At 38.0% G+C, this 72,089-nt stretch overlaps 1 protein-coding gene across 1 annotated transcript; it reads left to right on the top strand.

Annotated features, from left to right (window-relative positions):
* Nucleotides 1-23,631: 23,631 nt before the first annotated feature.
* Nucleotides 23,632-54,878, top strand: fn1a (fibronectin 1a). Its single transcript, XM_051905391.1, has 46 exons — nucleotides 23,632-23,970; nucleotides 24,175-24,300; nucleotides 24,453-24,590; nucleotides 24,691-24,822; nucleotides 25,344-25,481; nucleotides 25,786-25,944; nucleotides 27,132-27,329; nucleotides 27,455-27,637; nucleotides 27,873-28,049; nucleotides 30,194-30,349; nucleotides 30,442-30,570; nucleotides 30,777-30,920; nucleotides 33,102-33,223; nucleotides 33,370-33,538; nucleotides 33,729-33,914; nucleotides 34,040-34,168; nucleotides 35,130-35,219; nucleotides 35,321-35,521; nucleotides 36,645-36,923; nucleotides 37,628-37,891; nucleotides 37,994-38,088; nucleotides 38,276-38,444; nucleotides 38,565-38,651; nucleotides 39,890-40,081; nucleotides 40,564-40,836; nucleotides 42,290-42,481; nucleotides 42,571-42,660; nucleotides 43,682-43,948; nucleotides 44,035-44,151; nucleotides 45,721-45,885; nucleotides 45,992-46,147; nucleotides 46,269-46,382; nucleotides 46,661-46,930; nucleotides 47,224-47,411; nucleotides 47,844-47,931; nucleotides 48,021-48,200; nucleotides 48,289-48,378; nucleotides 49,676-49,864; nucleotides 49,996-50,085; nucleotides 50,563-51,017; nucleotides 51,191-51,329; nucleotides 51,413-51,580; nucleotides 52,554-52,679; nucleotides 52,773-52,879; nucleotides 53,019-53,135; nucleotides 54,039-54,878. Exons 1-46 carry the CDS (start codon nucleotides 23,841-23,843, stop codon nucleotides 54,105-54,107), a joined length of 7,443 nt encoding a protein of 2,480 aa, XP_051761351.1. The 5' UTR covers nucleotides 23,632-23,840; the 3' UTR covers nucleotides 54,108-54,878.
* The last annotated feature ends 17,211 nt before the right edge of the window (nucleotides 54,879-72,089 follow it).

The following is a 72,089-nucleotide window of genomic DNA, read 5'->3' as shown; positions in this document are numbered from 1 at the left end:
TCATCCCTGCACCTTCTTTTCCAAAAATCTTGATTCCATCCAGCAGAGCTATGACATCAGTAAACTGGAGCTGTGGGCCTTGAAAATTGTCCTGGAGGAGTAAAGACGCTGGCTGAAGGGGTCCCAGCACCCTTTCCAGGTGATCACTTACCACCGCAACCTGGAATATCTCTTCTCCTCCAAGCACCTTAATCCCTGCAGGCACGCTGGTCCCTCTTCTTTACCCATTTCAAATTCACTGTCACCTATAGACCTGGATCAAAGAACACCAAAGCTGATGCTCTGTCCTGAACGCTTACTCTAGAACCACCTAACAATCCTGAGACCATCCTTTCATTCTCTGTGTTCATCAGTCCCATTCAGTGTTACCTAGACCAGGAGATTGCAATGGCAGCCACCCATCATTCCACTCCAATGGCTTGCCCTCCATGACGTTCCTTTGTGCCTGAACAGCTGTGTCTCCAGCTCCTAGAGTGGCTGCACACCACACCACGCACTCTTGAGCTGCCTCGGCAGAAATATTGGTGGCCTAACATGACTGTAGAGGTGACCCAATATGTGCAATCTTGGACTGAGTGTGCTACATCCTTTTTCTGTTCCTCAACAGCCTGGGTCCCACATTGGCATGGACTTAATAACGGATCTCCCTTCATCAGACGTCAACACCTGTATTGTTGTGGCAGTAGATTCTTCAAAGCCTGCCGCCATATAGGAAGATTTTTAAGCTTTTATAACAAAGTAATTTTTCAAAAGAATAGCTTAACTGTACCTCAAATTATGATTAGCTTGTAGCTTGACAAGCATCTTTCAAAGTAGCTTCCATAGCACTACCATGCTGGTAACTGTAGTCTTATCTCTAACATTACAGACGTCACTGTACAGTATATTAAGGTAAACATTGTCTCAATGGTCATATAATGGCACAGAATACAGGTCCATCCTGTTTCATAAAGATTTACTCACCTTGTTTGGCCTTGTCACTGTTACTACGTTATTTTTTTGAGAAAGTCTCATTTTACACTCCATTTAATCTCATTGCTGTCTTGGAGAAACAATTATGATTTAAAATAGATCTTATTTGGGATTTTTCTTTCCTACCCTCCACATGTTCACATTCCACAATCATAACCCACACTGTCCAGACTTTCATAGACCATTGATTCTCTCCAAACTGTTGTATCCATCTTAACTCTCACTTTATCCATTACTTAAAACGCCCGCTACACACATTACCATATAAATTCTGACCACCGGCTAGCTGAAATAGTCTTTGACTCAGGTCACAATGACATCAGGGGGAAAACACATAACTATGATCATCCTTGTAACCATGGCTACAGCCAGAACCTTCACTGTCAGTCCTTGGTCATATGAGAGACATGCTGGTCTAATGGGACCGGTGAGATGCTTAGGGAGCCTGCAGAGCTCTATGGTTATAACTCAACCACATTTGAGGAGATTTCTTAGACTTTAGCCAGGCAATGAACCCACAGCTAAGTTAAGTTTGATCTATAAATACCAATGGAAGTGAGACAAACATGTTGGGCCAAGATTTCCCATCAGGAAAGTGAGTGTGTATGTCAATGTATGTTATGAAACACATCCATGTTGCTAAGGCTTCAGTAGTTGATAAAGAGGTAGTGTATAGTCGAAAAGGGATGTGAAAAAAATAAATATGTAAAAAGAAGATTCCTAGAATTCAAAATATGATGATGTCTGCCGTTTTATTTTATAGATTGACTTCACCCAGTATGGAGTCAGTCTACAAGATCTGAATTTTCCTTAATGGAATTGTTCACCCCCAAACAGTTTTGTCATCATTTACTCACACTCATGTCATTCCAAACCCATGACTTACTTTCTTTCTTCCTTCTGCGGAACACAGAAGACTGTTCTGGTTACTCTTTTCCATGCAATTATAATGAATAAAGATTAAAGTTTTTAAACTTCAAAAAGAACCAAAATGTAAGTTGTTTATGAATGTTCATAAGAGAAGTAATTATGTCCAATTTGTTCAGTCTTTTAAGTCTTTTGTTTATACAGTTCACAAAACGGAACTTAATGCTTTTATGAATTGACTTCAACTCAGTGATCCATTCCCAGTGGTTAACAGAAGATTATCAGTGAATAACAACACAAATTCCAGTTTGTTCCTAAAGCAAAGCTATTGTGCAACTTTAGAAGATCTTAATGATACTTTCATGGTGTTTTGCATTTATTTTTGAAGCATTTCAGGAAAAAAAGTAATCCAGAAATAGCTGACCAGCACAGACTTCAGTATTTTTCCTTCTGTGTTCCACAGAAGAAAGAATCATTTCAGAGTAAATTCTTTTTCCTTTAACTGTTTATTGCTACAACACTCTTTAATTTCTCACATTGCACACATGATGTGATTTATGAGGTTTCTGGGATGGACATACATTAAGTATTGATAAATAGTTCATATAAATAATAATAATAATATAGGCTATATCAATGAAAAATGTGAAGCCAGAGAAACGAATGGGCTACTTTTACTCTAAATCTGACTCAACAGGCACTGAGCCAAAACTTTCCTCATACAGGAAGTGTTTTTTTTTTTTTTTTTTTTTTGTATATTCTGCAAAGAATTTCCCAAAGTCTGCAGAATGTCCATGACTAAAGTCAGTAATCCCTGTACTGAGGGGTTTTCCCCCTCACACACACAGCTGCAACAGGATCAGGGAGAACGCCTCTTTCTGAATCCGTCTCTGCCGTGTCTTTCACTCCCACAGTCCAAACTCCTAACTTTGTCTTCAAGCTGAAACCCTTTATAGTCCTCCGTTTTTTGCTGCCTCTCTAATTCTCACTTTCCCTTTAGTTTCCGTGTCTCTTTTCATTTGCCCCTCTCACTCCTTCATCTTAGTTTGTTTCTGTTTTTCTTTTCTTTACCCCACCCCCGTACCCCTTCTGTAGACATGCAGGCAGGGCCTCTACTTGCGTTTCATTCATCACAGCCTGTATGTAATCGATTAAAGAGACGAGGTCGTCCTCCTCCATGCCAGCAATCAGGCCTTCACGCTTTATATTTCATTATTTATTAAGCAAAACCGCTGCTTCCCTTTCTGTGTCTATTACGAGCTCCAAAAATATTTATGTGAATGACATCAGCCTTGTCTTTTCGCTCTCCAGCACGTATTCTGTGAGACGCTGTGGGGCAGAATATGGAATGTCCTGTGTATAGACACACAAACCTCATAAGAAGCATAGCAAAAGGGTGTCTTGTGCTCTGGTGTGGGAAATTATAGAAACTCCATAAACAATAACGGCAGTCAGTGACAGCCGTGTCTGAGTACATGTGTAAGTCATTTAGTATGGCTTTGTGTTGTACTTCATTAGGGGGTCTGCATGGTTTTACTTCACACCAGCGCACAGATCTCCTCACCATGTATGTGTGCTGATAACTGCCATTTTTGGCCTGTTTGACCCTCCACAGCTCTTTGGTCTGCCCCAGAATTCAGCAGTGGAACTGAGGCATGATAAGTTTTCTGTAAATGCTGTCAACAGTTGTGATGTGCAACAAATTGAAAACATGTTTCTCTGTGATGGGAAGGTGTAAAAATAGTTTGTTCTTCGAGGAACCCTTTTATGGAGAAATACCTCATGTTAAGTTCAGAGTTAGAGTGTGAGGGTCAATAAGGTGCAAAACTATCCATGGTAAAGAAAAGGAAAAAAATTTTATTAATCCAATTTAAAACATGCCAATTAAAAATGTACTCTTTGTAAATGTACTGGCAAAGTTGCTCAGAATGTGGAGTGCATGTGGTATGAATTTCGTGGGCATGTGCAAAAAATCGACCGATACACGATCGTTTGCACACATAAAAAACGCAAAGGCGCCCCCCCAGTGGCCGATTTCTTTATAATTTCTCACAGGCCTCAAGGGCCATGAGTCAAACAGGTCCAGCGAGTTTCGTTCTGATCAGCCTCCGTTAACCTTGTCTGATAGCTGCTCAAATTTCATTGGCCGATGGTGGACATGTTTTTTGAGATACATCAATGTCCTCATAGATAATCATGGCAGCTCGGACAAAGACACTGCACGCTAATTTTCAAGTCGACTGGACTAACGGTGAAGTAGTTATAGCCATTTTCATGTTTTTTTTGCTGTTATAGTCCTTTTTCATGTGATCACAGAATGAACTTTTACATAGGTGTGAAAATATCTCATTCCGTTCAGTTATAGCCATTTTAGTAAATGTGGCTCCACCCACTTCGAATGTTTTTGCGGCCCTTACAGACCGTGAATCAGAATTCCCAACTTTTTTTGATTGACAGTCAGACTCCAGAGAATCTCGCTGCACTGGTTTGATTCCTATCGGGTCAAAAACCTAGGACTAGTTCGTAAAAGTATGTTTTTCAAAAAATCCAAAATACCCCAAAATTCCACCAAGGTGTGTTGGAGCAGGGTTGGAGCTGAAATCTTCAGGGGTGCATTTCCAAAAGCGAACTATGGTCGCAAGTTCCGTCATTACCAATAGAGTTCAATGGGACTTACGACCATAGTTCACCAACGATGCTTTTGGGAAACGCACCCCAGGACAGTAGACCTCCAGGAGCAGGGTTGGACACCCCTGCTGTAGACGGCGTGAGTACTACCTGCCCTCAAAGTTTCAAGTCTCTGCAACTTACAGCTTGGTCTGCCCAATCACTTTTAGAGGAGAATGCTGATCCTTGGAAAATGTAACTATTACAATAGGGTTTAAGTATATGCGCTTGAACCCCTAAAAATCATTAAGTATTTGGGCATTTGCACTACTAGTCATAAAAGGTCAAATTATCTGATATCTGACACTGACACAGTCATGAGGGTCTGCAAGGGCACTCTCTAAAATATAATTTCCTGTTTTGTTTAGTTTTTTTATGTTATTTGTTGGTAAATGGAAGCTCAACTGTCAGAGTTTTGGGTGAATAGACTTTCAATGGAGAAACAGAAATCTCTCAGATTTCATTAAAAATATCTTTATTTGTGTTCTGAAGATGAACAAAAATGTCTTATGTGTTTGGAACAACATGAGGGTGAGTAATTAATGAAAGAATTTTTGGGTGAACTATCCCTTTAACAGATTTTTTTCAAGAATTTCCTTCTTTAAATGGGCCTTTTTATTTTGTTCTTCATCATGATAATAGGTCGAGTCAATAAAGAAGTAAAAAAATAACATGTTCATCATAGAAGATTCAAATCATTTGTATATACTAATTACATTTTTTAAGTTTTGGATTAAATTAATAGATGACAAAAAAAAGAAAAAAGAAAAAAAGAGCATCATGCCATTGAAACCAGGAGACACAAAGTGTAGTTCACCATGATGGAGATTTAAAATAAGGGGGGTATTTCCTTATTTCCCATTAATTTTTCACTTCCCATTCTAATTACAATTAATAAAGGTACTTTCCATAAATGCTATTTTGACGAAGTTGAAGGTCACCAGCTCTAAAGGGACAAACCCATGACCTTCTCCCTGAAAGGCCAGCGCTTTCCATGATGTAGGTCCTTAGCAAAGGAAATGTGCATGGACACTGAGGGGGTGGTGAAGATGGACATCGGGGACTGTAGTATCCTGTCTACACACCATGGACTGAGTCAAGCAGAGCTTGTTATCACTCTGCAACTTATCCTCCGGCCACCTCTGAAAGCAGTCACGCAATACACAAACACCCGTTAGCATCAGCTAATAATACCCATATTAGTCTTGTAAATGGCCAGTAAATGTTCAAGTGGGCTTCTTACTGTATATGATTCATATGTTTTTTAGTTGGTCACCAAGACTCACACAAGTGCCTAAGTTTTGCCAAATGTGGAAAAGCCACAGAGGTTACCACAGATGTCTGGTGGACTTCCTGTCCTAATCTCCCATGGAAAATCTTGTTTCTGAAAATGTAGTGTATTTCAGACCAAATGTACACTACGCCAGACATGACTTTGTATTTATGTGTTTATTTTGGATGTAATGTAACTCCCAGACATTGTTTGCTTTATTTCCCCCATAATATACAATATGGCCCATTTAAAAAAAAAAGTATAAATTGCATTGGAGAGTCCTCACACAGTCTCTCAGCAGGACAAAAAAAGTAAATTACATTCTCCTTTGTTCAACAGCAATTCATATACTTCGATCAATGATATTGAATAGATGTTATTTTCCATTTTGAATCCCAAGTACAAACCCCCAGATTCAAAACTCTACATATATTTGTTTTTACAGGAGAAGAGCCATACTATCCAGTATAAATCACAGTCATCTCTATAGTCCACCGCACACAAATCTCATATATTACTCCAGAAGGTTCCCTGGGGTCACATGATGAAGTTCTATTGGATGTCACATCACTAACTAGCTCTAACAATGGCTCTATTGACTGGTGTGGATTCCATGTGGAACTCTAAATGCTGAAGCGCTAACAGGTTGACTTTAAAGGAGTGTCCAGATGCTAATTTATCACATAAGTGTGTTGACCTTTGTTCTTTGCTCAGCTTCCCATTGGGGGTGGAAACAACATGGCTTTGTCAGGCAAGTCAAGGTCAGAGGACATGCTGAGGAAAAAGAGAGACATTCCTGCTTCTTAGTAGGTCACTTTGTGTCTTAACATGTAGCGACTCATCTCTTGTTGAATGGACTCTAAACATCTGTAATTACAGCGTTCTCCGGGAAGGAAATGAAGTGGTGTGTGTTTCCGCTATTTACGTCTCATGAGAACCACCTCATAGCTCATCTTACACAATAAAATCTCTCAGCCTGCAGATCTGTTCTTTCTTGCTTGTTTTTTTAATTCTTCACCCTTTGCACTACTTTCTGCATTTGTAATCCAATAGCTCATTTTAGCGGTTTACAGTAAAGACTTGTTGATTTATCTAAATGTTCCCTAAAAGAGCTTTAGCATTCTCCTAAATCAGACATGGGGAACTCCACAGCCTGAGGAGGGCATGCTCAGTTGAGTTCCTTCACACACAGAGATCAAACATGTACTAATGTAAAGGTATGTTTAAAAGTAGAAAAAATTGATTAATCAATTTGACCCTCCGCATGAATGGCAGACAGCAGGAAATATTGTCCTGGGCCCTCTGACTAGGAGAACCCTAAATGCTTCATTACATCGCCTAGTGTATTGGGAGAGAGGGAAGGGGGGAGGTGCCCACCCTCATAATTTGTCCTGGGGACTATGATATCAAACTACACCCCTGCATTGGACTGTTGTGAGAAAGTGCTTATTTATTTTAATAAAATTTATGAGGTCCATTTACCGCTGCATGGGAAATGCACAAAGCAAATAAATATAATCCAAAGTGAAATTTCCCATTCACTAAAGCAAGTTATTAACACTGAATAGCTTTCTTTTGAAGAGTAAATAAAAGCCACAAACCTTTAAATCAAATTAAAGGGGTAGTTCACGATTTTACATGATTTTTTTTTATTTTTTTTTTTACTCGCCCTTATTCCAAACTTGTATGATTTTTTTGCTTCTGTGGATCACAAAAAAAAAAAATTGAAAATTGAAAATTGAAAATTTAAAATACCTGAGTATTTTATTTTATTTTATTTTATTTTATTTTATTTTATTTTATTTTATTTTATTTTATTTTATTTTATTTTATTTTATTTTATTTTATTTTATTCACACAATGAAAGTCAGTGAGGTTTCACTGTATGGACTAAACCAGTTCTTCAAAATATTTTCTTTTATGCTCCACAGGGAAAAAAACAAAGTCATACAAGTTTAGAATGACATGAGGGTGAGAAAATGATGACAGAATTGTCATTTTTGGGTGAATTATCCCTTTAACGCATGCCTGATTAAGATGCCTCCTAAAATGCTTTAAGATTAGCTTTCTATACAAATGCAAAGTCAAATTTGCACTAAATAATGACTAAGTTTGTTTATGTTTCACCGGAAATGCCCCTGCAGCAGAAGTGGGGTAGGAACTTGATAAGGTGGAGTCCCTGTTTAGCTTGCCTTGCATTTTCATCCCCTCAGGAGCAGCAATTGCAAAGCGCTTATCTAGATGCGTCCGGACTGGCCCTTGAAGTTTGCAGTAAATGCTGATGTGCCAGAAAAGCTTTTTTATTCCTCGGGGTAACGGGACTCATTTAACCCACCCCGGCTTTATCTGCAGCGGACTATCAGATTTGCATGTCAGAACGTGACAGACAGTGTCAGAATGCTCCCTCCCCTTCTTCCTTTGGTGTTTATAACAAACTAAAAGAACAAATAGTCACAGTGGATGGTCTCCTCTCTGCTGGGATCCACTTGGGTCTGTGAGTAAATAGACTCAGTGGTTGTTTCCTGGGAAGAAAGAAAAAAGCAGCAAATGGGTGAAAATATGAGCCGATGAAAAAAAAAAAAAAGTAATTTTAGAAAACACAGTATGTCCTCTCATTCATTTCATCATTTACTGAATTATTGTCTCAGTGTTGAGCATTTCTGACCAATTTCTGTACTTTCCCAGCTAACAAAAATGTGTTCTAAGAATGTTTTGCTAATGTTCCCATTAAGTTATGAAAAAATTATTTCTGAATTTCACTGAATGTTCAAAAAAGGTTTAGGGAACATTCCATTTTAGCTTTTTGCAAACATTATGGGAACGTTACTTTTGAAAGCTTTCTGAACGTTCTGAAACAAGTAGTAACATGTAAAAAATGTTAGATGAACATCCAACTAAAACATTTATGAACAATGTATATATAATGTTTTTATGTTAAGGTTTTGAGAACATTATTAAAGACAAGATAAGTTAAATTGAACATTCTATTAACGTTACTGGAAAAACATTTGTTTATAACTTTGAGAGAACCTTGCCAGAATTTTAGCCAGAGTTCTGAAATGTTCCCTATTAGCTGGGTTCACTATACCTCAACTAAATGATGGTGAAGCCTTCAGGTAATGTTTCATGAAATATTTAATTCATTGACAATTCCTGAAACGTAAGGTGAAACAGTAAAAGTATAAAAAAAACAACATCTATAAAGAGCAATGCTAACAGTAGTTAGCATCATAGCTAGCACTTCATTAGTCCATACACTCAAACATAAGCAAATGCACAGAAATGGAGCAATGACAAAACCATTGTTAATTCTATGTATACACATTGTGTAAACTGCATTAGTGTGTGGTCTGTTGTATTGCGGTCATTGCTCTGTGGTCATTCAGATGTGTGTTCTTTGGCTTTTACCAGAGGTTTCTAGTTACAAATCCCAGATTTGTTTTTAAACCTTCTATCTAAGTTCTTTATTTGTGTTTTTATTTAATTCCAGTTTTAAACCCTCACAAGAGAGTGTTGAAGTTCCTGACCATAGAATTGTTTATCTAAACTGCACATTTGCTTGCGTGATTTTGATATGGGACACCACAAAAGCTGAATGCATTTACTGAGAAATGGAGGACAGTTGGTTTTATTCACTCTAAGTAAGTCTAATCCTGATAATAAACTCTTATCACAAGAACAGTACCCCTGGAGCAAGTTCTTGCCTAAGGGACATTGCTAATAGGTTCTCTGTGTTGTTTTAGTTCCGGATTTACTAAGGGAATTAGGAAAATCAAGTAACGCAAACACACCCACAACATCTGTTGTTTTAAGCCATTTGACGTAATGACTCTTACTGATTTCACTGTAACTATGACAACTATAAATATTAAATGGTAAATTTTGCAATTGTGTAAGTAAATTTGTGAACACTTCTCCTTTTTTTTTTTTTTTTTTTTTTTTTTTTTACAGTTGAATGATTTTCATAATCCGAATTTAGGGGTTATACACAGGTCAGCCTACATCATTTTGGAAGATTATAGGGTTGAAGTCATTTAGATGACACTTCCAAATAATCTCACTTGCCAGTTAGAATCTGAAGTGTCTTGCTTAAAAGCGTCTTGCTTAAAAGCATTACCCAAATATTCAGTGTTGTTCCAAACCTGTGACTTTTTGTCTCCTGTGAAACATAATAGAAGATATTTTGATCTTCTATTGATCTTGAGTTAATTAATTAACTAAAACTAAATCTATAAAATGATCCCGTGATGGGAACCCCTAAAGACCAATTCACACTGCACCGACAGGCGTCTGTCAGAGCTTGTTTTCAACACTTGAACATGCTGAATCAAAATTAGAATGTTTAAGAAGTGACGTGCTGTAATCTGGTAACGGTCGGCGTTGGTCTGCATGTTTCGGTGTGAATTGGCCTCAAAAGGTTCTATATATGAAGTACCTGGCAGAACCCTTTAAGGTTCTATATAGAACCTTTTCTTCTAAGAGTAGAATGACATGAGGGTGAGTAAACAATGGCAACATTTTCATTTTTGGATGAATTATCCCTTTAAGTGTATGATGGCGATTGTTATTGGTTGCCATTGAAGGATTCAAGCCTAAAAACAGATATTTAACCACTGAATTTAATACTGAAGAATGCTTTGCAGAAAGCACCAACACCTCAGCGCACTGTCTGTTTTCAACATCTCTCAGTATTACACACACACATCAAACACATGGTGATAAAACATAACAGAGCCTTTCATCTGAAGGCATCTTACGAAACATGTAATAAATTAAACAGGAAGAAGGTTTAAGTAAGGCCTTACAGACAGGTGGGTGAGGCTGCTTTGTAGACATGGTGGGCCCGTTAGCATAGGACCCTTAGGCCCTGTGTACACCTGGTATTAACATCTGCCTTGGGTGATCTGAATGTCAGGTGAGACAGATCGCCGTTTACACCAATGATAACTGGATATCTGACAGATATGGTATTTAAATACAAAAACAGTAAACTTTATATAATTTCTAAAAGTTAATCACATATCACCGCATTTTATACAAAATTGGTCCATGAATTTGTAATCAAATGTGTTTATGGGTGTCTATGCACAGAATTCAATGACATGTAATTTATGCCAATGACAGTCATTTTGACCTCAGTTTGTGCAAACAAATGGGAAACGGTCTTCAAGACTAAACCCTAAAACGGTCATATGGTGCAACAGAAATTTTATACTATAAAAGAAGTATTTAAATACTTGATAGACCTGTGAAAACTTGATACTTGAACTTATTTATTATAAGGTCTGACATGTAAAATATTGTCTCTGTATGATTTACTGGCATGCCATATGCAAGACCTTATAGCATACCCACTACCACATGGCACCACTGACCCAAATACCCAAACCTTTAACGTAAAGCATATTTGTGGAGATCGTTTAGTGTTTAGCTGCTTTTCTCATACTATCACAGTTGAATGTGGGTAATTTGTTTATTTAGTTTGGCTCGATCTATCAGTTGTTGATTGGATGGAAGCAAATGCGAGCTTGCTGTCGATTTTAAGAATGGGGCAGGGTTTGAGCAGACAAAATGATTGGAGAAGAGCAGCATACGTAATTCGTTTCACCAGAATGACATTTTTATTGAAAATACGAGGTAAGATTTCCATAGATTAATTATTCACAATAAGATATATAAATATAGAGAGGGTGAATTCCATTTAATTTCACGCCTACTTTAGAAGTCAACATTTAAATTCCTGGGAAACTTCCTGAGAAACCACTCAGAATATGTTTATATTAGATTGTGGCTTGACAATGATTAATAAGTCTGAGCATAACAAAACACAACAAAACAGGAGTTTTCCATCAATAATACTATTTTCAGCTGATATTGATATAGCTTTTATTTATTTTTATTTTTTTCAGAAAAACAGCAGGACTGATATTGATTTTATACAACAGTTCTGTAAACAAGAAGGCAATTTATTTTATGTTAAAAAAAAAATTCAAAAGCCAAAATGTTTTGTGTGTCACCAAGCAACACACAAACTGTGGAGTGACAGAGACTGCATTCTGTAATCACGCTGCTTTAGTGTGGAACGAGAGAAAATAGACACTCTGACTATCAAACACCTGCTCCTCATTGAAGGGAAACTGCTTCCACTCTGCTGCTCACATACTCAATGCAGTAAACAAGTGACACAATATAATTAACTAATATAATAAACATGAACACACTTGGAGTGTCGTTCAAACTAACTGTTTAATAATGTATTTTTGGCACAGAAGCATCATGTGATGTCCTTAAAGGGTTAATTCACCCAAAAATGAAATTTCTGTTATTAGGTACTCACCCTCGTGTCGTTCCACACCCGTAAGACCTTCTATCATGTTTGGAACAAAAACGAAGATATTTTTGATGAAATCCGAGAGTTTTTTTTATCCCCCATAGAAAGCAAAGTAATTATCGTCATTCAAGGTCTAGAAAGGTATTAAAGACATCGTTAAAACAGTCTATGTGACAGTGGTTCAACCTTAATGTTATGAAGCGATCTGCATCAGCATCACACGCATGCGTCGTGGTGCTCACGTGAACAGCATCGGCCAATACTGAGTCGGCGTTCTGACGTAACACGGAAGTTGACACAGTAACTTCGTTCACTGTGTCAACTGTGTAAGACACTGACAGGGTAGAGAAGAAATTGTCATTATTTTTGTTTTGTTTTTGCACACAAAAAAGTATTCTCGTTGCTTCTTAACATTAAGTTTGAACCTCTGTAGTCACGTTGACTATTTTAATGATACACTATATTGCCAAAAGTTTTGGGACGCCTTCCTTTTACGTGAACTTTAATGACATCCTTAATCCATGGCGTTGGCCCACCCTTTGCAGCTATAACAGCTTAAACTCTTCTGGGAAGGTTTTCCACAAGGTTTAGGAGTGTGTTTATGGGAATTTTTGACCATTCTTCTAAAAGCACATTTGTGAGGTCAGGCAGTCATGTTGGCGAGAAGGCCTGGCTCGCAGTCTCCGCTCTAATTCATCCCAAAGGTGTTCTATCGGGTTGAGGTCAGGACTCTGTGCAGGCCAGTCAAGTTCCTCCACACAAAACTCGCTCATCCATGTCTTTATGGACCTTGCTTTGTGCACTGGTGCGTAGTTATGTTGGAACAGGAAGGGGCCATCTCCAAACTGTTCCCACAAAGTTGGGAGCATGAAATTGTCCAAAATGTCTTGGTATGCTGAAGCATTAAGAGTTCCTTTCACTGGAACTAAGGGGCCAAGCCCAACCCCTGAAAAACAACCCCACACCATAATCCCCCCTCCACCAAACAGTGGTGGCGTGCTTTACACCACTGCATCCAACTCTTTGCATTGCATTTGGTGATGTAAGACTTGGATGCAGCTGCTCGGCCATGGAAACCCATTCCATGAAGCTCTCTACACACTGTTCTTGAGCTAATCTGAAGGCCACATGAAGTTTGGAGGTCTGTAGCTATTGACTCTGCAGAAAGTTGACAACTTCCGCGGACTGTGCGCCGATTTTACATGGCTGTTGTTCCCAATTGCTTCCACTTTGTTATGATACCACTAACAGTTGACCGTGGAATATTTAGTACTGAGGAAATTTCACGAATGGACTTATTGCACAGGTGGCAACCTATCACGGTACCACGCTTGAATTCACTGAGCTCCTGAGAGCGATCCATTTTTTCACAAATGTTTGTTGAAGCAGTCTGCATGCCTAGGAGCTTGATTTTATACACCTGTGGCCATGGAAGTGATTGGAACACCTGAATTCAATGCTTTGGAGGGGTGTCCCAATACTTTTGGCAATATAGTGTATTTTTATTACTTTTCTGGACCTTGAATGATGGTAATTACGTTCAGCGCTCGAAGTGGGCTGGTACACACCGGTACACAGTACCGGCACTTCTCTATTTTTACCTTTAGCGGACCACAAGTTTTCCTTGCGTACCAGCACTTCCGACATGTTGTATGTGAGGAAGCCCACCGCGCCCTCCCTTCTTCAAGAATGCGTTTTGAACTGAGCATCAGGAGTTCTGGCACTTTTTTTCCCCACTTCAAGCACGGATTACGTTGCTTTCTATGGGGGATTAAAAAAAAAACTCTTGGATTTCATCAAAAATATCTTAATTGGTGATAAATGAAGGTCTTACGGGTTTGGAACAACATGAGGGTAATTAATGACAGAAATTTCATTTTTGGGTGAACTAACCCTTTAAATCCCAGTCTGGGAATTATGATTTATCTCGCACCACAACAGTTGACGACATGATGTCATTCCCTTATTGTACGATGACACCGAGAGATTCATTGACAAGATAAACCATGTTTTTATCATTTTGAATTAAATGCCTTCTGGGAGATTCATCCAACTTTCCAACCCTAGTGGGTGGTGGAAGAATCATTTTGAAGATGGAAATGCAATGATTCAGAGTGCCATAGCAATAAAAAACTCCACAAATTTTCCTCTTGATGCCTGTCACTCTACACTATTGGCTTTCCAGTGCAAGGAAATTCTCTCATTACTAGCACTGCAGATCCGCAGCACCATCTGGAATGACGTGCAGGTGTTTATCCATGTCTCAGGGTTTCCACTCAAATTGCCCACAGACGCTGTTCTATGACATAACATTGGTTGAATTATGGCACTGAGTAATAGTTCCACTCAGGCACATCCTTCATTTAAATGGTTTGTGTAGTTTATAGGGTTTAGTGTGCCTGAGTCTGTACTGAATTATTGTTATCGGTTTCAAAATCCCATTGTTTTTCTTTTACAATATTTGCCAGGTTTCCTAAAATGCATCTTTCTCACTATCCTTTAAAATCAACCCACAGGAATATCTAGCAGTACTCTTCTGGGAAACTTCTGAGAAACAATAACATATTAAGGAACTCTCCATACTACATGCCAGGAACTAACAAGATTAGATTTTCCTTAAAGGTCCAAAAATTCATAAATCTAAAGCAAACAAGTACTTACGCACCTATTAGGGATTTAAACACAGCTTTAATACATAGTTGCCACTGATCAGTTTGCTCCGGCAACTCACAAAACGCCCAGCGCAAGCTGTCTTTGTCAACATGAGTTAAATTATATATACAACAATTTGAAAGAGTCATTATTTATTGCTGTATGCAATATCAACTTCTATGTTCAATGTGCCTTACTCAAATGCTTCTCTTAAAACTGTTTTCTCTAAACCATGTGTCAGTTTACATTTAGCACATTACTATATAAGGTGAAGATGTTCTTGTATATGTGATAGATATTAAAGTTAATCCAGGATAAAAAAGAAAAAAAGTCTTAATCAGTGTTCTTGTGTGATTTATGCCTTAGATAAACAAACATTACTGTGTTGGTCCGGAGTAATGCACTCTAAGAACTGTCTCCCATGCTTTTATCTGGAGATGATTTAGACTCATTAAACAGGATAGGGGAGAACACAGCCAAAGACCATTTCCCTCCCTCTCTAACTTCATATTGCTGTGCTTGCAGCGCTGGTGGAATGGTGCAAGCTGAAAGCATATAGGTGTAGTGCTGGGTAAGAGTGACCTGTCAATATCAGATCATCTGCCAGGACAAAAATAACCAGCCATTGTTTTCTGAAAGGGATGAGATTGGGATCAGTGGTGAAGGCGCCTCTCATCAGGGATAAAGGGTCATCTTATCATCTCAGCAGGGGCTCTGTTGGATTCACCCTGGCCTCATTTGAGCAGTTTTCCCCTCCGCCCATTCCTCTTTCCACAAAACATTTCCATTGTTGCAAAACATTGAATTTGTGGTTTGTTCACTCCACCCGTAAAACAGAACAGTTGTGTTGGGTAACTTTTCTTTTGTAAGAAATGCGTAATATATATTTGAAGCCTCTGTTTATCAACACCCATGTTCAAAGTCAACATTTTTGATGCGTTTGGTACTCAAAAGTATCACAATAAGACTTTTTGACATTTCCTATTCCTAGAAAATGCTGGGTTAAAAACAAAGTTGGGTTGAAAATGGACAAACCCAGCGATTGGGTTGTTTTAACCCAGCAGTTGGATTAAATGTTTGCCCAACCTGTTGGGTAGTTTTATTTAACCCAACTATTGTTTAAAAATTACTATATGGCTGGCTTAAAAAAAACCCAAAATAGGTTGGAAATTAAAAAACAGACACATAATTACTAGAGGCAACAATAATAATCAAAGGGTGAACATTTATTAATAAGCAATTTAATAAATGTTTATTGTTTAATTATTATTAATTACACTTATGAACAAATGTTCATTTATTTAACATACTAATAAATGTTAATTTTCATCATACTTTGGGTTCATTTTAAGCAAGCAATACAGCAATTTTTAAACAATAGTTGAGTTAAATAAAACTACCCAGCAGGCTGGGCGAACATTTAACCCAACCACTGGGTTAAAACAACCCAAACGCTCTGTTTTTCCATTTTCAACCCAACTTGGGTTGTTTTTAACCCAGCATTTTTTAGAGTGTATGAACTCTGATTATCAACAACATTTCATGCTGTTTCTGTTCTAATATACTTCTGTTTAGGTCTTAAAGTTCCCAGAAAAATAAATAAATAAATGTAATAAATTACTATTACTTATTATTTTAGTACTAATAATATGTAATTATTATTCATATTTTTGTTAATAATTAATATTAATAATTTATGAATATTATTCATAATCAATGTACAGCATTACAATCCTCATTTCTTTTGAAGTTTGAATTTGATTTCTTTCGTAAGTTCTATTGTATTTTGCCACAATGTGTTGTTGCTGTGGTGAAACTGAACCCAAACAGACATAGCCTACATAACATACCCTTATGGACACAGGGCTGTCCCAAGCATGGGACGGGCCCAGTGCGAGTTACCCCTCGGCGGGGCCATTCGCGATCACCCTTTGGGGAAAGGGGGAGGGGGGTCCTCCTCGGTCAGTGCGCGAAGCAGTGGTCTCAGCAGTTGCACCGTCCTAAGGATGGCCATGTATTGGATAACAGTCACATTATTGACAATTGCATTAGGTATATCAGTGGGTTAAAGCTTTAAAATGTCTGGTTAAATGCATTATAAGTTGTGTTTGCAAATGAATTATTGGGGTCTCTGGGAACCAAACATAAAGTGAAGGTAATCCAAACAGAACATGAGGGTTAATGAATGAAAGGGCAGGTCATAGCTCATTCACAAATCACTAGCAGATTCTGTTCTGACTCACAAATCTCAGGGGTGTAGGACAGTGTTGGAAAAAAAATCTGTGTGAACTTCCGCCCACAAACATCAGCCACTTTCTTTTCAGTAGGAGTTTTCCTCTGAAATGGCAGATAAAAATGTCCTCTCTGACTCAACAACTTAGTAAGCATTCCTGTCGCCGAAGTTCAACATGTGTTTTGCTGTAACTAGGGATAACCTCCGTCCTCTGTGCAGACTTTCCGACTATGGAAAGGAAATTCTGAGACATCACTGACTAAATGCACTTCTGGGTTGTCATGGTGATGAAAGTAAAGATGGTATATGTGACCCTGGACCACAAAACCAGTCATAAGTCGGAATATTTGTAGCAATAGCCAACAATACATTGTATGGGTCAAAATTATCGATTTTTCTTTTATGCCAAAAATCATTTGGATATTAATTAAAGATCATGTTCCATGAAGATATTTTGTAAATTTCCTACCGTAAATATATCAAAAATTTATTTTCGTGAATGGATATGCGTTGACTTCATTTGGACAACTTTAAAGGCAATTTTCTCAATATTTTGATTTTTTTGCACCCTCAGATTCCAGATTTTCAAATAGTTGAATCCTGGCCAAATATTGTCCTATCCTAACAAACCATACATCAATTGAAAACTTATTTAGATGATGTATAAACATATGCATATGTATATGACTGGTTTTGTGGTCCACGTTCACATAAGTGACCCTGAACCACAAAACCAGTCATAAGGGTCAATTTTTTGAAATTGAGATTTATACATCATCTGAAAGCTGAATAAATAAGCTTTCCATTGATGTATGGTTTGTTAGAATATGACGATAATTTTGACCCATACAATGTATTGTTGGCTATTGCTACAAATATACCTGAGCGACTTATGACTGGTTTTGTGGTCCAGGGTCATATATATGTCTTTTAGTTTCCTGAGACGTGACGAGATCTCTCATGAGCATTTATTCCCCTTTACCCTCTGACCTCTCTGCAGCTCTATAATTAAAAATCCGCAAAAAATCCACGTGCATATGTGCGCAGACATGAACACAAACATGCAGAGAGACATACAGACAATAATGACATCAGAACAGAAGCCGCTTTGGCATGATGGACAGTTTGTTAAAATAAACAAACGCCCCTCTAACCAACTTCCTCTGGCAAGTAATTTGATCAATTTGTGGCTTCCTTCGCCTCTTGTCATTGAGAGCACTTCTTGCAGATCCATAGATAATAACTGTTCCACACAAGTGTTGCGCTATGATTAGCATTTTTTATTTAAGAGGAAAACTGCACAAATTTCAGGATCAAACAGAAACTTTTCAGTCCACAACAGAGCTAAAACTACTTCAGATAAATAAAATAAATTTAGTTGGGAGGCAGAAAGGAGCCGTTAGATGTGATTTTGTAGATTCTGTGGGGGTTGCAGGAGTTTAGTGATGTCTGGGTAAAACTGAGGGGGGTTGCAGCTGTACCCCGCCCCTGTCCTCTGGGAGAATGATGTCATACACTGCAGCGGAGATGTAGAGATTACAAAAGGCATAGACTAGCCGTTACCAAAGTCCTGTCCCTTTAAGCCACATCAGTTCGCTTTTGGTGGCCATCTTGGAAATATTCCCAGGCAGATATTTCTATGTGAGCAGTAAGCATGAAAGTAGCCTACAGTTTCTGTTTACTTGAGGAAAAATTGGGACTGAAATTTCTTCAGCTGTTTGTCAATACATGTGGTAAAACAGAAGGCTACATTATGACAAATATTATTTTTATTTTATTTTTTTTAATCTAATCTAATCTAATCAAATGTGATGAGTGTACAGGGACTTCTGGGAATGTCCTTTTTTGTGTTGCCATAAATAAAAATACTTTTTACTTACTTATTCAGCAAGGATGCATCAAATTGATCAAAAGTGAACATTTAATATTGTTAGAAATGATTTTTATTTCATATATATATACCATAAAAATTAATTGCATTCTGGGTAATATTTGTCATTTTAAGAAAATAAACATTTTAAGAAATATTTGTCATTTTTGTCGAAAATGACAAATTTTATTACCCAGAATGCACTGTAATATACAGAATGCCTTGTAATATAAGTAATATATTGTAAAAACAATGCATTCTGGGTAATGCTTGTCATTTTCGAGAAAAGTTGCCTATAGGTTACTTTCTTGAAAATGAGAAATAATGAATTGTTGAATGCATTGTTTTACGGTATATTACTGTTTCAATGGCAAACGGTATTTTACTGTGTAAATTTGTTTCCAGTTTTTTTTTAGAGTGTTACAGACTCCAAACCTTTGAACAGTAGTGTACTTTTTGACCATATTTGGTAAGGTAGCTTACACTTATATATACCTAATCTGAACTAATTAACACATTTTTAACATTTTTTTCATTAAAATTACTTTTATCATTAAAACTTTTGTTTTGTTTTGTAAACGGTATCTTAGACACAGAACCATTATCTCTCCTTGAACAATTCTTTCTTTAAAGATGTTTTTTTTCTTGAACACATCTGTCAACTGTCAACATTTTCATGAACTAAGGTTGTTTCTGGAATATTGTTCTGCAGCTATGCACAAAAACACTGGCTTTGAGTCATTCATTGAGTCATAGCAAATGCAGCCAGATGTGCTCACATATTATAAGAGGAGTCAGATCTCATGGGTTCACGCTTTGCACGTTCACCTCCATGACACAGCAGCTTTAGGTTCGATCTCTGTAACTCTCCTTTCCACGAGAATCCCCAAACAAGAGCATATTTGCCACTCACTTCCGCCAGTGGTTTCAGATACAGGGAAACCAAAAGGCAGGAAGACTAACCTCAACATGTACTCATAAAAAGGAAAATTTTGGGAAAATCAAAACTGATTCATACAGACCATTGATGACAAGGTGGACTGCACTGAGAAACCACAAGAGCAACATGTTGAGAGAGTCATCCAAATTCAAAGGACAAAACTGGATTAACTGAGATGTTTAAAGAGCAGCAAAATGTTGTTAAAACTTTGTGGACAGAAGTCTTTATAAGCCCATTAAGAGAGAGAGAGAGAGGGATTTCTTGCATATCAGCTCATAAGCATAGATTACACTCATCCTGGGGGAGGATAAAGAAAGACTGAGGGAGCAGCGGGGAGACAGACTGTAGAATAAAGCATGAGTCAAACCAAACATCTGGCATGGAAATTACTGAATCATCTGTTAAATGGCAATCTGTCTCATCTCATCATATGAAGAACTGAACTACATGGTGGTATGATTATTGCAAACACACAAAGCTCAGAAAGCAGTTTCTAAAAGTCTGATGATGTTTAAATGGGAGCTCTGTCAGCTCAGTGATCTCCATTCATAGAGAGAGACGAGTACAGTTTTAAAATGAGAGGGTGTTGACATCAGCCCTGCATTTCCATGAATGACCTGTAAGATGTCTTGTAAGATAAAACATGTAAGATAAAACATATCCTCGGTTTCACAGACAAAGCTTCATATAGTCCCAGACTAAAATGCATGTTTGAGCTGTTTTAGCTGAAAGCAACTTGCACTGACACATCTTAAAATATGTCAGTGCCATTGTTTTGTCTCAAGATGCACACCAGAAATGTTGTTTTTTTTCTAAAGGACATTTATAAAAGCTACTCAAATGTCCTAATTGAACTAAGGTCTAATCCTGGCTTAATCTAAGCCCTGTCTATGAAACCAGGCCATAGACTGAGCTAGATCCATCAAGCTGTGAGTGACAGAAAAGTTAAAAAGAAAAAAACATTGAGGATTGTCACTGCTTATTGATGTAATCTGTAATACATTAATTCTTAATTCCCAATGTGTTTACCCATTGAAATGATTACATCACCCCAAATATCAGCCTATGAAAATTTTAGACAAATCTTCTAAGTGTATATATATATATATATATATATATATACAACCCGAATTCCAGAAAAGTTGGGACAGTTTTTAAATTTTAATAAAATGAAAACTAAAAGACTTTCAAATCACACGAGCAAATATTTTATTCACAATAGAACATAGATAACAGAACAAATGTTTAAACTTTTATCCACTAAATGAGCTCATTTCAAATTTGATGCCTGCTACAGGTCTCAAAAAAGTTGGCATGGGGGCAAAAAAATGGCTGAAAAAGCAAGAAATTTTGAAAAGATTCAGCTGGGAGAACATCTAGCAACTAATTAAGTTAATTGATATCAGGTCTGTAACATGATTAGCTATAAAAGGGATGTCTTCGAGAGGCAGAGTCTCTCAGAAGTAAAGATGGGCAGAGCTGTGAAAGAGTGCGTAAAAAGATTGTGGAATACTTTACAAACAATGTTCCTCAACGTCAAATTGCAAAGGCTTTGCAAATCTCATCATCTACAGTGCATAACATCATCAAAAGATTCAGAGAAACTGGAGAAATCTCTGTCTGTAAGGAACAAGGCTGAAGACCTTTATTGGATGCCCGTGGTCTTCGGGCCCTCAGACAACACTGCATCACTCATCGGCATGATTGTGTCAATGACATTACTAAATGGGCCCAGGAATACTTCCAGAAACCACTGTCGGTAAACACAATCCGCCGTGCCATCTGCAGATGCCAACTAAAGCTCTATCATGCAAAAAGGAAGCCATATGTGAACATGGTCCAGAAGCGCCGTCATGTCCTGTGGGCCAAGGCTCATTTAAAATGGACTGTTTCAAAGTGGAAAAGTGTTCTATGATCAGACAAGTCCAAATTTGACATTCTTGTTAGAAATCACGGACGCCTTGTCCCCCGGGCTAAAGAAGAGGGAGACCTTCCAGCCTGTCATCAGCGTCAGTTCAAAAGCCAGCATCTCTGATGGTATGGGGGTGCATAAGTGCATTCGGTATCGGCAGCTTGCATGTTTTGGAAGGCAATATGAATGTTGAAAGGTATATAAAGGTTTTAGAGCAACATATGCTCCCCTCCAGACAATGTCTATTTCAGGGAAGGCCTTGTGTATTTCAGCAGGACAATGCAAAACCACATACTGCAGCTATTACAACAGCATGGCTTCGTCGTAGAAGAGTGCGGGTGCTGAATTGGCCTGCCTGCAGTCCAGATCTTTCACCTATAGAGAACATTTAGCGCATCATTAAACAAAAAATATGTCAAAGATGACCACAAACTCTTTAGCAGCTGGAAACCTATATTAGGCAAAAATGGGACCAAATTCCAACACCAAAACTCCAGAAACTCATAACCTTGATGCCCAGACGTCTTCAAACTGTTTTGAAAAGAAGAGGAGATGCTACACCATGGTAAACATGCCCCCGTCCCAACTATTTTGAGACCTGTAGCAGACATCAAATTTGAAATGAGCTCATTTTGTGCATAAAATTGTAAAATTTCTCAGTTTAAACATTTGTTTTGTTATCTATGTTCTATTTTGAATAAAATATTGGCTCATGTGATTTGAAAGTCTTTTAGTTTTCATTTTATTTAAATTTAAAAACGTCCCAACTTTTCCGGAATTCGGGTTGTATATATATATATATATTATTGATAACACAATAGAGTTTCAGCTTTATGCTGGGAAGACTTTAATAAAGGTCAAAGCAGATGCACCATTGGCTTCTATATATGTATTTTCAGTAGGGCTGTGAATCTTTGGGTATACAGCAAATCGATTCGATTCCCGATTCATGGGTGTTCGATTCGATTCAAGAACGATTTTTGCAAATTCAGAACGATTCGATTTGAGACGATTCACATTAAAATCCGATGCGATTTGATTAATTTGATTCGATTCTCCATTTTAATATGCATTCATAGGGTTATTGAAATGCTTCTCCCAATGCGTCTTGGTTTGGATGAGAATTACACAGTGACCTTCAGGCGGTTAGAGAGTGGGGGCAAAAAACAAAACAAAAAAAAAACCTTTTGTCCATTATTATTGTTAGTTCATGTTAGTTTTTAATGATGCTACATAACTTTATTTTAATAGCCTATAAAAATTGGCATTGTGGAAATTTACATAAGCCAAAATATTTAAAAGGCTTTAAAAGTGTTGTTAGGCCTAGTTCATGTTAACTATAGTGTAGGATAGTGTTAAGACTTTCAGTATGTTGGTGACTATGGCCATGTAAACTCAGAACTGAAATGATTTGTCTTTTATTTACATCTGTGTTATAAGTCCGCTTTCAATCTTTAAGTCTTTTTAAGGGTGACAGTAAACTGAGAATGACTTTATTTTACCACCAGGGAAGTATTATTAAAGTTAAGAGTTTGTCTAATTGGTTTCAGATGGTTGCAGCCCTTAAACATCTGTGAATGGGACATTGGACATTGATGCGCTCCAACTGTAGCATGATCTCTATTAGATTAGTACAGTCACAGGCTTACTTAAACGGACAGATTTGGGTCATTATTGAACACTGGCGTATAACTGGATTAACAATATTTATAAAACAAAAGCCGAGTACATTGCACTGAGAGTGCTTGCTTGCGAGCGTTAGCTTTGAATTCATTATCACCCTAAACTTATTACGCAAAAAGCGAGCTTCAGATTGGGTGTCTGTCTGCATGGCTGGTCGACGCTCTTTTACGCGTGTGCAGGGGTAGTTCCTCCTCCAGGGCGGAATGTTGAGGTCAAATAAAAGCGCTCCCCACATCTGAGCTCTTCGCAGAGGTGCGCGCGAGAGCAGGAGGGGCAGGACGCACAGGGAGGGAAACACACAGAGGGAACTTGGAGACTGAAAGCGGCTGTAGTGACCCTGAATCCCGCAGCCAGTGTACTACTGCGTCTCCTCGAACCTCCATTGCTAGGACAGGAAGGTTTAACTATTTGTGTATTTGTGTTTCATCTCACCTGTGAAAATGTCCGGTGGCCCGCTGGGCACGGCTTTGGCAGTGGCTTTGCTCGCCTGCACTGTGCAGTGTATGCCGAAAGTAACGGGAAAGCATAGGAGACAAGCTCAGGAACACTCGGTGTCATCCGTGTCCCAAGGTATGCGGTCCTCCGTTTGTTTGTTTTTGTTTTGAAATGGGCGATTTAGTCGCGTATTTTGGGTTTTACGCATGCAAATTATTAATTAAAAGCTGGAAAATGTACATTAGGGATTCGGTTTTTCTTCTTTGTGTGATCATTGATTTTTGTTGAGAAAGTTAAAATATTTTAGAGCTCAGAAGGGTTCTGTTGTGTCCTCTGCAGATGGCTGTATGGAAAATAGTCAGTTTTATGGAGTTGGACAGCAGTGGGAGCGCAGTTATCTGGGCAGCACACTGCTCTGCACTTGTCATGGAGTTTCTGGTATAAAGTGTAAATCGAAGCCTGATGGTGAGTGCCTTTACATTGGTTATATTCTTTGGGTCACAGCACTGGAATAATTGTTTCCTGACTTTGTTGAATTAATACTAATATAGCATATGACAAGTTAAGTTTGAAGTACTGAATAGTATGAAGAACAAAAAGTCCATGTTTGTTCCCAGCTGAAGAGACCTGCTATGATAAAGTAAACGCTCGCTCCTATCGGGTTGGAGAGACTTATGAGAGGCCCAAGGATGGGATGATCTGGGACTGCACTTGCATTGGCTCTGGCAGAGGGAAAATCAGTTGCACCATTGCAAGTGGGTAGACTGGAACTTTCCTTCACTGTACTTAACCGCACTTTGGGAATAACACTTTTGGGAGTTGTGCTGCTGTTTACCTACTTGGACTCTGTTGTAGACCGCTGTCATGAGGGAGGGCACTCCTACAAGATTGGAGACACATGGAAGAGACCCCATGACACTGGAGACTACATGCTGGAGTGCGTCTGTTTGGGAAATGGGAAAGGAGAGTGGACCTGCAAACCTGTTGGTGAGTTTGGGCATTTAAAGACCCCGTTAGGATGAGAACTTTGTGGCTTTTTCTGTGTGTTTGCGTTGATGTATATGATAGTGTACTTTTAAACATTATTAGCAGTTAATTTTTAGCAGATATATGCATTTAAAATTGACTTTCACTTCTGGGAAAACGCTCTAAAAGAATTGATGACTCATCCTGCACTCCACAAATTTTTGTCCAATCAAATGCTCTCTAGAATGATAATGTCTCTTGCCTTAAAACCACCTATAATCGTAGCAAATCATGGATTGTAACTATGACGCAACCTTTCAGCTATTTTGTTTTAAAAAGGGACAAGCCCTTCAATATGTTCCACCCACATTTCCTGTTTCAGTATGAAATATGTTGACACAGGAAAGAATCTCCAATCATCAAGTAATTTATTGGGCTCTTTAAATTAATTACAGTGGTTTTGTTCATGATGGAAAGCAAATGAGAAATGTCATATTAGTATTAACATCATATTAAACTCATTTTTTTCTTTTAATTGATAGCGGAGCGCTGTTACGACAATGCAGCTGGCACGTCCTACATGGTTGGCGAGACCTGGGAGAAGCCCTACCAAGGCTGGATGATGGTGGACTGCACCTGCCTCGGAGAAGGAAGCGGACGTATTACATGCACATCCAGAAGTAAGAACTCCACCCCTTTTAGAATAGTGAAACTATCCAAACCACACAAAACACCCTTTCCCAATCTTCCCTCTGTCCAACTGGATTTCACTTTAATTATCCACTCAAAGTGCATTTAAAACACCTGGCGTCAGCGCAAGAATGTTTTTAACTGGGCAGAAGAGGGAAAAAACTTTAACTTTACTGTTTTATTAAAAAATTGTTAACTCAGAAGAGCTTAACCAGTTATTTTGTTACTGATCAAGAACCGCAACATGGTTCTGATGGAAAACATCTGCATTGTATGATTGTGTGTGCATCACAGACCGCTGTAACGACCAGGACACACGCACTTCATACCGGATCGGAGATACATGGAGCAAGACAGATTCTCGTGGACATGTGCTACAGTGTTTGTGTACTGGAAATGGACGTGGAGAGTGGAAGTGTGAGAGACATGCATCTCTGCACACCACTAGCTTGGGTAAGAACCTCACATTTTCGGTAATTAAAATAAAATGGAATAAAATATAAATATCAGATGAAAACTTAAAATTAAAAAAATTAGAAATCTTGCCTAACTGAAATAAAATAAGTTGAAGTACTAAAAAGTCCGCAGTTTTCCCGCGGAATTGGGCTACTTTTACACTTTTGCCGCGGGTTGTTTTTCACGTACGCGGGTTGAAGTGACCCCAAATAACATGATATTTAGCCCCTGGAATGCGACTTTTACCTGGGGAGCCCCACCAAAAATGTGGATTTTACCCCCGAAATGTGATTTTTACTGTGGGACCCCGGTGAAATGCAATTGGGCTAGTTTCGGGTAGCAATTGGGTGGGTTTTGTTGTAAAAAACCTGGCAACCCTGTATCATTCGTTCTTCGTTGATTGTTTTTTTATTTAATATTGAATGTTGAAAAATGAGAAAATGGTGCCTTTTCCGTATTTTACTTTCAGGGTAGAAAATTAATAAACAGCTTGAATATTCAATCTCTACATGTGGGGGGGGGAATGAAATGCCCCTTTCTGCTGATTGGTCAACTAAATATTAAACCATGCCGTCATCATCACCGTTATGCGCAAAAGAAAAATAATCATCCGCTGCTACAGTTGTACGGATTGAAAACATTAATCAGTTCTATAGTAGTATATAAGTAATACTAAAATTACACTAACCTAAAAGTAAAAAAAAATCTGACATTATTTTCTAACTATCATTTCAAACCCGTATGCTGTTATTGTCACACAATACTTTTCTACAGTTCATAGTGACCACATTTATCAAGCTCCAAAACACCCCACAAAACACTAAAAGCAAAAATTCCCTATAAAAGCAACCTATTTCAAATGTGCTCCATATTTTAAGAGTTTTGAAATCTTACAATTGCTTAGTGCATGAGGCAGAAATCATTGTTCACTGATGATCTTCCCCTCCACAGCAGATTTCAAATCAAATATGCAGCCATTGGTTCAGGTTGGATGCCAGTGGCATTAAATGTCTTGTAACAGAACATCAGGATGTCCAACATATTTAATTTGAGAGCTGGATATCTTTATTTATTAGCATTTTAGTAAAGATTTGTTTGCAGTGGCCCCCTAGTGGTTGAGAATCACTGATGTAGAGGGATGTAGAGACAAAATGTGTATCCTCATGTGTTATTTTGTGCTCTAGGTACTGGGTCTCGTGTGGTGACCAATGTCCAGCCTGCGGTGTACAACCCACAGGCGGTGCCTGAACACCCCGTGGAGGGATCCTGTCTGACAGACTCGAGTGTTTCCTACACCCTGGGAATGCGGTGGATGAAGACCCAAGGCAGCAAACAGATGTTGTGTACGTGCTTGGGGAATGGTGTCAGCTGTGAAGAATCAGGTTAGTGTCTTTATTCATCAGGTTTGTCTGCTGTTTTATGTGATAGAATCTGCCGCTGTTCATTTAGATTGAATGCTGTGCTTGTATCTCTATTTTTCATTGTCATGTGTGATGTGTGTGCACAGAGAGCCAGTCCCAGGTGTATGGTGGGAGCTCAGATGGCCAGCCCTGTGTGTTCCCTTTTGTGTTTATGGGGAAAACATTCTACTCCTGCACGTCCGAGGGACGCAGTGATGGGCAACTCTGGTGCAGCACCTCATCCGACTTTGAGAAGGACTACAAGTACTCTTTCTGTACCAGCAAGAATGGTAAGTTTATATACACTACCGTTCAAATGATTGGGCTTTGTAAGGTTTTTATGTGTGTTTTATGTCCATCAAGGCATTTATTGAAATGAAAGGTTGTTGGTTCAATGTACCCACGAGCAGGGTACTTAACCCCAGATTCCTTTTGGGGAATTGTCCCTTTAATAATTTTTTTGGAAGTTGAAACTTTTCCTTGAAACTGCTGCTTTTTTTCACTGCTAAATATCTTCATTTTTAGTTATGATCACAACCAGAGGAGGAAACTCCAATGGTGCACTCTGTCAGTTCCCGTTCCTCTACAACGGCCGTAACTACACTGACTGCACTGCTGACGGCAGGAGAGATGGCATGAAATGGTGCGGCACAACTTATAACTATGACCGAGAGCAGCGGTTTGGCTTCTGTCCCATGGCAGGTAAGTGCCAGTTTTACACTAGCAATAAATGTTGGAGCCAGAGAGAGAGAGAGAGAGAGATAGAGTAACGGGTTAGGACTTGACTGGAGCTTGGCACACGAGATGGAGAACTATAATGTTATGAAAGCACTTTAGTCCTGTAACTATCCTGGGCTGTGTTTCTCAAAAGCATCTTGAGCTAAGTTGATTGTAGAGACCATTGGTGGCAATGCAGACCATTTTCCTGGATCTTAATAACTTGCCTTAAGCAATTTCTGAGAAATGCTACAATCCCATGCTTTTCCTTACTTGAAGTAAGTGTCATTACATGCGTCTCACAGCTTTTTCAATTACCTTGTGGTCTGTGTTGGAGGAGATCTGGTAACAGTTAAGATGAGGATGTTAACTACGTGGAACAAAAGATCACTCAGCACCTATTCAGCCATATTTACATAAACACCTCCTTCTGACTGAGCTTTGATGGGTGTCTCTTTCAGCAAGGTGCCAGTTAGAGCCAGGCGAACCCTGGGGAGTTTATTGATAGTGGTGAGATTCAGTGATCTGACATAGATTGAAACCAGAGCTGCTTTTTGTGTTTCTCTGTAGTGTTTGTTTTGTAGGGGGTGGAGATTTCTGTCTTAACACAGGAACCATTATCATGCATCAACTGTTTGTTTGTTTGTTTTTTCAGTATGATAAGTAATATATATCATACCTTACTGAATGTGCAAAATTTGAAAAAGAACTTGCAAAACTTGTACTTTGGAAGCTGCAGCCATTGTTTAAGCACACATTTCTGCCCGTCTGTGATAGCCGTGGCCCCTCGGCTCTGCGGGTCTGCAGACGGAGGGAGGTTGGCTTTGGACCAGAGTCTGGCTGGCAGTGAAGCATATATATCTGGCTGCTCTCCAGGGCAGCTGTGTAGCCTCCTCCACTCTTAACCTTGGAGATATTTCCTCACTCTCATCCTCTTTTATTAGCCACATACACCAATCAACGAAATCCCAGTTAAAACAATGAGGCTGTTTGTGAGGAACTGCCTTGAGCTTTATGGATCTATGGTCATTAGGATAGAGTTTTAGCTGTTTGACCCTAATTGACCCCCTAATTAATCTTTTGGCCATTAAAAACTCGATCACTTAACTGGAATTGGTCTCAGAAGGAGGTGTTTATGTAACTTAAAAGCTACAAATGTCACTCCTAGGCCTGTCACGATCAGGAATTTTGTGCTGATGATTAATTGTCATAAAAATAATTGCGATTTAATTATTTAATTCATGGGTTTTGTTCATGTCACTTACAGTTTAATCATAATGCGTTATTTTTTATTACTTGGAATCATATGTAATATAATAATAAAAATTGTAATAAAATAGGCCCATATGATTTACTAATGCTGTGAAAATTAATATTTATGTAATTAATCATTGATTAAATCTGATTAAACCCACAAGACTTGATTTCTTTAATTGCTTAACTTTCACTTATTTGAATGGCAAAATATGTTTGAAATTTAAACTGCACTATTATTGCAGTTATCTCAAATAATTGCAGTTAGATCAAATAACCATAATCAAATGATTAAGCAATAATCGCGACAGGCCTAGGTACTCCCTCAAGTTCCCACTGGCCCATTCACACCAAGGATAATAACTAAAACTATAACGATAAAGATGAATTTAAAAGAATAGCAGTCCACACCACAACTATAATGATAACGGCAGGAATGATATTGTTGGAATCATTTTCACAAACATTTTTTTCCAGCTAATGAATGATAAAAACATCGATAGCCAATCAGAATCCATTGTGCTTTAAAACGGCAGACGACCAAACTGCAGCGTGCGCTTAGAAGAAACAGAAAGTTATTGTGTGTTGTTGTGGACGCTAATATAGTTATCGTTATCTTTATAGCTATGTTTTTGATGTGAAATAGGCCTTTAATGTTGTTCTTTGAAGGAGTTAGAGGGTTGTTTTTGGGAAGAGTCCTTAAGTGCTTCCAAAGCAGACATGCTCATTGGTTGAACCGCCTTAAAATTGTTTAGTTTAGGTCAGTTGAGGAGAATTTAAATCTGGAGGTTTGTGAATAATGTCAACAAATGTACAATTAAACATATTTCTGGTGTTTACTGATGTTAGTGTTCATGTTGATCGTTTTCCACCAGCTCATGAGGAGGTGTGTACCACCGGCGAGGGTGTGATGTATCGTGTGGGAGATCAGTGGGACAGACGCCATGATGTTTTGGGTCACATGATGCGCTGTACATGTGTGGGCAATGGCCGTGGAGAATGGAGCTGCATCGCCTACTCACAACTCAAAGGTGAGCGTTGTCATGAGTGATGACAAGTGATGAATTTATAGGAAACATGTATCCATTATGTAAATGTACATATTTGTCTTTTCATCTTTCAGACCAGTGCATTGTAGATAATTTGACCTACGAAGTAAATCAGACTTTCACTAAACAACATGATGAAGGCTACACGATGAACTGCACCTGTTACGGTGAAGGCCGTGGACGCTGGAAGTGTGACGCTATTGGTGAGCCAGCCACTTCTAGGGTTTCATCAATTAGAACTGAAATGGGAAATTTGTCTTCATTTGCTTAAGTGAACTTTTCTTGAAACAATTAGAGTGCTTCTTCCTCTATATTGGAGCCTTAGGATTAGCAGTTTTAGCCTTGTTCCCTATAAATGATCGGGCTAATGATTGGATAATGACCGTGTTACTCCGATTTCCATTTCCAGATCAGTGCCAGGAGCCAGAGACTAGAGTGTTCTATCAGATTGGAGATTCTTGGGACAAACTCATTCAGGGAATCCACTACAGATGTTACTGCTATGGAAATGGCATCGGAGAGTTGAGCTGCGAGCCTCAGCAGTCTTTCTCTGGTGGGTAAACAGCATCTTTTCAAGAGATTTTAAAAAAAAAAAATTTATGGGGCACATGTTCCCTCTCTCGTGCACACACACAGAATGTGGGTCACGCTGTGTACTGCTATAAGTAGTCTTGTGGGCATGGGTGGGGAGATATTTGGAAGTCAAAGGCTTCCAGATGTTTACTAAGAGCAAGTGTGCTGTTTGCCATTTCTCCCAGGTGTTTTGTTGGAGGGGTGATTAGGGTTTGCTCTTCCTTGTGATCTTTTCGTTTACAACGGACAAATGCTCGTCCTCTGGCAGTGTTTGAAATCAAGGATGTTGGTTTTAAGATGCCCTCATCCACACCTTGATTTGGGTGGGCCCATGCCTTGTGTTTGCCGTCTGTTCTTTTGAAGTTCCCTGGTTGGAGAAAGGCACACACCCAATCCACACAGCTGTCTCAATCACCCCCTATGGCCCTTTTGGCACTGTTTGTTTGTCTTTAAGTTTCTTTCGTCCTGTGTTGAGAATTAGTTTGAATTTCAACCAAACCTGTTACTTTTTCTGCTTGCACTGCATCTGTGAAGTAATTTAGCGATTTATGTAGTTTCCATCATTAGTGGTTGCCTCAAGTCTCCGAACTTTTGTAGAGGAAAACAAGCAACTGGACGGTATGATGGTAGAATAGTGTTAATTGGTCATGTAAAAAAATAAATCCAAGATTAAGAAGAAAACTATAGCATACTTTCCCAAATCAGCAAAGCTGTGTAGACTGGAAGTGATTTTATGTTGACTTTTTTTCGCCAGGCCTGGTGTTCATATATTGCCTATCATTTGTTGGATTATGTGATCTATACACTACTGTTCAAAAGTTTGGGTTCTGTAAAAATGTTTAATGTTTGTCTCTTATGCTCTTTAAGGCTGCATTTATTTGATAACTTTTCTATTTTAGTATATTGCAAAATGTAATTTATTCCTGTGATGGCAAAGCTGAATTTGCAGCAGTCATTACTCCAGTCTACAGAGTCACATGATCCTTCAGAAATCTTTGGTGTATAAAAAGTTAAAAAGAACAGCATTTTTGAAATCGAAAGCTTTTGTAATATTGTAAATGTCTTTACTGTCAATTTTGATCAATTTAATGCTTCCTTCCTGAGTAAAAGTTTTAATTTCTTCCAAAAATTGTACTGACCCCAAACTTCTGATCGGTAGTGAATATCATATACTGTAATATGATTACAGTGTCATATATCATATACTGTAATATGATTACAGTGAAATAAAATGATTTTGGTCATATTGCCCATCCCTAATGACAAGTACAGTATGTTGTTTATGTTAATCCATTCCTTTTTAACATTTGTTAATGTATTTATACACAACCACAAAACTCCCCCACAAGATCCGACAAGGTCTGCATTAATAAAGTTTTCCCTCTTTGTGAGAGCTTGTTGGGGTCAGAAGTGCTCCCTTTGCTTATTAAGTGGAAGCAACCCCAAAGCAATATCCCTCAGTAATGGCGTCCAGCTGTGAGAAGGCTGGGAACAGTGGGGGTGAGGCTGGTGCAGGCTGGCGGAACGTAATGCAGACTAAGTGAACTTTAAGTGTTGTACACAGACTACCCTCATGGCAGTAATTGGGAGAAATGGAGACCAGATTGAAATCAGAAGCAATTTGAGGATAATGCAATATGAGGCTATAAGACACTTGATGAAAAAACAGTTTTGAGAAATGTGCTGGTAAACAATAGATTTACCACTTCAGAAAAGTTGCTGAGGGTTTTAGAATTGTTGTCATTGTTAAAGCGGTTTGTCTGCTGGATTTAAAGGTTTGAAAGCCTGAGACAGTGGTGGTGGTCCTCTCATCCTCATGTCTCAGTGCTGAAACTGTGGTAAGAATCTCACAAGCTAGTGCTACGTTTCCCATTTCAGCGTTTCCCAAAAGGAACAGAACACACTAACGCTACAAACAATTTTTTTTTCTCTTTCCTAGAACACCTTAATATATTTTTCAGGCCAGAAAACATCTGTTTGTTCTCAATATGCGAGTTATGAAAACACTGTTCAAATACTCTGTTGTTTTATAGTATTAGCATGATGAGCTACTAGCATGGTATTCTCTTAAGACATTGTTTACATATTGTAATTTACAAGTATGAGCGCTCTTGGCTGTAAATATTTTTTAAATTCTGAATATTTTATATACCTCTATCAGGTGGTCATCGTCCAGTCCAGGTGATTATATCAGAATCTGGCAACCAGCCCAACTCCCACCCCATCCAATGGAACGTCCCGGCTTCTGCACACATCACACAGTACATTCTCAAATGGAGACCGGTGAGCATTTTTGTGATGCTGTAAACATTAGTGGCCCTTTGATCTTTAAATCAAATTGAGTTCTGAATACTTTATAGAGGATATTTATCTAATACACATTACTGTGTGATAGTTGAGCTGCAACCTACTAATTTTTTTTTTTACAGAAAAACACCCACACCCAATGGATGGAGGTCACTATTCCAGGCCACCTGAACTCTTACACCATTGCGGGACTGATGCCAGGAGTCACTTACGAGGGCCAACTCATCAGCATCCTGCGTTTCGGACGTAGAGAAACCACTCGCTTTGATTTCTCCACCGTGCATGGCTCATGTAGGTCATTCAACAGTGCTAAAGTGTCTCATTCATTAAACATGCATGCGCATATATTTGTAAAACCACACAGTTTTTCAAGCTAAAATAATTAAACATCAGTAAGTTTGTGAATGGAACTCGTTGTACCCAAAAAACAGCACGTTTAAGAGCATGTTTGCTAATGTTCACCTTTCCATATCTTCCCTAGTGGCTACATCTGAGGGATACACCACCCCGCCCCCTCCGATGGTGGACACCTCTGAGTCTGTGACTGAGATCACTTCCAGCAGTTTTGTCATCTCTTGGGTGTCTGCATCCGACACGGTGTCTGGATTCAGGGTGGAATATGAGCTGAGTGAGGAGGGAGGCCAGACAGGACAGCCCATGGTCTTGGGTCAGTATGTGCATCTCAAGTGTGGTGTCATTGGTTTAGTCATATGAGACTAGAAAACCTCATTTGTCCACAATTAATTTGTAGAAGTTAATATTTGTAATGCTAACTTGATTATCCATTTCCAGACCTTCCTCATACGGCTACATCCGTGAACATCAGCGAACTTCTCCCAGGAAGGAAGTACACTGTAAATGTGTATGAAGTGACAGAAGAAGGAGAACCTAACCTGATCCTTAGCACTTCCCAGACTACAGGTGAACCTTTTCTCTGTCTTTTTTGGTTTTTCTTGTTCTCTCTTCCTCTTTCTAATATTATAAATATTTAACCTGATGGAAAAGCTATATATGACTTAACATATTTTTGACCGTGTTGAATATTCAGCAGGAAATAGTGTAGGGTGGGGCTTCTTTTTATCAGACAAGGATTTCATTGGATAATGAAAAGTGTGCTGTGATATTATAGGTTAATCTTAGAATGCATGACCCCAAAAACTTGCATAAGGCCCTGTTTACATCTGGTATTACACAAGTGGATGACGTAAAAAACTGGGTCTAAAACGTTTTGAGCTTGTCCACTTTCAACCACTTCCAGAGAAAACGCATTCGACTGGTTTGCTTTCATAGTGTAGATGCTCATGCTTTCAAAAAAACACGGAACAAGACGCAACTGACAAATGCTTTGACTAGCGCTGTCAGTCATGGGAAAACCCCTTAATTGTTAAAAGGACAAGATAATACATCGGACATTTAAACAGATTTTTTTATTATGAACATAGGACTGACCTGAAAGGAAAATGCTAAATCTGAATGCAGGTAATAAACTCGCTCTTTCTCACAATACTCTTCTAGTTCTACATAATACAGTAAGCTTCAGTGAACAATATCAATTGAGAACAAACAGTTTACATTGCTAAGAGTGGTTGCTAAGGGTGTTGTCTAGTGATACACAGGACCGTTGGGTGAAGCGGTCATAGCCGTGTTTTATCGTGTATAAAACACAGCTATTGACCAATCAGAATCAAGGACAGGAACTAACCGTTTTATAATATAATATAATATAATATAATATAAAATAAAACGATTAAATAAAGTCTAACTACTTATATCTCAAGTGTTTATATGAGAAATTTCATTGCTGTAAAAAGGCCACGGCGTATTCCACTTACAAATACTCTTATTTTACTGTACTGTACTGTTTTGGCTTATGCTTCCACAGCTCCTGATGCTCCTTCTGATCATGAAGTGGAGGATGTGGGGGAGAGCTCCATTATTATCAGCTGGTCTAAACCTGAGGCTCCCATCACGGGTAAACACAGACTGTCTTTAGTAAAGCAAACCATTATGTGGCCTATACATAAATTGTACACAAAATACAGATGACAACAAGTGTATATCTTGTTTATTTAGGATACCGTGTGGTTTACACACCATCTGAAGAGGGCAGTTCTGGCAGCACTGAGCTGAACCTGCCTAACACTGCCACCTCAGTGACCCTGGGTGACCTTCGCCCTGGTCTGCTCTATAACATCAGCATCTACTCAGTGGAAGACAGTCTGGAGAGTGAACCTATTTTTGTTCAGGTCACTACAGCTGGAGAACCACTGACAGGTATGAAATCACTACATGGGTGAATCTTGAAAAATTTTACAAAACGGATGAAGCCAATTTTTATGACTATTAAGAGTTTTTTTTTATTGGGACATTATTTTCATGACAGTTTATATGTATGTGTGTGTGTGTGTGTGATGTTTCCTAAAATAGGCTTCTATTTTGTTAAATTAATATTATTTTATATTTATTATTTTGGATTTGGGGTGAATTATGACCTCGACCTGTTCTTGACAGGTTTTATGAGATTCACCCACATTTGTGAAGCAGAGATGTGTTATTTGACCTCAGATGTGTGTCAGGAAACATCTGAAGATAATAACTTCTGTTTAACAAATGGTCTGATTTTTGTGGTGCAGTGGAAACATAGCATGATGTCATCAAGCCATAAATGTCTTTTATTGTTTTCTTTTGAGTAGATTTAGGTGTTTTGTCTGGCAGCCCAAAGATAAGATCACATTTGAGTTGAGTCAGCGAGTTGGCGTCCAAACGCCTGTGAATCCATATAGGGTAATATGTCGAAAGTGTGTGGATCTTGATTTTATGGTGACTGGCTGGGAGAACATTTCACAGATCTGACTATTTCATACTGATCTGGTTAATCAGCAAACATTGCAACTTTACAAAACTGTCTGGGTCTCAATGAAAACATTTTATCTGATATTTACTCACATTGACTTGTATAGTATGGTCTGATTCTTCAGTGGTGCAAATGCTACAAAAATGGTTCAATAGACAGTTTGGCTTTACATGTAATGAGGTTTTTGATGTCTGCTGAAATATTATGGCTGGTTCTAAAACAAACAGTCCTGAAAGCCTATTATTCTTTTCCTGTCAGGCCGTCTGGTCTGTCGGTAGGGTGTCTGAATTCCTTTGCTCAGATGAGCAAGTTTTACCGAATGGTAAACACATGGATTGCCATGTCTGAATGAGAGGCTATGATAAAGTTAAGCCCTTCAAAGGAAGGTCAGAATCAGGTTTATGACTCAAAAAGTAGAAAAGGGTCATGGTTATGTTTTGTAAAGGAGCACCGTTTATTTCTTGAAAGTATTAGGATAGCATGCAACTTTATCCATTGTAGTCCAAGGTCTGAAAGAAGAAAAAAAATATTTTCTACCCACAGAGGAAGTTCCCTCTCCAACCGATCTGCAGTTCTTTGAGGTGTCTGACTCTAAGATCACAATCACTTGGACCGGTCCATCCACTGAGGTGTCTGGGTACCGTGTGTCTGTGGGTGAGGTGGGTCTAGATGGATTGACCGAGAGAGAACGCCCACTCCCGGTGACACAGAACGCCTACGCTGAGATCACACACCTCCAGCCTGGAACCCTCTACCGGTTCTTCATCTTTGCTCTCAAATCAGGGGAAGAGAGTGAGCCGCTGGTTGGAGAGCAAGCTACAAGTGAGAAAAGATCATTTCTACAAAAAAAACCTTTTGCTATATCAATATTTTTATGTTGTCCAGTAAAAATATCTGTCTTGAAAAACAACATTACACACAATATTTACAAAAATATAAATAAAATGAATTCAAGAAATATTCTCTATTCTCTGTAATGTCACGTCACGTAACGTTGCGCGACATTTTGCGTAACTACACATAACATTGCATAACGTCGCATCGCATAGCATTGTGTAACATCACATAACGTCGCGTAACGTAACAACATATAACAATTTGATAATTGTACAATAAGAAAAATCTTGGCTCAGTGTTGCTATTATTTTTGGGGTAACACTTTATTTTGATGGTCCGCTTTAGACATTCTGTTGACTATGAGTAACGTTGCACCTACATATCAACTAACTCTCATTAGAATATTAGTGGACTGTCTGCTTAATATCTGCTAATACTTTATTGTGATGCTCCCCCAACAGACATTCTACTATAAGTAACTTTGCAACTACATGTCAACTTATTAAACGAACCCTAATCCTACTCCTAACAGTCTACTAATAAAACTTATACTCTAATGAGAGTTAGTTGATATGTAGGTGCAACGTTACTTATAGTCAACAGAATGTCTAAAGGGGACTATCAAATTAAAGTGTAACCATTTTTGGCACTATAATGCGTACTAACCCTGTACATCTTTCTCTTCACAGAACCTGACCAACCCACCAATATTCATTTCACTAACATTACTGAAGACAGTGCTATAATCATCTGGTCGGCTCCTAGGGCTCAAATCACAGGTTACAGACTTTTCCTGACTGTTGAGGGCTCAAACCCCAAACAGCTGCGTATTCCTGCTCGCTTGTCACAGTACACCATCCTCAACTTGCAGCCTGATACGGAGTACACTGTCACTCTGCATGCAGAAAGAGGAAATGTGCTTAGTGAGGGGTCCCTCGCCACCTTCACCACAAGTGAGTTTCTGTCTGCCTGTCAAAAAACGTCCAAATACATTCACAAATCGCATAATTAACCACAAGTGCTAAAGCAATAGTCCTGTATTTTCTGGCTTTTAGTTCAGCCGATGGGAAATGCTCCTTTCTTCAGCACTGATGTCACAGACACCTCCATCGTTGTCTCCTGGACCCCTGTGCCGAAAATTGGATACAAGGTACCGTTGAAACATACCAGAGACACTGAAGCACAGCTATTGGCCATTACTTTTTACTTTAACGGCTGCTGTGAGACACGTATGAAAGCACTCTCGAGAACAGACTTTTGACATTTCTTCTTTCTCACATTCTGACACATTTTACCCTCTCAATACGCAATGTTAACACTCTAATTTTACTCTGCAGTTGACTGTGAGGCCCAGCCAAGGCGGAGAAGCCCCTAGGGATGAGATCTCGGAGTCTGGAAGTGTCATCATCTCAGGTCTAACCCCTGGAGTTGAGTATACCTACAGCGTCCAGCCGGTCATCAACGGTCATGAGCATGGCAACCCAATCACTCGACGAGTGGTCACTCGTAAGTGCATTTTTCTGTTCTTATTATATTGAGCTCAGTGAAGATGTGGGAGTGTGAGAGAGAAGTTTCTCACACTGTTTGGTGGAGCTGTGCAGCTGTCTTATGGGTATCTGTCTATAGCTCTTTCTCCACCCACGGATCTGAACCTGGAGTCCAACCCCAACACTGGAGAGCTGACTGTTCACTGGAACGATGCTAAAATCCCAGGTTAGTAGCAAGATCATCCTCAGAATGGAACAAATACAAATTCAAATTTAAACACAAATGTACACTTCCATTCAAAAAAATTTTTTTAAAAGAAATTAATACTTTTATTCAGCAAGGACACATTAAATTTATCAAAAGTGATCGTAAAGACATTTATTATGTTACAAATCAATAATAATAATACTAATAATAAATGTTCCTTGAGCAGCAAATCAGCATATTAGAATGATTTCTGAAGGATCATGTGACACTGAAGACTGGAGTAATGATGCTGAAAATACAGCTTTGCCATCACAGGAATGAATTACATTTTAAAAAATGTTAATAATATTTTAAATTGTAAAACTATTTCACAATATTACTGTTTTTACTCTATTTTTGATCAAATAAATTTAGCCTTGGTGAGCATAAGAGACTTCTTTCAAAAGCATTAAAAGTTCTTACGGACCGCTTTTGATCAGTAGTGTATGTATGGCTAATGTATAGAAGCTTGTTTCCGCCATGAAATAAAAAAATAAAAAAAGTTTTTTTTCTAACGATTCTGACTTTTTTTCCCGCAATTGCGAGTTTATAGCTCATAATTCTGACTTTTTCTCAGAATTGCAAGATGTAAACTCACAATTGCGAGTTATAATGTCCAATTGTGAGGGGAAAAGACTGAGGTTTTTGCAGTAATTTCATGCTGCGTCTGAAATCACATACTGTCTGAGTAGGTACTACATTTGAATTTGGTCTTACTTTATGACCGTTTAAAAAGTATGCTCTATATAGTATAAATATGGATAGTATGAATGAAATTCGGATGTACAACATCCACATTTTTTTTACTGTCACGTGACCTACCAGCGTCAGTTGCGTTGCTTCACTTCCATTCATAAATCCTCTCCCGTGGCCTCATGGGATAGTAAAATGTCCATCGAATGCGCACTTCAGAATCTCGCCAGAAGTAGTAGGTCATCCGGGGACTTTTCGCCTACTTTTTTTTTTTTAATACTATGTATTCGGACATACTTCTCGGCTTACGTACTGTTTTTCACATACTATATAGTAAGGAAGTATTCGATTTCGACAGTGTTCCAGTAATTAAAAATAGCTTAAAGTCATGGAAAAAAAAAAAAAAAATGCAGGAACACTGTGTAATGAAAGCATGTCCAGCACTCTCTCAAATGAGCTCATGTGTTCACTATGTAAATGTACTGCTTGGTCTTCACTTGGCAACACTTGTTCTGTTACCACAGACATCACTGGATACAGAGTGACCTGCACTCCCACCAATGGGCAGCAAGGGAACTCTGTGGAGGAGTTTGTGAAGGCAGGACAGAACTCGTGCACATTAGAGAACCTGAGTCCAGGAGTGGAGTACAATGTCAGCGTGTTTACTGTGAAGGATGACATGGAGAGCGTTCCTGTCTCCACCACTGTGACTCCGGGTAGGTATAAGAGCTTTTTGAGAGACAAATCACCCCTTACCTCAATAATTTGGCATCAACAAACACGTGTATTGTAATCAGTGCAGTACTTGCTTTTAATGCCTATTGAGACATTAAATACAGAGAACATGCAGATTATTAAATACACATTGCTTTCTCAATAATTACCAAAAAATGTGAAGCAACAATAAAATCAGCATATGTTTCTGTTGTCAGCATTAATCCTAATCAGTCGATTTTGGCAAACAGAACATTAGAGCTCAATGTTGTCCCACATTTTTGGTCTGTATTTTAATTAAAATATGGTATTAGAACTGTGATATTATACTCTCATATAACAAATTCCTAACGCTCAGCTCCATGGTTCAGTATTCACAAAATGAACCATGAAGGTCCTGTTTTCTGGGCAGATGACTTACCTCCGCCTCTTTGTGTTGTGTCTCTGTCTGTGTTGGGCCTCTGGCACCTTCTCTGCTCTCCAGATGTGCCCAAAATAACTGACCTTAGCTTCATCAACGTCACTGACTCCACTATCGACCTCAGCTGGAGTCCTCTTAACTCCACCGCCGTTACCGGCTACCGCATCACGGTGTTGGCTGCTGGGGACAGTGTCCCAATCTTTGTTGAATTTGTGGAGCCCACGACAGGCTTTTATACTGTGCACGGTCTGGAGCCCGGGATTGATTATGACATCACCATCACCACAGTCACGGAAAACGGAGAGAGCGAACCCATCACCATCACGCAGCAAACAGGTAAGAGTGTGTGTGTCTAACTATACTTGTAGGGACAAAATTGCTGAACAAAATGATGAAAAATAAGGCTTTTTGAGTTTTTGGAGTCTTTTGGAGAGGAAAAAACAATGTCTGTCCTTATTATATATTCTGTACCATTCAAAAGTTTGGTATCAGTAAGATTTTTTTTTTTAATGTTTTTGAAAGAATTTGAATATAAATTGTAACAATATAAATGTCTTTACTCTTACTTTTGATCAATTTAATACATCAATGGTAAATAAACATATTAACTTCTTTTAAAAAATCTTACTGACACCAAATTTCTAAGCAGTAATGTATATTAAAAATGGGTTAGAGTTGGATGTTATTGGGAAGTATAAACTAGAATAGTTTTTGTTGTTGTTGGTTTGTTTTTGTTTTGTTTTGTTTTTTGGCTGCAAAAAATTATTTAGCACACCTTCAAGTGATGGTCATCAATAAAGAATACTTTAAAATACATTATTTTGGAAAAATAAACATTTTGAACACTCTCCATGGATTAGAAGTGAAGAAAAACCTGTGAATTTAATGACCTGTTGGCCCAGATGAATGTGCAGTAAATCTGTGTCTTCATACTTGTTGAACTTGTTCCTGCTCTTTGTTGCTACAGTATTTCTTTATGTACATATGGCAGCCATATCCCTGTTTGAAAGCAGATTGAGGAAAGACTAGCAGCTGTATCTTGTTTCAGCACTTTCCTTCTTTCCTTCTTACTCTTTTCTTCCCCCCTTTCTCTAGCACACTTTCTACTGTATGTCTCTTTTTCTTTCTCACTCTCATTTTGCTGGAGAAAACTGATGAGTAGAGCCACATGGCGTCAGTATGTGTGACTTCTGCTTTTCACATAAACAGATTCTTGGTCTAACCTCTAAAGATGGTGCTCATTTTCTCATTCTGTCCTCTACTGGTTGCTTTTAAACAAGCTGTAAAACTAGAGGTTCAATTTGCTCACATCTAACTAGATCTATATACCCCAAGAAAGATCTCTATAATTCCTGGAGAAAGCTATCAGTTAGAATTTGCGAAAACAGTCTCGGGCACTTCAGTAATGCCAATTCTGTTATGTACTATTCATACTATTAAATGAAAATTAGAAATGTTGTCTTGACAATTAACTGAAGTAAAATAAGTTTAGGTTGAAGTACTAAAATTACTAAAGCTGAAATAAAAATAAATGAAAGCTAAATTAAAAAAAGGCAAAGGAACATAAGAAAACGACTAACTCCTTAACTAAAAGTAAAATGAAAGCTGAAAATAAAAAAAATAGAAGTTAATTCAAAATGTTGATAGTATATAAATAATACTAAACTAAGAGCCCTCCAAAGATGGGACCCTGGTAAAACATCTACAAGAATACTGTGAAATATATTCAATGTATGTTGCTTCCAAAACAGCTGCTAAAAATCTTGCACTTCCTTCCTGTCTCTTTTAGCTGTCCCTGCCCCATCTGGCCTGTCATTCGGAGAAGTGACTGCAGACAGTATGCTGGTGACATGGAATGCCCCTCAGGTGCCCAAATCCTCTGATGTCGACCGCTACATCATCCGCTATCATCCAGTCGATGACGACGATGACACCACTGAGCGCACTGTGGAAGGAAGCGAAAATTTTGTCGTTCTTCGCCGTACGTGACTTACAGCAGAATTGATCCATATTTGTTTGACAGTCCTGTCTTTAATGAGTTGTTATTAATGAGTCTCTCTTATTTTTTAGATCTTGTGCCCAACACTGAGTACCTGGTGAGTGTGATTTGTGTCTATGAGGAGAGAGAGAGCTCACCTGCAATTGGCACTCAGAGAACAAGTGAGTTTGTTGGCTGAATCTGTAGAAGAATAATGATTTTTGCATAGATGCAGCCAATATTTTATAATCTGGGAGATATGGTTTAGCGTAGACCAAACATTTTCTGTTACCATAGTTAGCCTTTTATTTCTGTGCTGAAAATGGAATGAAATATCCCTTACATTTTTAGAAAACATGAAGAAAAAAAAAAAAACTCATTTTGCCAGCTAAAAAAAGTAACGAACAAGTGGACATCTCAATACAAAAATGTTATTACTTATATATAACATATTTTATATTACTTCTTATTACTATTTATTACTTTATATAACATTATTACTAACTTTTAAATATTTTAAGGAGTGTTTTTTACTGTGGTATAAAAAATTGTGTTGGTATATGATTAAATATTATATATCATCTATAAATATCAGCTCTTCTCACTAGTGTCCTACAAAAATGTTAAATGAGTCTCAAAAAATCAGAACATTTAAAAGGAATTAAAAATGTATTTTTAGGACCGTCAAAACTGTAAACTGTACTTGTCTGGAACAAAATTTATTGTGAAAATTTCTACACCAAAAAAAAAAAAAAAAAAAAATCTGAATTTCTCTTCATATTAATTAATCATGTTTTCCTAGATGAATTCTAGATATTCCAGATATTTTATTTGGTTACACTTTAAGGTGAAGTCGTTACAATGTAATTACACAAACAGGTACTGAACAATATTAACTACATCCCTTTCTATAGGTTTAGGGTTTGGTTTAGGGTTAGTTGCTTGTAATTATGCATCATTTACTGTTGTTACTATAGTTAGTACATGCAATATGTAATTACACTTTAAAAGAGTTACATTTTAATATTTTTAAATATGTAAGTTATTTTTATTTTATGTCCTTGTTTAATTTTATTTAAAAACAGCATTTATGGGTTTTAATATATGGAAATATATAACTTAGGAAGGATTTCCCTAACAAGGTGTTCATCTTATTTCAAGCCTGTTGGATTGGTTGACTAAGTCATGCATTTTACTTCACAGTCCTCGACGCTCCTGTCGGCCTGCAGTTCTCTGATGTTGGCACCAGCTCCTTCACTGTGCGCTGGCAGGCTCCTCAGGCCATTATCTCAGGATACCGTATCCGCTACCAAATGACCAGTGGGGGGCGTGCTAAGGAGGAGAGACTGCCCCCATCAAGAAGCCATTTCACCCTCACAGGCCTGACCCCGGAGACAGAGTACAGCATCAACGTCTATGCCGTCAGCGGATCCCGCGAGAGTCTGCCTCTAACTGGAACACAGTCTACCAGTATGCTGTGATTTCTCTTCCTGTCTTTTGACTTCTCATTGCAGATCTTATTAGTACTAATTGTCTCTCATCACTATTTATCTTAGTCTCTGATGCCCCCACTGACCTGGAAGTTATCTCCTCAACACCAACCAGCATCACAGTTCGTTGGGACGCACCCTCTGTCACTGTGAGGTATTACAGGATCACGCACGGAGAGTCAGGTTGGTGTTTGGATCTTGTTGCAATAATTTTGTTGAGCTTACTCCACTTAAGGCCTGTTTACACCAACATGAACATTCGACTCAAAAATTCAGTCCGATTTTCGCATGTGAATTTGTCTGTTCAGACCAATGCGTAAACAAGCAGCAGACGGACTGAATTTAAATACTAATTCAGAGTAATTGAGAGTAAATGCCACTTTTAGAAAAGCATAAATTCCCTGATTACTTTGGGACACAAAGCATTACGTAAGTTTACGTTTCTGACACCCGCTTTTCATGGAGACATGTTTTCAAACAGCCGTTCAGATTTGTATATTCACTATGATGTTTCTCAAATAACACCAAATACAACAGTACAGAGACAAGAAATTCGGTGTTGGGTAACTGAAAGCGGGTCCTCCCTCAAAATCGTGTCTCCATTAGGACCACGAGAAAGCCAGTGTCATGACAAATCGGGTCCCCCCTTAAAATCATGACTCCATTAGGACCCCAAGCGATCCCATTGGCTCAAATAACTTTTAATGGATACTCTCTTTAGAGCCTGATTACAATTCCTACAAAATCATTTTATGATAAATGTTTATTTATGATAAATATGATACCTGCAAGTTTGAACTGCCATAATGACCGTTATTCCCTGTTTTAGTTAGCTTACTATTTAGCTTTTTATTTAGCTTACTAGCATAGCATACAGATACCGATTAGCCTGATAGCTTAGCTTATACACCACGCATTTGCACTGACCTTACATGTATTCACAATAATCTTTATGTAATACATGTAAATTAAGTAAATCTAAATATTTTAGATATAAAAATAACAGATGGATAGATGTTCAATTGTTCATTAACACTTTACAATAAAGTTTCATTAGTTAACTACTATAGTTAACATGAACTAAGAATGAACAATACTTCTACAGCATTTATTAATCTTAGTTCATGTTAATTTCAACATTTATACATTTTATTCATTTTATTTTCAACTAATACATTATTAAAATCAAAAGTTGTTAACATTAGTTAATGCACGGTGAAGTAACATGAACAAACAATGAGCGACAGTATTTTTATTAACTAACATTAACAAAGATTAATAAATACTGTAACAAATGTATTGCTTATTTTTATTTAATGTTAGTTAATACATTAACTAATGTTAACAAATGAGACTTTATTTTAAAGTGTTACCAATTATTCTTTTATTATTATTATTATTATTATTAATAGTTTATCAAGTAAAAGAAATTACAATATGTCCCATTTGTTTTATAACACACTAAATAGTAAGCAATTATACATATTTTAAGTTAATACCGTTTATGTGTACTTAGGTACTATTAGTTTTCTCTGGGCATGTGACCAAAAAGCGCAAATCACATTAGTGGTCACAGTGCCATAGAAAAGTGATTAGAGAGAACCCCTCTCTGCAAAAATTTAAAAAAAAAATCTGTTGCATTGACAGTATGCGAATAATCGTGATTGAAATGTTTATCGCACTGAATATCTGTGTTGGTGTGAAGAGTTTATGCCTGACGTTGGCTAAATCATTCTAATTTTTCCCATCCAGGAGGGTTTGACGCTCCTCAGGAATTTAGTGTCCCCGGCTCCCAGTCTACTGCCACTATTGAAGGCCTACGCCCAGGCACCGATTACACCATCACCGTTTACGCTGTGACCGGCAGAGGGGACAGCCCTGCGTCCAGCACCCCCATTCATGTTATACATAGAACAGGTAAACTAACTCATGTAGAAATGTCTGTCGGGTCTTTGTTCTCTGGTTTGACTTTTTTAAGGATTTAGGAAGGTAAAAAGGTAATTTACTTCTTTCCTTGAAACAGATATTGAGTCTCCATCAGGGATGGAGGTGACTGACGTGAAGGACAACACTATTACTGTACGCTGGAGCCCAGCAGTTGGTCCAATCACAGGATATCGTGTCACAGGAACTCCACTAAATGGACAGGGACCTGTTTTCTCTGAAGTGGTGGCTCCAGGTAATGTATATCACTCTCAGTACAAATATTGTGCTGTGCCTTCTCTTATGTACATTTGAAATGAAGCAGGTAATGTTGTAAAAGTGAGAGTTAATTATGTGTTTTTTATATGTAATTGCAGACCAGACTGAAATGACATTCTCTGGCCTGATGCCGACAGCAGAGTACACCGTCAGCGTCTACGCTCTAGGCCAGGACGGAGAGAGCCCCCCTCTGGTCGAAAATGTAGTCACAAGTAGGTGTACAAACTGAGAGAAAGAGTAGTAGAAGTATAAAAGTGATTGAATCTCTTGTGTGTCAGAAGACATACTTTTAAAAAGAGTACTTATTACATAAATAATATACTTTAAAAGAATCTGTGTAAGTGCAAACTGAATGGAATGTTTTCATACACTTAACTCTATGTTAATCTATTATAGTTTAAATTTATATTAAATGCAGTTTTCTGAACGTAATGTCATCAGGTTTAATTGAAACAGATTAATTTATAGTTTCAAATATTTCTTTTTCTAGCGGTGGACAAACCCAAAGACCTGTCCTTCAGTGACGTGGACGCAACCTCCATGCGCATCTCCTGGGAGAGTCCTGATGGCGTGGTCTCCTCTTATAGAGTGTTGTACTACAGTCCAGAGGAGGGAGAGAGAGAGCTGGTTCCTGCCCCGCATGGAGATGAGGAATCTGCAGTGATCCGTGACCTCAGACCGGGCACAGAATACACTGTTAAAGTCATCGCACTGCATGACCGGACCCCCAGCCCTCCTCTGGTGGGCACTCAGACAACAGGTATTGCATTGAACATCCGCACTATTTAATATCATGTCCACCGACATGTATTTATATTCAGTCTTTCTAACTATAATAATTATTTACATGTATTTTCCAAATTTACATATTTCCATGTATTTACATATTTTCCATATTTGTATTAATATAGAATTTTAATTTTAATTTAATCAGTTCTCAGTATAAATCTAAGTTCTGCACTGTTTTGTGAACATAAATGATACCTAAAATCAAATGTAAAAATGTTAATTTGTTAATTAATTTTTCTTTAATATTCTCTTCTCTCCCTGTAGCTATTCCTGGGCCCACCAGTCTGCACTTCTCCCAGGTGGGTCCAACATCCTTCGTTGTCTCCTGGTCTTCCTCCGACGTCAGGTTGACAGGTTACCGTGTGGCCATCACCCCCAAGACCAAGAACGGCCCCACTAAAGAGGACAACATCGCCCCTGACTCCACTGAGTTCCACGCCACTGGACTCATGGTGAATAACCTTCTCATACTGCAGAAGTTCACTCTCTCAAAACTTTAACCTCACTGATATTAGTGAGGAGTATAGAACAAACTACTTCATTCCTTTGGAGTCTTTGCATCACACTTTTCATGCTAAAAAGTAGCCCTTATAAACAGCACTGAGGGGTTTCATGGAAAGATCACTATTGCAACAGCTGTTCCTCAGGTTTCGAGGCATTTACTCTTGATTTTAGCTGTGGTTGTGGATTACTGGTACTCAAAGAGCAATGTTAATCTCCATCAGGCAAACCTCACATTGTATGTCTACCTTGTCATTTTGGTCAGTGGGTAGATCAAAGATAAAAGCCTCTGCCAGATTGTTTCAGAAAATTATATGGTATTTTGTGGAGCACGTTTTCAAGGCTTTGCTTCATTTTTTCCCCCCTTGTATGTGTGTTTATAGCCTGGCACTGTTTATGAAGTGGAGGTTTACGGTGTGAAGAACTCTCTCACCAGCCGTCGTGTCAAGGGAGAAGTCACAACAGCTGACAGTAAGCCACCCTCTCTGAATCAGACCCACATTCTCCACCAAATTACTGTGTGTGCTGGCCAAATCTCAATCTAGATCTCATTTTCCCAGACATCAGTCCACCTCGACGTGTCCGTATATCCAATGTGAAGGACTCCTCCATCACGCTCACCTGGCGCTCTAAGACCGAGGCTATCTCAGGCTTCCTGGTAGAAGCCACACCTACCATGGGCGGCCATAATCCTATCCAGAGAACCATTGAACCTGATTCACGCACCCACACAATTACTGGTACTGTGAAAGTCTACACGGTTATAGCAACAGGCTTGGCAAATAATATTTTTTGATTCATTCAATCATATGATTCTGTGTCCTATAGGTCTGGAGCCAGGAACCAATTATAAGATCAATATCTATACTCTGAATGGAAGTGCACGTAGTGACCCTTTCACCCTTACAGCTACTACAGGTACCTGTATCTATAATATAATCTAATATAATAAATAAGCAATATCGCACAAGTAGCTGTGCGATATCGCTCTATTTTAGCATGGCTGTGATTCGGCCGTAGGTAGTCATAGCGTGCTGATATACAGCCGTAATTGCACGAATACAAGTGTGATATTGCGTTTATACAACAGTTCAACAGCACAAGTGCATAAATAAATAAGAAACAACAACGGATTGTCTTTAAAAACCCTCTTTTGTGAGGAACTACTTCTTTCCACCACAGATTCAAATCTCAAATTGACAGTTTAACAGTTGAGCCCAAGCCTCCGTTACTACTTCTAAAACGTCACTTTAGAACTAGTAATGAAGGAACGCTGAGTCGCTTTATTGAAGCTCACTGTAATATGTAGAGAATTATGAGAGAGAGATCGACTAAGCGAGTGCATTACCTGCATCTAGCTGATATTCTTCAGGTCAATCTTATATTCATAATCACAAAATCAGTTTGAATGTCCGCTGAGGAAAGCGATATCTTTGTCTTTGTCCTTTTAACATTTAAGAGGATTTCCCATGACAGCGCTAGTTAATCATTTGTCAGTTGCATCTTGTAAGATGTTGTTTAAAGTAAAAACAACATTCTTGTTTCAGTCCCTTTTGATATAAAAGTCTTTGCGACTGACTCACTCACTCATAAAGAGTCTTTGCCGCCATCTCATGGCGTATTAATGACTGAATTAATTATGAATTAATGTATAACTTTCACTGAAGTTGAAATCACTAATCACTAGACTCTCTCAATACAAAAAAATACAGCATGTTATTTATATAAAATCTTATTTATTGAACAATAATATTTAAATTAACAACAAAAGCCTTTATAACAGTATAAGAAGTAAAATAGGAAATAAACACAAGCCAACAGTTCAGTCAAACGCTCTAGTTAGGATTTAATTTCAATGTAAATATTAAGTTATGAAACTTAATATAGCCCTTAAGTCAAATCTATTAGCTCTGGAACAAGTAATAGATTAATAAGATTAAAGATTGTCCATTTGATATACCGAAAACGAATTATACCTCAAAACACTACTACATCTACATAAGAGCCAGTGGCAAATTCCCAAAGGACTGGCCAAGATGAAGCTGTTCTCTGCGGGTACATGAGCACTGAACGGTCGCTGACGGCCTGGACTAGCTGTTGAATATAATATAATATAATATAATATAATATAATATAATAATAATATAATATAATATAATATAATATAATATAATATAATATAATATAATAAATACTTTAATTTTTTTTTTTTCAGCAAAACCAGTTATCAGCCCACCTACAAATATCCATTTCACTTCTCTGACTTCTACTTCAATCTCCTTCACCTGGGAGCCTCCACGAAGCACTATCACTGGATACTACGTGACCTATGAGGAGGCTGGAGACATTCCTAAAGAGGTGACCCCTCGACCTCAGGCTGGCAGGACCTTCGCTTCCATCTCTGGTACTGCTTTTTCTCATGGCTTTCATAGTGTTCTACCTCTTGATTCTCTTTATTTAAACTTATATTTTATTTTAGATAATGGCATGAATCCTCATTTTTTTAATAAATTATTTTGTTGTCTATACGTGTAGGTTTGAAACCAGACACTGACTACATTATCAAGATTGTTGCCTTAAATAATGCTCAGAGAAGCACTCCACTGATTGGAAAGGCAAGAACTCGTAAGTACACCTTTATTAACCTTTCTTTTACATTACTGTTTGACAATTTGGGGTCGAGAAGATTTTTAATATTTTTTCTTATTCTCATCAAGGCTGCATTTATTTTATCGAAAATACAGTATAAACTGCAATATTTATATTTTATATATTTTAAAATGTCATTCATTCCTGTGATAGCAAAGCTGAATTTTCAGCCACCATTACAGAAATCATTCTAATATGCCTATTTGCTGCTCAATAAATATTTTTTTTAAAAAATTAAATAATTTTATAAATATTATCTATGTTGTGCTGCTTAATATTTTTGTGGAAGCTGCCATAAAACTTATAGTGTACCTTTAATTCAAAAGAAAGCAATACTAGGATGACCTAAGCAAAGCTCAATAAATTAAATGTGCTTTACGTTGCCCTCTGCTGGCAAAAAAATATGCTATTGCATTACTCATTTGCTTGCCCCTAACACAATTTTCCTACTAGAACTGGAAAGTCACCAGCTGACCCCCCAGCTTCCTGACCCCAGCCGGCCCCACCATGACATCTTAGATGTCCCAGAGGAAAATGACCACTTCAACAACCACGTGCAAATGCTGGGGCCAAACAGACACAACACACTGGGGCAGCAGGGCCAGCACATCTACACTGAATATCAGAGCTACAACCTGGGAAACAACGGCCAGCAGCCTCATCCCCCAAACCACCGCGAGCCCCTGGTCTACATCCCTCTGCCAGGAGCAGATGGTCAAAGAGTGCCAGTGGTGAAGGTGAACGAGGGCCCTGAACCGGGCTTCCCCTTTGGTGGCCTTTACAATGAGACAAACCTGCCTCAGGAATCCCAGACCCAGACCACAATCATATGGCAACCTGTGCCGCACACCTCAGAGTATGTTGTGTCATGCAGTCCCATTACAGAGATCAATGAGAAGAGCTTCCAGGTGAGTAAACAAGCTGACAATATCTGATATTAGTACTCCTGTAAATAAATACTATAGTGTTATCAATCAATTATACAATTTAAAAAATAAAAATGATTGATTGATGTATACATTTCTTTCATAGTATCATATTATCAGTGATTATATATTCGAATACTCTCTCTCCCCTTCAGATGCGTCTGCCTGGTACGTCTACTAGCGCTACACTGATCGGTCTCACCTCTGGTGCCTCCTATAATGTTCTTGTGGAGTCTGTCAACGGAGACCAAAAACAGAAAGTCCTGGAAGATGTTGTGACTGTTGGAAACAGTGGTAAATCATCCATAAACCAAGCAAATTTCACAACCGCATTTCAGAAGTTTATATACTTGATCTTGACCCCTCGTATGCTTTAGTTCCAGGCGCTGGAGTGATTCCCACAAGCAGGGATGTGTGCTACGACACATTCACTGCCACCTATCATGAAGTGGGCGCGGAGTGGGAGCGCATGTCTGAGACAGGCTTTAAACTCTGGTGCACGTGCCTTGGCCTCGGCAGTGGTCATTTCAGATGTGATTCATCCAGTGAGTGAATGAGCAGTGCCGCTACGTGCTAAACACTACACCTCACTCTAGCATGGGCAACCGTTTACTGTTTTAAAATATGTTATGCCCCTCTTATTCTTTTTTGGATATTACCTTTTATGTAGTGTGTAATATAGCTGTTTGTGAATGTAAAAGGTCTGCAAAGTTTCAAAGATTAAAGTGTAAAATGTCTCCCAAAAGAAAGATCTGATTCTGAAATGCCTGAAACGAGTCGTCAGTAATTCCAGTCGTACTTCCTGCACAAACCAATGTAGGTTTCCTATGGTCTTAATTGGCTGCCTGCAAGAAACGTCTACTCTGACCCGCCCTCAAACACTGTAATTCTAGCTGAGGACTGGAAGAGTTTGGTTTGTGTTTTTCATGTCGAGATGACACTGTTTTCTGTGCTGCGAAAGCAAATCCACTTTGCATGCACTTCTAAAGGACAAGGATTCGGCTCAAATTGATCTGGTAAAACCGACTCTATCGTTACTGTTCATATCACTGTGTATACAAGTGCTGAGAAAGCCTTTGGAGCTGAAATTTAGATATGGTAATGGGCGTTTCGTTTCCGACAAGTACTGTAAGCGGCAAGCCACTCGGTTATATGTCACAATATACAAAAATGTCTTATATTAGAATATAAGAAAATAACTTTGAGTACACTTACACATTATTTGTGAAATAAAACGCAAATTTTGAGTTTAAACTCCATACTTTTGCCCATGCTAGCTTTTTCTGACATGTTTGTTGAGGTTATCAAACATGACAGCCAGAAATGAGGTGGATCATGTCTCAGATTTGTATTGTCAGCCTTTAACCAGATGATATTAAACTCTGAGACCAGCTTATTATGTGCAATAACCACTGTATGAATGTGTGTAAAGGATGAATTCACTGGAAACTCAAATGTCTTTCTCCACACATTTCTGAGAGTTTATATGCCAACCAACATACATCTCTTAATCTACAGAGTGGTGTCATGACAATGGCCACAACTACCGAATTGGCGAGAAGTGGGATCGCCATGCTGAGAACGGTCACATGATGAGCTGCACCTGTCTGGGCAACGCGAAAGGAGAGTTTAAATGTGAACCCCGTAAGTATAGTTTTTCAACAGTTTTCTCTAAGCAACTTTGAATATTTAGTTGTAGTTGTAAATCGGTTGGTTGACAATCATTGTCTGCTGTAGATGAATCCACCTGTTATGATGAGGGGAAGTTGTACCAGGTGGGCAACCAGTGGCAGAAGGAGTATCTCGGAGCCATTTGCACCTGTACCTGCCACGGAGGACAACAGGTAACACTAGGTCCTAGGGCTTCTTTATATTTCTGTGTGTGTCTGCATATGAAAGAGTTTCCACACTGATATATATATATATATATATATATATATATATATACACATTGCCATGTTTAAAACCACTCTGTCTGTCAAGGGCTGGCGCTGTGAGAACTGTCGTCGTCCTGGTGCTGAAGTTGACGTGGACCTCATTCAGCCTCCGGTGCGCACTGATGCTTTCGACCGCTACAGAGAGAATGCCCTACGCAAACTAGTGAGTCTTTTATAGATGTGATAGACAAATTGTTGGGAGGGAAAAAAATAGAAGAATTAGATTAATCTTTGATGAAAGTCAGATTTGAGTGTAATTATAGCTGATAATGTATATTAGCTGAATAAGCTGAATTTTCAGCATCATTATTCCATTCTTCACTGTCACATGATCCTTCAGAAATCATTCTAAAATGCTGATTTGATACTCAAGAAACATTTATTATTATTATATCAATGTTGAAAATGGTTAATATTTTTGTGGAAACTGAGATACATTTTTTTTCAAGCATTTATATGTAATAGAAATCTTTTGTAACATTGTAAACGTCTTTACTGTGACTTTTGATCACATCCTTGCTGAATAAAAGTTTAAAAAACATTTTACTCACCTGAACTGTATATATGGTATATTATTATATAGTAGATATTGTAAAGTCAATGTAAAAATATTCATAAAAATTATTCCTTATTAAAAAGTGGGGTTAAAAAGGAAGAGCGATTTGTGATGACAGCCGAAAAGGAATGTTGTTTTAGATGTGGAACTATTTTTTTTTTTTTTTTTTTTTTTTTTTTTTTTAATTATGAACCAAAAAAGTTTTTTCCTTTGAGTGAACCGTTCTTAAAAGAACCATTTATTCTCTCTGTGTGAAGAACTTTTAAAAAATCTAAAGAACATTTTTCCATTATAAAGAAAGTTTTGTGGAATGAAAAGATTCCTTGGATGTTTATAGAACCACAGCTGCCAGTAAAGAACCTTTATTTTTAAGAGTGTAAGGAACATGCATTTAAGAAAGTAGAAAGGATGACTTTTGATTCCATATTGACTTTTAGTATCTGGAGATTTTGCCATATGTTATTTGGGATTTTGCCATAAAATAAATGCAATTTTTATTTTGCCCTACAGAACATTCATTGTCCCATCGAGTGCCTGAGACCAGACCTGTTAGCAGATGCCCAGAGCCCTCAAGAATAAATGTGCGTATCAGTTGTGCCCAATACTGGAGAGGACACGACCCCCAGAGACTGTATCTAGCACCCTCGGTGCTTCTCTGTCCTTATCTTCACTCACACTGCAAACTCTGTCCTGCTGCTTCCACCCGTGACATCACGCCCAGAGACATCACTCTTCTGATTGGTTGAGTCTGCAGCCAGTCTTCCTCTGCGTAGTGGATGGAAGGACGCCATCCGTCTATCCCGAGTTTCCACTGGTTTGAAATTTGGCTGTTGACATCTTTTCCATATATGCTGGAAACACAAATCAGTGGAACATCAGCAGAGAATCAACACATCTTGCCTTTGTGTTTTTCAGTATTATTGCCTATTGTCTGATTGTTTTTTTTTTTAATGATTTTGTGACTTTTTTTTGTGTATTTTTGTCAGTGATCTCAACTTTTATTGGTGTTCTTTTCTAAAACAAGCACTGTCTTACAATGAAAACCTTTGTGCCTTGTAGGCATCCTTTTTGTATGATGTAATATTCACCCCTCCCTAATCTGATTGGTTGGTTGAAATCTGTGGCCTTTGTATCCGTCAGGAGACAAAGGAAAGCACTGTGTTAATGAAGAAGTGAACTTTTTTTTTTTTTCTTTTATTTATCCCTTTTATGTATGCGTTTTGATGGAATGCAGATTATGGGTGTATACTGTTTTTTTGTTTTTTGTTTTTTTTTATGTTTGTGTTTTAGGTGCCAAAGTCTTAACTACTGTGGACAAAAATACTTTTTAATAAATTTTTTTTTACAATGTTTGTGATTCAAAGCCTATTTGTAAGAAGCCTCCAGGGCGCTAAAGCAACATTTAGCAGGTGTCTTTTACTTGTGGTTTCTGTGGCTTTTTGGGCCACTATGGCCTGGTTTCAAGACAGGGCTTAGATTAAGCCAGGATTAGACCTTAATTCAATTAGGACATTTGAACTAGCACCTTTTATAAATGTGCCTTAGAAAAAAAAGAACAAGAAGAAAAAAAAAACATTACTGGTGCGCATCTTGAGACAAAACAATGGCACTGACATATTTTAAGATATTACTTTCTGTTAAAACAGCTCAAGCATGCATTTTTGTCTGGGGCTTAAACCTGGTCTGTGAAACCGGGGGTGAATTTCAGTGAAATATTCTATCCCAGCTTAATATGCATACACAGCAAGTAACTTGTGGAATGAGTTCTTAAACATTATTTAGTTTGAGCACCAGACCCAGCAATGTTGACTCAACTAATGGCATGAGTCTGAGGGCGGGGCTATCTGTTTATCGACCAATGGCAGATTGTTCAGGAAACTTGTTTGAAAAGTCATTATATAAGAAATACCGTATGGTGATGATAGCGGTGCAGAAATTACACATTTCATACTTTACATAAATAGAAGTTATGTTCTGTTATGTATGGAGGGAAAAAAAAGATAAATGATATTGTGGCCCAATTTGTTCCCACAATTTATTAAGGCAGCGGCTATTTGCACTATTAGCGATAGATGATATTTACACTAAGTGACAATAGCAGCATTTTCTTAGCGATATGCTATTTACACTAGGTGAAAATAGCGATAGATTCTATTTACATGGTGTAAAAGTATCAGTTCTTTGCAATAAGAGTAAATAGTAATTAGATGCTATCTATACTTTATATTGGCAGGTACTGTTTGCACCTCAGTATTTTTGTACATTAACAGTATGCAATAATATCATAGAGTGTAAATGATTATATTTATTAAAATTATTAAATGGATGCTGCCTTATTAGGAGAATAAAAACCCTCCCTACACCTTCCCCTAACCCTACCCAATAAACACTTTTAATATTATAAGACACTTGTTCAAAGTTTATTTCCACTTTTAGAACATTATTTTCAGTTTTTTTTTTAAATTAATGCGAGCTCGGCAAAAGGCTGATTCGAACCCACGTCGATGGCATTAAAAGCCAGGTCTGCCAGCCTTATTTACTGCTGCTATGCCACTGAAGACATTGAATTCTGCATGTCTTTTTTAAAACGTGACACTCTGATTATGGCAATTTGTTCCCTTGTTTTAGGTCAGTTATTATGGCCACACTGTACAAATTTTTTCCCTTGTTTTAGTTAAATCATGGCAACAATTTAACTAAATTAAAACAGGAGCGATTTTATTGATTATAGAATTTAATATTTGATTATTGTTATAAATCCATGTATATTTTTTTATAATAGCCTACATAGGCCTATAATATGTATTACATGTTCTTGATATATTTTCACTTAATTGTTTGTATCACAAAAATCAAATCAAATTGAAAAACCTGAATTATTGGAAAAGCAATTATTTTCCTAGCTGTAAAGTATTTTTGAATGGAAGTCTTCAGATATTTTTCCTTCAGTGATTTCTATGGCACAAACAGATGGAGGTTGGCTTGGATAGAGATGAAGCCATGCATGGAAATGTGAGTATGAAGCAGGAATTGCTCCAAATTTTCTTTGTGAGTGAAATCCCTCATGTTTCTTCTTGAAGATAATACTAATTTGTGTTCCCATGTTAAAGAAGATCGTTGGCTACCACTGATTTAGCAATGAATTTCTGTCGCTTTCTTTCCAAACAGATCCATTCTGGCTCCTCTCAATACTGGGCACATTTGATTGGAAACCCTTTTTCAATTTACATTTGAGCTTCGGGACAGAGGGGAGTTTACCTTTGAGCTTCCAGAAGAGCAGATCCAGCCTGCATGTGAAAAAGCTTATGTATATAACACATCATCAAATATCTCTGTGACAAAACATTTCATAGTAACACAGATTCAGCAGCAGATTCATATAGTTTGATACTCAAATAGGGGGCCAGTTGGCACTAGGGGGCCATTAAATAAAAACGTGCTTTTAAATAAACTATAACAGATGAAATGTTTCTTTATTCATTCCAACTCTCATTTTTATTTAAGAACCAGAGTTTTTGCAGTCTTTGAAAACCTGGATATTTTAAGGAATTGTTAAAAGTGAGATTTCTAGTCTGACATGTTTGGTTTGCTCCAGTCACAGGACTGGTTTATATAGAGTATGTTTTTATAATATTTTTACATTAATCTTCACAAAATATGTAATTTTACCATGTAATCAAATGTACCATTAAACTCATTTGACCCTTTCACTCTTTTTGGGAGCTGCACATATGATTCCAATCTAATTTGGAGCAGAAAGCATAGTATTTGAATCTCTAGGAGATGTTGGGTCATTCCTACAGCTTGGTGGATTTTATGTCCACATGAAAATCATATTTTACATAAAATGTAAAAATTCATGCGTGGTTTTCCATGCAGTAACCCATTAACACAAAAATTCATAACATTTAGCACCTATTCAATAAAAAAAGGGGGTTTCCCTGTTACATTGGTGATACCCTTTAAAATTTTAAGCATATGTCCAAAATCACATGACTTGCTAGAAGTGACATAATTTTCTTGAAGAAAAAGAAAATCCAAGAACAAGTATTAGTATTAGTCATAAACATTTCTCTCTTTTCCTCATTTTTAGAAGACTTATCTGATAGCGTAAAACATAACATGTCCACCCTGTTGTGTCAATTTATACTGGACACGAAAATGTTTCATTTTTTTTTTTTAAATGGATTTTATAAATCTATTAAAATTTCCTAATGTTAATCTTCTGCTAGCATGTTGTTCTTTCCGAGCTAGTAATGGGCTTCATTAGCTTAAAATGTCCACCCTCTTACACATTGCATTGTAAAAATGTCATGTAAAAGGGTGGTTTCTAATACCACATGTGAAATATTTGGTCAGAATTATTATACTTGAACTTGAGGCCTGAGCTTGACCAGTGTGTTTTCTGGTAGACATTTTCTCCCTCAGATAAGATTCATTTTGTTTTTTCAACAAACCTGCTCAGTCCAAAATCCACCAAACATGAATGACCCTGTTGTATATCCTAAACTGGCACAAAATGAGGTACAAGATGTTAGCTTTCCACAGCAGAGGGCAGTATTGCTCTTTACTCAGTTTGAGACTGCCACATCTCATCCTACATCCTGTCAGGTTCCTCAGGTGTGTTTGTGTTGGACATATTCAACGAACTAACTGTTGCATTCACTTATATTGTTTTCATTTGACATATATTTCATAATCACTTCATTCAGTCCATGGATTGCAGAAGACAACTTATTTGGATCATAGTTATTACGCCAGTTCATTGAGATGCCTTGTTGCCCAAGGTTAGTTTTTATTTATTTATTTATTTTTATCTCTGTTAATGAAGTCAGTTTTGTTTAGCCCTGGCTTATTGGATCCAATCCAGTTCAACTAAATAAAAACTTAATGTGGTCAGGTTTGCTGAGGTGCAGAAAAAACAATCTCAACCACATCTGATTGTCTTTAACTGAAATGTGTGCGTTGATAATCACAGATTTCTTTTCTGGGGATTATTTGGGAGGAGTAACAGGGTTTCAATGAGTGATTAAACACCACATTCAGGCTCAGTATTTTCAGTAGTTTGAAATAATGTTGACCATTCGTTCTGAATTCATTTCACTTAAAAGTAGTCTATAATCTTAAAAGGCTGTAATGAGGGATCCGCGGGTTCACTTTGAATTATAAGAGTGTTGTTTGAAGCCACAGAGCGTGTGTGATGCTTGAAAGCTTGTAAAAGAAGTAAAATGGTAATTGCCATTGTGTTGTTCAAGATTACATCTCTCCATCGCCAATACTCTCATCCATCTTTAGGAATGTGATTGATTAGGCTGCATTTCCCAGCTTGTCCATCAATTAATTTATATGCCATTTGTGTGTATGACCAACAGATCTCTATTAATCTTTCCTAGCACTCTCACTGTTTTCCTGGAGTCTTGCTTTCAAGTATGGAAGTGATCAATGGCCCATGGTTTTGTGTAAAAACTGTTGAGATTTATGAGTCTGCAGTGGTCTGAGTGATGAATGCTCTGACTCTGCTCTGTGCATACGCTTTTGTGGGTCCTCATTACATGTGATTGGTACATAAATGATTCTAATCAATATTAGCTCTGAATAGAACCTATTTTAATTAGTAGAAGCTGGTGTTTTGAGTGTGTCTCTTTTAGTGTTTTAGTGTGACTTGCATAAAGTATTCATAAAGCGATTTTGAATCATTCAAGGTGTGATGGGTGATGAACTTTGACTCTTTCTTATAATTCTATATCACTTTCTTCTTTATACTGTATGTCATTCTGTTTTTAGTTTATGACATAAATGCAAAATGGTTTACAGAAGTGTTGATGCACCAAGTACTTCTGAAATATTTACCATTATCCTCTAATGCAGTGGACAGATACAATACTTGTGACAATGCTTCATTTATCAATGATTATATTTGTATTTTGAAATAAAAGAACAATTAATGTTTCTTTATTATTTAATAATTAGTGCATTTTAGGGTCCCTTGCTCAAAAGAAGTGTGCTTAATTATATTGAATGTGCACTTGTGATGTACTTCAAATCTTTAAGGTATGTTTAAAAAGTACTATAATATATAATATTAAATAAAAGGCTATGAGTGTACTTAAAGAGATTTTGTGACTATATTTCTTAACACACTAAAGTACACTTTTAAAAAGTGCACTTTGTATATTTTCTTTGTGCATTTTTGATATTTTTAGTATATTTGGAAGTATACTTTAACCATATTTCAAGGACAATAAAAGTAATAATGAAATTACACATCAAAAATGTACTTAAGTTCTACTTAAGTGGGTCAAAAAAAGCACTAATATAAATGCTTGTAATATAAATTTAAACTATAATACATTTTCATTTAATCGCAATTAGCATGTGATTAAGTGACCAAAAATTACATCCAGTTCACATTTAAAGTATAGCCTATTCTTTCAAAGTATATTATGTCTGTAATAAGTACTCTCTCTTTTTTTAAAAGTAAAGTAAGTGTACTTCTTTTTCACAAGGGTTTACATGACCTTTTCAGCATTTCTTTTTTTTTTTTTTTTTTTTATGCATATCTTATTAGCATGATCAGATATCTTCCCTTTGTTCAGTTGTGATTCACTTATGTTTATTTCCTGGAATTGTGTTATCAGTGCAGTGCATTACAATGGCTGAGGATCAACAGTGTCCAGAGCCTCCGGAACTCCTGTCTATGCACTAATTAAATTCGCTCATTCATTCCATGCTGCCTGCTCTTTCAGATCTTAATTAAGGGACATGTTTATGAGAGCTGTTAGGTCAATTTAATTGGATCTATGGCTTCTTAAGCTAGCAAGTGATTACCTTTTTACAAATTTACCTTACACACTTGTTGGTAAATGTAACTTCTGTCCCTAGTTTAGTTTGACTACTTTCTACAGTCAAAGAATATCTGTCTAGGCCTTGTTCCTTGTTTCTGAGTGAAAGTTTAGAATTCCACCTTGTCTTAAAGGAAGTTCATTCACTCAAAGATAAGTGGAATTACATGGTCTGTGATGGGAGCTGGTCTCTCTACAACAATGTGACGACAACCACACTGGTGTCTCAGAGACACAACTGAGGCTATAGACCCCCTGTACCCGCTTGCACCTGACTGTAACAGGTCTTGATAGATTACTCACACAGCGTTTTGGCTGCTGGCCTGTTATTGGAGCCCTGTGAGGCGCTCTCACCCTCTGGCTGGTGATTTACTGCCTTATGTCTCTATAAATCAATCTGTGGCGAGTCCGTGGGCTTTCCTCTCTACCCTGCCATGACGCACTGAGCTACTTAATGTCAGATGCTCTATGATGTATGGAGGGCCAAATATTTGATTTGGCAAAGAAGGAGGAAATTCCTCGGCCGTCTTTGGTAAGAGTTTAACAAATTGGTTATTATTCTGTATAGTTGATTAAAAAAGGATACTTTGAAGAGATAAAGGTGTAGAGTCATTGCTCTTTAGTTTTCTCATCATCTACAGCAGTTCTGTTCTAAAGGGGTTGCAGAAAGCAAGGGAAAAACTAGACTAAATGTAAATAATAAAACGCAAGTAAGTATATAATGTTTAATTAGGATTAACAACAATATTATTATTATTATTATCTTGTAAATTATTTTTCTTTTATTACTGTTTGTTAGGGAAAAAAACAGTATTGCTTGCCAAATTAATTTGTAATGTGAATACTGGGGATACACACACACACACACACACACACACATACATACATATATATATATATATATATATATATATATATATATATATATACACAGCAATCAGGCATAACATTATGACCACTGACAGGTGAAGTGAATAACACTGATCATCTCTTCATCACAGCACCTGTTAGTGGGTGGGATATATTAGGCAGCAAGTGAACATTTTGTCCTCAAACTTGATGTGTTAGAAGCAGGAAAAATGTGGGTGCAGCTCTTGTGGGGTGTTCCCGGTCTACAGTGGTCAGTATCTATCAAAAGTGGTCCAAGGAAGTAACAGTGGTAAACCGGTGACAGGGTCAAGGCTCATTGATGCACGTGGGGAGCGAAGGCTGGCCCGTGTGGTCCGATCCAACAGATGAGCTACTGTAGTTAAAATTGCTCAAGAAGTTAATGCTGGTTCTGACAGAAAGGTGTCAGAATACACAGTGCATCACAGTTTGTTGCGTATGGGGCTGCATAGCCGAAGACCTGTCAGGGTGCCCATGCTGACCCCTGTCCTCCTGCCGAAAGCACCAACAGTGGGCATGTGAGCATCAGAACTGGACCACGGATCAATGGAAGAAAGTGGCCTGGTCTGATGAATCACGTTCGTCGCTTACTTGGGGAACACATGGCACCAGGATGCACTATGGGAAGAAGGCAAGCCGGCGGAGGCAGGGTGATGCTTTGGGCAATGTTCTGCTGGGAAACCTTGGGTCCTGCCATCCATGTGGATGTTACTTTGACACATACCACCTACCTAAGCATTGTTGCAGACCATGTACACCCTTTCATGGAAACGGTATTCCCTGGTGGCTGTGGCCTCTTTCAGCAGGATAATGCGTCCTGCCACAAAGCAAAAAAGGTGTTGACTTCCCCAGACCTCAATCCAATCGAACATCTGTGGGATGTGCTGAACAAACAAGTTCAATCCATGGATGCCTCACCTCGCAACTTACAGGACTTAAAGGATCTGCTAACATCTTGGTGCCAGATACCACAACACACCTTCAGGGGTCTAGAGGAGTCCATGCCTCGATGGGTCAGGGCTGTTTTGGCAGCAAAAGGGGGACCAACACATTTCTATCAGAACCAGCATTAACTTCTTGAGCAATTTGAGCTACAGTAGCTCATCTGTTGGACCGGACCACACGGGCCAGCCTTCGCTCCCCACGTGCATCAATGAGCCTTTGCCCCCCTTGACCCTGTCGCCGGTTCACCACTGTTCCTTCCTTGGGCCACTTTTGATAGATACTGGCCACTGCAGACCGGGAACACCCCACAAGAGCTGCAGTTTTGGAGATGCTCTGACCCAGTTGTCTAGTCATAACAATTTGGCCCTTGTCAAACTCGCTCAAATCCTTACTCTTGCCCATTTTTCCTGCTTCTAACATATCAAGTTTGAGGACAAAATGTTCACTTGCTGCCTAATATATCCCACCCACTAACAGGTGCCGTGATGAAGAGATAATCAGTGTTATTCACTTCACCTGTCAGTGATCATAATGTTATGCCTGATATGTATATATAATGCATATGTATATATGTATGTGTGTGTGTGTGTGTGTGTGTTATTACAATTGGAATTTAAGGCTTTTAACGTTTTTGACTGGTCTGTTGTTAAATGGCAGTATAGCATTTACTGTCAGCATGGCTCTACTGCAAAATTCTTAAATTCAGAGAATTCAGTCTCTTCCATCTTATGCGGGCAGACTAACAGCCAAACCTGGCTGCATTTCTCTTTTTTCTTTCCTTTTTACCCGAGCAGGCCCATATTCTGAGATTTATGCAGCAGAATATGGACTGATAACCCTTCATCTGTTCACCATGTGAATTATTCTCTGCTCTCACTATCTGTCTCACCCTACACAGCCAGGATTCATATGGCTGCATGGCAGAGGGAAGAATCTGTGTCCTTCACAGCAACATGGCCAGCAGCTGAGATTGTGTGTGCGTGTGTGTGCACGTGTGTGTGTGTGTGTGTGTGTGTGTGTGGCCTGCCTGCTGAAATGTGTCAGTTGGTCTTTCTCGACTTTCCATTCTCTCCAGATTGCAGCACAGACTGTGAGACGTTAACGTATTCACGCCGCATTTCCATTCCTCCCTTTAGAAGTGTCGTGAAACAGGGTATTAAGACGTTATCTAAAGGAGTTTCATCTCTGCAATGAAACATAAAATCAAGAAAATGGATCTTTTGGCTTGTAACGGATTACTTTGTGCATTTTGCGCTTTGAATGACCTGTCATGAAAAGGAAAAATGTCTTCTCTTTGTCTCTTTCTCTCTGGGTTTGGTTACAGATGTGCCGTTTTGCTGGATTAACCCACTGACTCGATCTTTCCTTAGCAGACAGACAGGAAATTAAAAAAGAATCATGTCTTTTATAAACTCTAAACTTCAGCTGACCCCAGATCAGTAGCTCTGCTCTCAGAATGTCTCAGAACTGCAGCATTCAACAGAATCAGAAACTTTTGCTCTTCCCTGGTGTCCACCCAAAGCCAATCTGAAAGACACAAGCAGACACTTGTCCTCCCTCAATGACACAGTAAACTCAAAGCAAAACCCTGTATCTGACTTCCTCAACTTCTCCAGCTGTTGGATTCTGGAACATTTATGTATATTTTAACAGTAGGCCTACTTTTTTTCAATGTGATATAATAGTTTTTGCCACATCATTTATTTTGTCATTGTTATGTTTCAGACACCATTTCGGTTCCACATGAGTCAAGCTTTATTTGTTTAATTTGGGGTGACAAATGCCAAGTTACTTTTTAATTACACGTATGAATCGCTGTGTTATTAAAAAACAAATTCGTTCCCAGATTAAGGGTATAATGAGCATTATTAGCCGGTTTCATTACTGAAATCCAATCTCGCTTTGGCCAGTGGGGGAAAATAACCTTCCAGCAGAGAATAACGCACTCGGTCTGAAAGCAGTTTGATGTCTCTGCTGCAGACTGTCTGAGTCTACACATAATGCCTTTGGAATTTTGAGCGCTTTTTGAACATAAATTAGCATTTAGACAAACCATCAGCCCAAACAGAGCAGTTTCACTTGTTAACTTGCATCTAAATGGCTGCTTGGCTCCATTGTGGACCCTGGTATAAGGTAGGCTGTTAGTTGATGAATTCGGGTTTAATTCTGTGCGGGGACGGTGCACAGGCTTGCGGGCGCCGTTTGTTTTTCCGGCGCTGACATTCATCTCCCTCCTACCTCTGCTCTTCTCCACCTCCTCGCCGCACACTGACATCCGTCTCCTTTATGTACGAGGCATCTGACATTTCTAATGTCATGCATAATCTTCACAAACAATCTTTTTCGATGCATGAAAATAACCGTCTGAAACAAATGGGAGGGCTTGCTGTTTCTTCAACTGTGGTGTATTAGTTCAAACTGAGACAGCTACGATGATAATAACGTCACTAAATGGTTCAACGTTACAGGGATAAATGATTAAGCCTGTGTTTTCCGCCCCCGCTCGTACCCATTTCAAGGAAACGTGGCATACTGTCTGCTGTTTGGGTTTCATTTCATTACACATTTTTAATTTTGCTCGGCTCATTCATTAAAATCAGAGAGGAGCGAACAAAGACATGTAATTAAAGCTAACAAGGTGGATCTAGTCACTATTCAGCTCAACTTTAATACACCTGAAGAGTAAATAATTAGAGCATGATATTAAAAATGGAAAGATAAAAGTGTCTGTCATGCTCAGGGATGTGTTGAAAGACAGAAAGAATGGAGGATGGGTACAGGTAAGCTTGTCAATGAATAGTGAAACTATTAGCCGATAAGATTTAATTGTTTTCTTGGCTTTCTATCTATGGCTAAATATAGCCATTGTACTTGTAATAGTGATTCATATCCTCTGAATATTTTAACATCTGCTTATTAATATTTGTCAAAAAATGTCCACCAAATTAGTTATGTGATGCAGTCAACATGCAGGAAAAAAACATAAAACAGGAAATGATGAGGCCCAGTGACTCTTAAAATATCAGATAATTTAATCCTCTGGTCCTCTTCGGTCAAAAATGACCGAAAACTTTTACGTTTTGAAATTTGTAATTTTTTTGCTTCATTGGAATGGGATGGCTTTTGTTGCATTTGCTATGTGAACACATAAAAAAATCATGGACATAATTCGGATATGTTAAAGGGTCGTAAAAAAAAATAGTCACACTTGGCTCCTTCGCTGTCAAAAATTACGTCATAGGAAATGAATGGGAAATACGAAAAAATACCAGAAACTTTTGGAGATACAAACTACAAATCAGCCACTGTGCAGAAAAACGTGCACAGCAATGAAGAGGGGACACTCTAAAATGTCAAGAGTGCAAAATAGACAATTTCACCCCCACCCCTCCCCCCACTTACATATATATATATATATATATATATATATATATACTAGCTCGACTATAACACAGAGCAAGTTTTTGCAAATGTTTGAAATAAAATCAATAATTCAGCCACAAAGCAGTAAAAAAACGAACAGCAAGGAAGAGGTTACACTCTAAACATCGAGAGTACGAAACAGACACACCCACTCAAAAACACAAACTCACTTACACACATGCAGAGACACACACACACAACACACCATTATACACACACAAATTAACTGGTGTGGCTGTAACACTATGGTAAAATTGAGCCAAAAGACTCAAATAAAAGATTGAAATCAGACCAGACCCAGATTTATTAAGCTGTAATAAAAAATACCTGTTCATTTTTGTTACATTTTTATTGAATTTTGATGTTATGTGTAACAAAATGTCCACCTCTGTGTTCAGGTTTGACTGTAGTAAAAATAATGCAAAAACTGACACTTCAAATCAACATTTCAAACAAAAAAAATCTACACCTTGACAAAAATTAGTCTTTGAGAATGTCTAAGTATAAATCCAAATCCACAACTTTATAAAAATATTATTAATACTTTATTAAATGTATTTATGTCTAAAACCACTAGAGAATTTATAAGCCACTTTATATAGAACTATATAGGAATCTAGTGGTTACAACATGGCATTATTTTTCTTTTTTTTACTCCCACCAGATGGCACTAATCTACCTTCAAAAAATTAGATTTGAAATGCCTTGTCTCTATTTTAACATGGAACACTGCTTTATTTGAAAAATATTTTTAAAAAATATTAGAAAAAAAATGTGTATTATTTTCAGTGGGTGAAAATAGCTAATAAAAATTATATAAATATTGCATAGTATCATAAAATACCCTCAAAATTCTAAATAATAATCAAAAATGTTATTGAACAAAAATATATTTCATTGGTTTTCCTGGGTGGGAAAAAAGTTACTTTTTTGACTGTGAAGAAGCCAAGTGTGACCCCTAAACGAAGAGGACCAGAGGGTTTAAGTTTTTATGACAAGGCAAGGTTAGTTCAGGTTGTAAAATCTAAAAACTTAATATTTATGAATGAATGAGTCAATACATTTATCGACACTGAATCACATCCACAAATATATGCTGTTGTTTATAAGAAACATGCATAAGACACAATGTTATAAGCTTACAGGGCCCTATTTTAAACGATCTAAGCACATGTTCTGAAGCGCACGCCGTAGGTGCACTTAGGGCGTGTCCGAATCCACTTTTGCTAGTTGAACGACGGAAAAATGGTCGGCACGCCAGGCGCATGGTCCAAAAGGGTCTCTTAATGAGTCATGGGTATGTTTTGGGCGTAATGTGCAATAAACCAATCAGAGTGTCTTTCCTATTCCCTTTAAAAGCCAGGTGTGCTTGCACCATGGCAGATTGCTATTTACATGGCGGAATATAGACACCCTCAACCTGACGAGTCAGTTTAAATACATGTTTGAATTGCCACAATTGGTCAAATAATTAGCCAATTTCATTCATCATTACTGCAAATAGGTAATTCTTATACATGCAATGACTATCCATTATGGCATGAAGGCATTTTTATATTTATGTACACAATAATAATCTTTTACATTGTAATCCTTTTATTTTTAATATATGGCATGTTTGTGTTCTGCTGCGTGTCCCTGTATGTTTAACAAGCAGAGTGTACACGCATTGTGCACTGCCTATAGGGACATATTATTAACATGCTCTTTAAATAACAAAAAATAAATAAATAAATACTGCGCCATTGACTTTAGACCAGGTTCAGTTGGTCAATGGTGCAGTCATTTTCAGTTGCCTGAAAGTAGCAACACATCAACAATGCACCTGAACACACCTCGTTTTCAGACCAGCAAACAGATCAGACCATGGGCAAACAGGTGGGCGTGAGTGCATTTGCTATTTAAACAATGTAGGCACTGGACATGAAACTGATAACTGCGTCGGGCTGAAACTAGCAAAAAACGCCTGTCGTCGCATTGCGTTACACTAAAGCCGACAGTGTGCCAATATGGCGCTGACTTGAGTCTCGAATCTGCGCATAGTGAACTTGGAGCCTGAGTCTGCGCAGTAATGAGCACGAAGTGGAGCCGCGATATCAATGTCCCTCCCACACTCCCACAGAATCAGTTAATACAGAATGCAGAACAACTCATTATGTCGGTGTGAAATAAACAGTTCTGGAAATGTATAAATTAAAGTTAAAGCTCCAATCTCCTCTCGAAGATCCAGGAAAAAAATCTGTTGATGCTTCAGACTACTTCACTCAGAGAAGCTGTAATCTCAGCTGTCAATCTTGACGTCAAAACCCATGTTTTTATAGCATCAAATAACTAAAAACAAACTTTTTAAAAGAATGGATATTTTAACTAACATCAGCATGATAAAAACTGCCTAAAAGAAACCATCTTTGAAAAAAAAAAGGGGGAAAAAAAAACAATTTTGATGTGTAATTTGACTGTTTAGTTTGTCTCACGTCCCATTACAAAGCCCCTTGTCTTTGAAATATCAGATAATTTGACCATTTTATGACAGGGCAAGGCTAGTTCAGGTTGTTAAATATCTGTGACTCCCCAAAAATAATAAAATCTACGAATGAATGAATGAATGAATGAATGAACAAACAAACCAACAAATTAATTAATTAATTAACGCTGAATCACATCTACTAATATATGCTGTTTTAAAAGAAACATGCATGAGAAATAGCATTATGATGCCACTTACTTAACATTGAGAACATCAAGGAAGAATACTGCGCATTGGGTAATTCTGTTTTGTAAGGAAAGTATGTCTACAAGCTCTACTAAACTCTCTTGCAAGGTCTAAATTCTTTGCTGAAGGTGATCCATACAAATTTAATGACAGATCTATCCTGTAATGCCTGCATGGTCGACCATCTGTAGGATTAATTTCAGACTTTCATATTGGACTGGTGAGGTTGGGGTCTTTGAGATTACTGTGAAGGCTTCAGTAAACTTGAACTTCTTGAACCCAAACACCTCTGACCCTCTGCCATTGACGTTAGGCTCTCCAGACAGGGGTCAAGAGCTACAGACACACTTGAACTTTTACAGAGAACTCCCAACATCCCATCGGAAGGTGGAAACTTTCTCTGTGAAATAGCTGAAATTGAAACTGTAGTAATACTAAGGTTTTGTGAAAACTTCAGTAGACTTTAGAATATTTTCATGTGTAGAAAAGAAACTCTAGAAGCTTTTATGACTATCCATGTTTCAACGCTGTGATCACATCAGAAAGAAATTACATATGGAAGTCATTCCATTTGCACTTTCCAGACTTTTCTACATGGTTCTTGGGTAAAATAGCACAAGTTTGTTGAAACCATGCTGTGACTGAAATATATTTGCTATAGTTTATTAATATATCAGATGTCTCAATTCCCTGACTGCTTTTTAATTCTGGTATCTTTTTCAAGAATTTATTACACCACACTTTTGATAGAGGCTTTTGATCTAAAAATGAAGGATATGGATATACAAAGCACACACAAGCCCATGTTTATGCACGCTAGGTTTTAAGAATCGACATTCATATTGAAGAATCATTGACACAATGCTCATTTTTGTCCATATTAATTACATTAAAAATGCAATTCATACATACAGTGCCTTGAATAGATCTTTTCTCTGATGAACCTGTTTAATAATTTTGATATGGGTGCATACTGTCAAAAATGTTGGGGTAATACAACTGTCCTGATATCATAACGATGGAAAAAGACTCATTAGTAGTTTTCCATAATCATTTAATATTATTTCTTAGGAAAAATAATATTTTAACAGCTAATTATTAATATTTGTTAGGGACCTTTTGAGGCAAGGTTAGTTCAGGTTATAAAATGACTCCCCATAATATTTTTTTATTATTAATTCATGATATTTGTTAATAAACAACGATAGATAGATGTCGTTTCATGCGCATGTGTATTACATGTTCAGTCTATAGGCTTGTAGTGTTTCTTTACAAAGTCTCATCGCCAACTACTGGCCTGGCATGCATAATACAGTGTTTTCGCGGATCCGTGTGAATGGGGACCCTAAAACCAGTTGTAGATGTTAGCACTTAACCTGCACCGTGGATTTCATCAAGGCAAGTCTGAGTTTGTCTTCTGACACTTTAGAATGTCAAAAGCTTTTTTTAGTGAGAGCAACTGAGCACAGCCTCTCTTGTGAGAGTGATGAACCTTCACTCAGATATTTGGCTGTCACTCATTCTTATCTAGAGAGCAGCATTTCACCTCTTGTGCCACAGTTACTCACCCCTGCACCCTGATCTCCCCATACCCTTCTTCACTAAGGAGAGAGCAATATATAAGTGGTTTTAAGGGAGTAACAAAATGAATAAGCTCTTCTCCTTGAATGGGTGTCAGAGGGGTTAGGCACAGTCTAAAGCTTGACATGCCCGTGGAGACTGGGCTCTGTGGCAGTGCAGTGGTTGACACAGTCTGCCTTAGAGCCTCTAGCTCAGCTTGTCACTCACCTTGATGCTCTGCACAGGCCAATAATTACTTTTCCAATCATAGCAGCCCAGCATCAGACCAGAGGGACCCTCAGTCAGAAACACAGTACTCGACAACACATCTCTTCTACTCTTTAACTTCTGTCTCTCTCTTTATTCATTGCATTTCAGTGTGTCTCACTCTTGCACTCAGAAGAACATGTTCATTGCTGAAAAGACCAACTTAGGCAAGCATGTTTCCATCTTATGCTGGTTAATGCTGGTTTGTGCACAGGTATGTTGTTCAGCACCAAAGTTTAGGGGGGTCAGGTCGGACCGGTCAGTGTTTCTATTATGATTTTAGGTCCTGGCAGTCCAACATCACTGAGACTTTTCACTGTTTGTTCCAGACCAAGGATGGGCTATACAAATACTTTGTTACTATGCTTAAGAACAGTTTTTGGGCATTTAAGCCAAGTATAAATATTTTTGTGAATTTTACTTTACTACATTTTAAAGGCCCACTGAAGTGCCTTGGAATGCGCAGCTTTATTCACTGTGTTGACGTAATTTCCAATGAAACAGGAAGACCAGTGGGATATATCTAGATGATCCAGCCAATAGCGTTTCGCCTAGATCACAGCTAGGACAGAGCCACTGAGCTCATAAAACTAAATTTTTCTCGTAATCTCTACCCGTTTCTCTTCCATATTGCTTTAAAATATAGCATTGTTTGTAGTTGTTTGTAATTCAAATGTGTTCGAACGTTTTGTGGCCTGTGCCGAATCGCTCGTATGATCCGCTCTCGTGTCTCTGGACTGGCGCAGACTGTGTTCGCGCAGCAGCGGTTCACGTGGCATTAACGCGAAAACCGACTTTATTCGCATCAATGGAAAGCATATTTAAACTGTCTGAATCGTTCCCTATTGTCTATATAGTGCACTATGTGCCATTCACCACACAGAAACTAGTAAATGTGTGAACTAATGATCGATTTCAGCCGGAGCTTCAGCATCTGTTTATAGTGTAGGAGGGGGCGGGACTTCAGATTCTAGAGAGCATTTGATTGGATAGAAGATTTTATGAGAAGCTGAAGTCCGCGGTGATGTCATGATCCTTGATCCATTTTAGCGAAAGTGAGAGACTGTAAGTTTTGAATGCTTATATCTCCTAAATGCAAATTTTGTCATTGTTTTGGAACACACCAGCTTATTCATAACCTTAAGGCTAACATATTCATACTAAAAGCTAAAAAACTTAAATTTTGATTTCAGGTGGACTTTAAAGAGAAAGCAGAAAGCGCAATAAATACAAAAAAAGCTTTGCGGACCATTCATAAAGATTATTGTGAATAAATCTTTTGTTCTACTTGGTTAATTTTAATATGACAAACTGGTTCGCAAATAGGTCTGAATGAATGATATTCAATCCCCAGTCTCTGCTAGCTGGGCTGAAAAACCTCTCACTTAAATCTTCTGACTCAAGCTACACTCTAAAAAACGCTGGGTTAAAAACAACCCAAGTTGGGTTGAAATTGGGCTTGTTTTAACCCAGCGGTTGGGTTAAATGTTTTCCCAACCTGCTGGGTAGTTTTATTTAACTGAACTATTGTTTAAAAATTACTGTATTGCTTGCTTAAAATGAACCCAAAATATATTGGAAAATTTCGGAGCCCTCTCCTTGGACAGCACGCCAAATATATATAGTTTTCTGATTATTTGTAAGTGTGAACTCTTTGAATTACTGTGTGTGTGTTTCCAAACATATAGACTCGCCTGCATTCTTTACACTTCATATTGTACACATTGTCATATACATCAAAGTCCCAAAAAATTATGGTATTAACATGGTGTTTTGACATGAATTACCATGTATGGTAGCTACATGAATTCCATGATCATGCTATATAGTGCTCAGCGTAAATGAGTACACCCCCTTTGAAAAGTAACATTTTAAACAATATCTCAATGAACACGAAATCAATTTCCAAAATGTTGACAAGAC

Source organism: Ctenopharyngodon idella, chromosome 9, assembly GCF_019924925.1.
Source record: "Ctenopharyngodon idella isolate HZGC_01 chromosome 9, HZGC01, whole genome shotgun sequence".
NCBI classification, from domain to species: Eukaryota; Metazoa; Chordata; class Actinopteri; order Cypriniformes; family Xenocyprididae; genus Ctenopharyngodon; species Ctenopharyngodon idella.
The sequence above is the reverse complement of the archived record's forward strand: the minus strand, read 5'-3'. Positions and strand labels throughout refer to the sequence as shown.

Bases quoted from the DNA above. Each gene is read 5' to 3' on its own strand.
- fn1a (XM_051905391.1), top strand. From the start codon at position 23,841: ATGTCCGGTGGCCCGCTGGGCACGGCTTTGGCAGTGGCTTTGCTCGCC. The intron at 23,971-24,174 runs GTATGCGGTCCT...TGTCCTCTGCAG, and splicing joins GGTGTCATCCGTGTCCCAAG to ATGGCTGTATGGAAAATAGT. The intron at 35,522-36,644 runs GTATGAAATCAC...TTCTACCCACAG, and splicing joins AGCTGGAGAACCACTGACAG to AGGAAGTTCCCTCTCCAACC.